Below are 71,464 nucleotides of genomic sequence, written 5' to 3' on the forward strand. Positions count from 1 at the left end.
CATTGCAATATTCATCATGAATACTTACAACACGTTATCATGATCTTATGCATAAACTTATGCATGTCATGTCATCAAATACTTCTCCCCCTTTGTCATCAACAAAAATGAGAAGTACCACAATCAAGTGTTTGTGATATTGGTTCAACTTATTGCATGAAAAACATAATATCAAGTTTTATCATCATGCAGTTTTGAAGCCGGAAAATTTAGCAAATGTTACATCATGCTTAGAACATTCAAGCTATCAAGTTTTAGATATGCAAGTTTTACAGCATACAAGATAGCACTTTTATAACATGCAAGCTAGTAATGTTGCAACATTTTAGAACTTGCAAGCTAGCAATTTAGAGATGTTCAAGAAGGCAACTCTTGCTTCTTGAAATATGCAAGTTGCAAGCTAGCAAATTTTTACGATATGCAAGTTTTGCTTCTTGAGATAGGCAAGATAGCACTTTTGCAATTTTTGTTTGGCAAGCTTGTGATGTTCAAGATAACAAGCTCTTTCTTCTCTTTTGAGAAGTGTCATTTTTGCTTTCATTGCAAAGTGCAAGCTAGCAAAATGCCAAACTAGCAAGAGATAATGTTTTACATGAGGCAAGCAAACAATTTGGCAAGTGTTACATTTGCATCTTCTCTTTAGATGTGCAAGAAAATAAACAAGTTTTTGCATTTTCTTGACATTTCAAGCTAGCAATTATCGGTGATGTTCAAGATAGCAATTTCTTCTCTTTTGTAATTTTTGCCTTTTTCTTGAATTGTGCTAGCAATCTATCTCCCCCTTTGTCATTGTCAAAAAGAAGGGAAAAAACCCTTTACATCAATTTCTAAATTATGACAAAGGTAAGTAATCATTCTTATTTGTGCATCATTATAGTTTCAATGCACAAATTCATTAACATTACATTTCATTTTTTTATGCACGATACCGAAAAATCAATCATCATCATGAGCATATCAAACATGATATTCAAGCATTCATGATATATCATTTTGGCAACATAATCATGGATATTCAAACGATGGTATCTAAATGTCAGAATTCATTACATCCTATTATGCATGATCATTGACTTCTCATTTGTTTTTCATGCATTATTTCATTTCATCTCATAAGCAATATCAAGAAGAGTTATTGGATGATGAGATAAATATTTTATGAATACACGGAATATCATAAGTGTTTCATGTATTCATATTATCACATGAAGCATATTATCTTTTTTAAGATTCATAACATGAATAACGTTATTACTATTTCATCAAAATCAATTTCGAGATTCACACAATATCATGAAATCATTAATCTCGATAAGATGGGAAAAGCATTTTCTTTTTAAGTGATTCTTTTAACACAAAAAAAAAAAACTCATTCATAATTCAAGTGATTTACATGATATCATAAATGAATTTATCACTTGTATTTCATCATATGGCATGATATCGACATGTAAAACTGTGAAGCAAGATTTTGATATCATTTCATGATGTACACATTTCGAATATTTAAGTGTAGCATTGCATCACATGGTAAGATATCAGCTCGTACGAAGTAAATTTTTGTTTGATATCTTGATATAGGGCATATAGCAATGATAGCAATCATGTATTACATGGTGATGCAAGTATGGCCTAATCATAGCAATGATAGCAATCATATATTTCTTAGTGATGCAAGTATGGCCTAATCATAGCATCAGTGATAGCAACCATATCATCATTAGTGATAGCAAACATATCAGCATCAGTGATAGCAACCATTAGTGATAGCAAACATATCAATTCATAAATTTGCATTTACATTATTAAATTAAAAAATGTAATTTTCAAGAAAATTTAAAGAAAAAGAAAAATGCATCATGAAGAACATCATGTAATTTTGAAGTAAATTAAAGGCATTTTGATTACCTTAGCGTCGAAAGGCGTAAAGGCGTAGTTTGCCACCTCGCCTTTGATTTTCTCCTCGTTTTCGGAGGAGCTCGATTCATCCTAGTTTTTGTTCTTCTTCTTGCGTTCAAAGCAAGTAGTTCCGTTCTTTTTACTTTTTAATTTTTGTTTCATTTGTAGTTTAAGTTCACCATCACTTGAGCTTAAGCTCGAGTGGTCTTCAAATGTTCTATGTCCCAAATCCTTCCTGTTCTTTGGAAGGTGGTTCTCAAGTTCTTCACGTGCATTGCACGTCATTTCATATGTGATCAATGAACCAATTAGTTTTTCAAGTGGAAATTGGTTCAAGTTTTTTGATTCTTGAATAGCAGTTACTTTTGAATCCCAAGTTTTAGAAAGTGAGCGCAAAACTTTGTTAACGAGTTCAAAATCCGAAAAGCTTTTACCAAGTGATTTTAAACCATTGACGACATCCGTAAAACGGGTGTACATGTCAACAACGGTTTCACTTGGTTTCATATGAAAAAGCTCGAAATCATGTAGTAAAATATTAACTTTCGAGTCTTTGACTCTACTAGTTCCCTCGTGCGTGATTTCAAGAGTGCGCCAAATATCGAAAGCCGTTTCGCACAAAGAAACCCGATTGAACTCATTTTTGTCCAAATCGCAAAATAAGGCATTCATAGCCTTTGCGTTTAAAGAAAAATACTTCTTCTCTAAATCCGACCATTCGTTCATCGATTTAGAGGGAAGTTGAAAACCGTTTTCAACGATATTCCATAAATCCAGATTTAGAGAAATCAAGAAAACTCTAATTCGAGTTTTCCAATAAGTGTAGTCCAATCCGTTAAAGAACGGTGGATGAAAGACCGAAAAGCCCTCTTGAAGAGCCATTTCTCTCGGGTGTAAATCCGAAATGAGAAATACCCCGCTTTGATACCAATTGTTAGGATCGAGAGCACTAAGAGGGGGGGGTGAATTAGTGCAGCGAAAAATTTACAGCGATTAAAACCGAAAGCTGCGTTCGTTCGATAGAAACTATTATGATGCAAAAGCTGATTCACAGTTTGTATCTAAGTGCAGTTTGCGTCTAAGCGCAGATTGCGTATAAGCGCAGTTTGCGTCTAAACACAGTTTGCGTCTAAACACAGTTTGCGTCTAAGCGCAGTTTGCGTCTAAACGCAGTTTGCGTCTAAACGCAGTTTGCATCTAAACGCAGTTTGCGTCTAAACGCAGATGACAGTTTGCAGTTCTAAATGAAATCAAGACGTAAACGTAAACTGCACAGAACCTTGTTCGTAAAAGCGCAAAAGGCAGTTTGCAGTTGTAAATGAAATCAAGACGTAAACGTAAACTGCACAGAACCTTGTTCGTAAAAAAGCGCAGAAGACAGTTTGCAGTTGTAAGTGAAATCAAGACGTAAACGTAAACTGCACAGAACTCATTCGTAAAAGCACAGAGAGACAGTTTGCAGTTTGTAGATGGAATCAAGACGTGAACGTAAACTGCACAGAACTCGTTCGTAAAAGCGCAGAGAGCAGTAGCTATGTAGGAGGTTTGCAGTAATGATAAAGTGCTCAAAATAAACGCAAACTAGAGATTTAGAGTGGTTCGGTCAGTCTTGACCTACTCCACTTTTGGCTTCCTCCACCGATGAGGTTACCGACGTCAACTAGAGGCCTTCCTTTAATAGGCGAAGGCCAACTACCCTCTTACAGATTCACTCCTTTTGACGGGCTTAGGAGACAACCCTTACAGATGTTTTCTCTCCTCTCTTTACAACTCAAACTTGAAGAACAGAAGGAGGAGGAAAACTAGCAGTTTTGAGCTCTAAGAACCACTGAAAAGATCAAGATTTCGGGTAAGTTCTTGCTATCTCAGTGCTGAATGGGTGGGGTATTTATAGGCCCCAACCCAATTCAAATTTGGAGCTCAAAACGATCAAATCCCGGAATTCTGGGATCAGGCGGTTACACCTCCTGACTGGAGAGGTTGCACCGCCTGGCAGAGCTCGAAGACTGAGCCCAGGCGGTGCCACCTCTTGACTGAGGCGGTTGCACCTCTTTGCCAGAGCTCGAAGACCGAGCTCAGGCGGTGCCACCTCTCTATCAGGGAGGTTGCACCGCCCAGTCTTGCTCGAAGACTGAGCTCAGGCGGTGCCACCTCCTGGCTGGGGAGGTTGCACCGCCCAGTCTCGCTGGGAGGCTTAGCCCAGGCGGTGCCACCTCCTGGCCTAGGCGGTTGCACCTCCTGGTGCAATCAGGGTCCGAATGGTTAGCTCCATTCGGCCCAATTCCAGTCTTTCAGGGGCCCAATTGCCCCAAGATTAAGCTAATGGGATCACCTCCCATTTTCCAACTTAATCAACGTGCTAACTACGATTAGATCTAAGACAATTTCTGCAGCTTTGCTTCGGTGCGTCAATCGCTTCTTCCGGCGAGTTTCCGGCGAACTTCCGTCGATCATCCGATGAACCCTCGGTGATGCTTCTGCGGACTTCCGGCAAACTCCTGGACTTTGCGACGATCCACTTGGCGAGTTCCAACGAGCTTCACTTGGCAAGCTTCTGGACTTCTCGGATCTGTTCTCGCAGAACCTCCGACGACCGTCCGAACTTCCGTCGAACTCTCGAACTCCCAACGTGATCATGATCTTGACTCCGGCGCAACTCCTGCTGCTTGTCTAACTTTCATCGTAGTTAATCCTGCACATGTAAACAAACTTCGATCGAGACAATTAATCCTAAGCAATTAACCAAGTTGTCCGGCATGTCATTGGTCCCTCGACGCTTCGTCCGATTCTTCGACGCATCGTCCTTTCCTGTAGCCTATTGCCCAATCGGCCAGTTGACTCCGCAACTCCGATATCCTTGGCACAATACCCGCTCTTCTTGGCCCGATGCCCGAGTCCACGGCCCGAAGCCTTCTGTCGATACGTCGACCGATCCACCGGCCCGACGTCCAATCTTCTGACATGTTCCTCCGGCACAACATGATTTTCCTGCTTTAATTGTCTCATCCTGATCAAAGCATCCTGCGTCACTCAAAACGCAGATTAAATCATAAACATATATCAAGTAGTTTCATTATCAAAATACGAGATTCAACAGTGAAGAGGTCGGCTAGGGTTAGGAGTTTGTCTCTTGGCGAAGAATTAGGAGTTGTAAAGGAATAGGAGTCTTGAATGTGAGTCCTATTAGGAGTTGTCCTTAGAGAAGCATTAGGAGTTGTAAAGGAATAGGAGTCTTGAGTACGAGTCCTATTAGGAGTTAGGGTTTAGAAACCCTATAAATAGCTATGTATTCCTTCTCTTTTGTAAAGCAATAGATGAATCTTTCCTACAGCCTTTGAGCAGCAATTTGGAAGAAGGAACCCCTATAGAGTTCCAAGGAAGCCGATCCCCTAAAGAGATCAACTCTAAGCTTAGAATCTGCAAGGGTTCTAACATTAAGGCAAAGGGAAGACCGGCCTCATGCTGGCTACTACGGCATTCTCCTACTTAGGTGATTGAGCTAAGGCCTGCTATGGTAGACATATACTCATTCTCCTACTCACCCACTATAGTGGATAGATATTCATTCTCTCGATCAAGTGGTCGAGCCATTGCTTGCTACGGCAGAAGCCACCATACCAAAATGACAGAGAGGCCAGCTCTCCTCACTGTTATGCTAGGTACTATTCCTACCACTCTCACCGTCAAAATTGGGTTAACCACAGCAAAAGGAGCATGATCCGCCTTGTTGGACCCCTTGCTCACAATAAGCTTATAGTGACAGAATCCCTCCATAGCCCCTAGCGGAATTCCTCTAACTCCTTGTACGTGGCTTCCCTGGACCACTTAGGAGCTAGCACCAGCTTTAAGAATAGCTTTACGGCTCGAACCTTAGTAGCCTTATACCTTAGTGTCCACTATTGGCAAAATGCCATGACAAGGATGACAAAGCCCACTATGTGTAGTCAAGCCAAAACCTACAATGGGTCCATCCTCCCGCTTATGCCATTGAGCTAAAGCCCACCATAGTGGGTCTAGCCTCCCGTTCACACAATCAAGCCAAAGCCTGTTATAGTGGGTCCATCCTCTTGTTTATGCGGTCAAACCAAAACCCGCAGTGGGTCCCTCCTCTCTCTTATTCGTGTTGAATCTCGGATTTTGATGATGAAACCAACTGATAAGTGTTTATGATTTGATCTGCATTTTGAGTGACGTAGGATGCTTCGATCATGATGAGGTAATTAAAGCAGGAAGAATCATGTTGGGCCAGAGGAAAATATGTCAGAAGATTGGACATCGGCCCGGAGGATCTGTCGACGTATTGACAGAAGGCTTTGGGCCATGGATTCCGGCATCGAGCCAAAAAGAGCGGATATTGCGCCAAGGATATAGAAGTTGCAGAGTCAACTAGTCGATTGGGCAATAGGCCACAAGAGAGGACGATGCGCCGAAGAATCGGACGAAGCGTCGATGGACCAATGACATGCCGGACAACATGATTCAAGCTTAGTAATAATTGTCTAGATCAAAGGGTATTTTTACATATGCAGGATTAACTACGATAGCAAGGCATAAAGCAAAATGAAGTCCCAAAGTCAAGAACGCAATTTCGTTGGGAGTTCGAGAGTTCGTCGGAAGTCCAGATGTTCATCGGAAGTTCTGCAGGAACCAACCGAGAAATCTCGGAACTTACCAGAGAAGCTAGTCGGAACTTGCCAAGAAGATCGTCGTAAAGTCCAGGAGCTTACCGGGAGTCCACTGGAACATTGCCGAGAGATCGTCAGAAGTTCGCCGAAAGATCGCTAGAAGCTCGCCGGAAGAAACTAGACTTATGGACTTGTTTAGCTTAGGAAATATCTTAGATTTCATAGTTAGCACATAATTAGGATTGGAATTGGGCCAACCCAATTATGGGCCAGTTGGGCCCATGTAAGGACTATGTTAGGCCTAATGAAAGGCTCAAATAGTGACCCAAGAAGTGGCACCATCGTGGCACAGTCTTCGAGACTTTGTCAGGCGGTAGTACCATCGGTCTGGACAGTGGTACCTCCCAAACACAGCCTCCGAGAGGCTGCAGGCGGTGGTACCACCCAGTGTAGTGTCAGTGTCAGACTGACACTGGCGGTGGTACCGCTCAAACCCAGGAAACCCAGGATGAGATGTTTTTAGGCTCTAAGTTTGAATCAATTTGAGGCCTATAAATACCCCCTCATCCCTAGTTAATAGATACAAGCACAGAGTATTTAAAAGTGAGAAAATGCTATTGCAATCACTAGAGAAATCCCCTCCTATAGTCTAAGTTTATAATTCTATTTAAATTACCTTCAATATGCTCTTACTTCGTGTTTCAAGTTAAGTTTCCGAAATCGATTTTTATCGTATGAAAGAATTTTTCAAAACTGACGCATTTTACCGTTGCACTAATTCACCACCCACCCCCCGCTCCTCTTAGTGCCGACTCTTTTCCTAACAATTCGGTCAAGCCAAATCCCACCATAATGGGTCTGATCTCCCGCTTATATGGTAGAGCCAAAGCCCATCATAGTGGGTCGAATTATGACATGCTACAATGAACTGATACCAATACTCCCACTACGATGAAAGCTGATATGGCGAACTGATGCCAATACTCCCACTACGACAGTCAAGTCAAGACTCATTATAATGGATTGATACTAATACTCCCACTACGATGGTCGAATCAGATCCCATTTATGGCGGAATGATACTAATACTCCCATTATGACGGTCAAATTAAGACCCGTTATGCTGAATCGATACTAATACTCCCACTATGATGGTTGAATCAAGACCCGTTATGTTATGGCAAAAGCCACCATAGCAGATTGATACCAATACTCCTGCTACGATAGTTGAATTATAACTCACTATAATGAAAGCCTCTATGGCAGACTGATAGCGATCCTCTCATTCACACGATCAAGTACCGACCCTCAAAAGTGGAAGAGGGGGTAGGCCCAAAAGAAGACCTAACCTTCGGGACAAAAGGGGGAAGCAAAAACGAAGAAGGAAACCTCTTACAGGAGGTCAAAAAAGGAGAGAGAGTAAACTCCCGTGCAAACAGTGGAGAATAAAGATAGAGAGAAAAGAAAAAAAAAAGAAAAAAAAGAAAGGTTCCCTTAAGTCAACATCTGTCACTCCTACAATCGCCCCTACCAAAGAGCTTTGTCCGCCTCGACGGACCTTGCACCAACCATCACAACCTCAGCAAGGAACTCATAGCAAAAATAGCACTCATGCAAGTGTGTAGTAAATACAAGCAAAATGATGTACTTCGAGACTCCTTTGCATAGCCCCAAGCATACCTTCCGTGGGATGAATGATAGGGAAAAGCTTGGCCCTACCAACTCCCCTTACCACTTGGGCCTATAGGGATCTGTTAGGATCCTTTTATTTTTCCTTTTATTTTCTGTGTTTTTTTTTTATTTTCTGCGTATTTATTAAGTCTATTTAGTTTAGCTAAAGTCGGAACTCTATAAATATAGATGTAATTGCTTCTTTTCAATTATCTATGACAAATACTATTTTGTCTTTTGACAAACCCTAGGAGGTCGATCCCCTCGAAGCGATCAAGGAGGGCCGATCCCCTCGAAGCGATCAAGGAGGTCGATCCCCTCGAAGTGATCATCCCCTTCTCTTCTTCTTTTTACGATAAGACTTTAGGGTCTTATCAATTGGTATCAGAGCGGCGATCCTTGCACGTTCCCGCTGCAACGTAACTAAAAAAAAAAAAAAGAAAGGGAAGGAAGAGAGAAAGCAGAGAGAGAAGAAGAAGAAGCAGCAGCCACACATCCCTGCTTCCTCTGCTTGCGGCCAGCCACCGCCGCCCCTGCTCTCCGGCAGGCCGCGCCCTCCCTTACTACCTCCTTTCCACCACCGGCGCTGCGTCCCAACTGATCGACCAACGCCGCCGCTGCCCCCCAGCCGGCGACCTCTCCTCCTCGCTTTCCCGTCTTGCTCGAGCGAGAAGGATCACTAGCGCCGTCTCCCTGCCAACGGACCACCCCTTCGTCGTTGAGACTCTCGGCGACGCTGCCCTAACTTCTCTGCCACCGTGCCCCCCCCCCGGGTCGCAGCCGCAGCCGCCGATTGCCCCGCCCCTCTTCACAACGACTGAAACAGGGCAACTCACCGCTGCTGCCCTTGTTTCCAGCCGCGCCTCCTCCAGCACTCCTCTTTCCCTCGAGTGTCGTTGCCGCCCAGCCGACCCATCACCGCTGTGGGCCACCGTGCGATGACCGCCGCTCGTCTCCCAACTATCGCCGCTTCACCTTGCTCTGCATCTAACCGAAACATAGCACACTTGCTCTGCCCTTGTTTCAGCCACGCCACACCTTGCTCTGCATCTAACCGAAACAGAGCACACTAGCTCTGCCCTTGTTTCAGCCGCGCCATAGTCGCGTGGGTTCCCTTGCTGCTGCCGACTGTCGCCACTGTCGCTGCTACTGCCCAGCTACTGTGCAAATGCCCTTGACTAGACATCAGAAACAAGAACTGGGGATTACCGACTTGCAATCATACGCAATGGCTACCGATAACTCAGTGAAGGCACAAATGGAAGCGTTGGAAACCAGAATTGAAAATTGGCTACAAGAAACTCTTCATGATTTCAAAAAGAGCTTGTTAGAGCACTTTAGTGGGTTTCAACAAGATGGAAGCTTAAGTTCTACGCTAAACAGATCAAGAGATACAGGAAAAGGGCCCCAGGATGGTGACACACACTACCCATGTATCAAGGTAGAATTTCCACGATGGGAAGATGGGGATCCGACTAGTTGGATCTCTAGGGCGGAAAAAATTTTTCGTTTTCACAGAACTCCAAAAGAATCTAAGGTAGAAGTGGCCTCAATCCAGCTCGATGGAGATGCAATCCAATGGTATGATTAGTACGAAACTTGCCATGGAATTTCTTCGTGGGAGCAGTTTAAAAGAGGACTTCTTGTTCGTTTTGGCCCATCCGAATATGAGAATGTTGATGGCCAACTCGCCAAAATTCGTCAGACTTCTACAGTGTTGGAATATCAGAGTAGATTTGAAAGATTGTCCGACCAAGCTAGAGATTGGTCAAAATGACAACTTCTGGGTACATTTATTGAAGGGCTTATTCTCGAGATCCGGTGTGAGGTTAAGGCTCGTCAACCTCGCATTATGATGGCTGCGATTTCATTTGCACGCCTACATGAAGAAAAAAATCAGTGTGGAATATCGTCGAAATAGAGGTGCCAATAAACAGGTGATTAGCAGGCAACCTACCTCATCTACTCCAAGTCGAAACTATAACACTAGCAGACTAACCCAAGAAGAACTCAAAGAAAGGTTAGCGAAGGGTTTGTGCTGGCATTGCGATGAAAAGTGGAGTAAGGAGCATCGATGCAAACAAGGAAGACTTTTGATGATTGAACCGATCGAGGAGGAACCGGAAGTAGAAGTATCAGATTCCGATCATGAAGAAGTGGAAATTAATGATGATGTTGAAGCCGTCACACATACAGTGCATGCATTGGCTGGCTACTCTAATCCACAAACTATGAAAATTGAGGGAACTCTGAAACACCAGTCTGTCACTATTTTGATTGATACGGGTAGCACTAATAATTTTATGGATAGAAAAATTACAGCCCGATTAGCTTACCATATTGAATGTTGCGACAAATTTGAAGTCAAGGTCGCCGATGGACGGATTTTAATTTGTGACAGCAAGTGCTCAAAGATAAAACTAATTTTGCAAGGTCAAGAATTATTTGTGGATTTCTTTTTATTACCTTTGGAAGACTATGAAGTGGTGCTCGGAATTGAATGGCTATCAACCCTAGGTGATGTCTCTTGGAATTTTTCTAAACTGATTATGAAGTTCTTTATTAATGGAAGACAGGTGACTCTCAAAGGAAGACGTGGGGATAAGGTTACAACTATCACGAGCCATCGGATGGAGCGGGTCCTTCGGAAGACACACACCGGATTTTTGGTGCAATTGCATAACATTGAAAAGGAAATGACAGTGAACATTCCGGCTGGAAATATTGAATCATTGCTAACAGAGTTTGCGAATATATTTGCAGAGCCACACGGACTTCCACCTCTTAGATGTCATGATCATCGGATTCCACTATTACCCGAGAAGGCACCAACTAATGTCCGACCGTATAGATATCCACATTTCCAAAAGGCAGAGATAGAGAGGATTGTCATAGAGATGCTCAAAACAGGAGTTATACGAGCTAGTGTTAGCCCATATTCTTCCCCAGTCTTACTAGTCAGAAAGAAGGATGGCTCATGGCGGATGTGTGTTGACTATCGAGCACTTAACAACATTACAGTGAAAGATAAATATCCTATTCTAGTAGTGGATGAACTATTGGACGAATTAGGAGGAGCTCAGGTCTTCACTAAATTGGACCTACGATCGGGCTATCATCAAATCAGAGTACATAAAGGGGATGTTCAGAAAACTACCTTCAGGACACATAATGGCCATTATGAGTTTCTAGTAATGCCTTTTGGGTTAACCAATGCGCCCTCTACCTTCTAGAGTTTAATGAATGATATATTTCGGGCTCATCTCCGTAAGTTTGTTTTGGTTTTCTTTGATGATATTTTAATATACAGTCATTCCTTAGAAAGTCATTTATTACATTTACGAACTGTCTTTAATATTCTTCGTGAGCATGGTCTTTTTGTCAAGAAATCCAAGTGCAGTTTTGGGCAACCTGAGGTTAAGTACCTCGGCCATATCATATCTCAAAAGGGTGTTGCAGTTGATCCTTCAAAAATCCAAATGATGACAGACTGGCCAATTCCAAAGTCAATCAAAGCTTTAAGGGGGTTCTTGGGATTAACCGGCTATTATCGAAAGTTTGTGAAGAATTATGGCAAAATTAGTACCCCCTTGACGTCACTTCTAAAGAAAAATGCATTCAGATGGTCAGAAGAGGCAACTCAGGCATTTCAATTCTTGAAAACTGCAATGTCTACTACACCCGTGCTGGCTTTACCAGATTTTAACAAGATGTTTGTGATTGAATCTGATGCTTCTGGAGCGGGAATAGGGGCTGTATTAATGCAGGAAGGTCGGCCTATCGCTTATGCTAGTAAGGCTCTTTCCCCTTCCCATTTGAGTTTATCTATTTATGACAAGGAGATGCTAGCTATAATACATGCAGTCACAAAGTGGAGACCCTACCTAATTGGTCGACGGTTTCAAATACGCACTAATCACAAAAGCCTCAAATATTTTTTAGAGCAAAAGATTTCTTCTCCAGAGCAACAGAAATGGGTCACAAAGCTGTTGGGATTCGATTATGAGATCATTTATAAAAAGGGGAGTGAGAATTTAGTAGCCGATGCCCTCTCACGTCTTCCAGAACAAGCTGAACTAGTAGCTATTTCTATTCCTATTTGCGAGACTTTGGAAGTTATCAGAAAGGAATGGTCAAATAATCCTGAGATCCAAAACATCATTAAAAAATTAGAAGAAGCCCCAGGTTCTGTCTCAAATTATAGTTGGGATTCGATGGACTTGCGCTATAAAGGCCGAATAGTGGTTGCCCCACATTCTTCTTGCCAAGCAATAATTCTGAAGGAGTTCCATTCATCACCAATTGCTGGTCACTCGGGATTTCTCCGCACTTATAAGCGAGTTCGACAACTTTTTTATTGGAAAGGTATGAAAAATTTTATCAAGAAATTTGTTACTGAATGTGATGTTTGCCAACGTCACAAAAGTGAGACAATAGCCACCCCGGGCTTACTACAGCCCCTCCCTATTCCTGATGGTACTTGGACCGACATATCTATGGATTTCATTGATAGTCTCCCATCATCTCAAGGAAAGAGTACTATACTTGTAGTCGTGGATAGACTTACAAAGTATACTCATTTCTGTGCTTTACGACATCCTTATACTGCTGCAAGTGCTGCTCGTACTTTTGTGGAAAACATAGCTAAATTGCATGGGAGTCCCCGTTCCATTGTTAGTGACAGAGACAAGATTTTTACTAGCTCCTTCTGGATAGAACTTTTTCATTTACAAGGTACTCAGCTGAATATGAGTACTGCTTATCATCCACAAACAGATGGGCAAACTGAAGTGGTAAACAGGTGCCTAGAAAATTACCTCCGATGTTTTATTAGCGACAAACCGAAGGAATGGGTCAAATGGCTTCCCTGGGCAGAGTGGTGGTATAATACCTCTTACCATTCTTCTATTAAAATGACTCCATTTGAAGCAGTTTATGGCCAACCCCCACCTACAATTACAAAGTATGTACCTGGTTCTTCTAAAGTTGATCAAGTGGACAAGGAATTGATGGATAGAAATAAGATTATTCAGCTTTTAAAGGATAACCTCACAGCCGCACAAGCAAGAATGAAACAACAAGCTGATAAACACCGAAGTGAACGAGAATTTACTGTAGGTAATTGGGTTTTCCTTTGTCTTCAACCCTACAAGCAAACTTCCATAAAGGTCCGATCTTCCATGAAGCTATCTCCTCGGTTTTTTGGGCCTTATAAGGTATTAGAACGCATTGGACCAGTGGCCTACCGCTTGGATTTGCTTGCTAGCTCTAAACTGCATCCAGTCTTTCATGTTGCATGCCTTAAAAGGAAATTGGGTGACGATGCAATAGTGCAATGCCACTTGGCAGACACTTCTACTACTGGGGAAGTTCAAGCTCAACCACAAGTCATACTTGATCGACGAGTTGTAATGTACCGCAGACATCCTGTAATTGAAGTGCTGGTGCAATGGGCCAACTTACCAAAGGAAGATGCCACTTGGGAGTCCTACAACATGCTAAATGAGAAGTTTCCAGAATTTGATGCTGCTCAGCCTTGAGGACAAGGCTGAATTGAAGGAGGCGGGATTGTTAGGATCCTTTTATTTTTCCTTTTATTTTCTGTGCTTTTCTTTTATTTTCTACGTATTTATTAAGTCTGTTTAGTTTAGCTAAAGTCGGAACTCTATAAATAGAGATGTAACTGCTTCTTTTCAATTATCTATGACAAATACTATTTTGTCTTTTGACAAACCCTAGGAGGTCGATCCCCTCGAAGCGATCAAGGAGGGCCGATCCCCTCGAAGAGATCAAGGAAGTCGATCCCCTCGAAGTGATCATCCCCTTCTCTTCTTCTTTTTACGATAAGACTTTAGGGTCTTATCAGGATCTGCCCTATCTGTCTCGACTTCCCAAAGTGGGCATGTAAGACCCACACCTTATTGATATCATAGTTGAAGAAATCATGCCTCACATTAATGATTGGCAACATGCCCTAGCTTCCCTAGTGGCCTCGTAGCTGACATCTCAACAGAAGTCATGCCTTCGCATTAATGACTAATAACATAACTTGGCTTCACCAGCCTTCCCTTCCAGATGGCCGATAGAAGAACCACTCCCTACCTAACCTAAAACAATAAGGGAGTCAGCCTAGAGGCATCCCAACGGTCCGTCCAAAGTGCTAGTAGACACATTCCAACAAGTCACCCTCGTTAATACCTCCACCATATAAGATAATGGGGGCCTTGGCTAACACACGTTTAGATTACTCAGTGTCAAAGTATAAAAGCTAAGCCCTATACCAAGATGGGGGGAGGGGGTTGGACAAGAAATCCTCTATTCTCTCATTTACACTACTCATATTATTATCTTTCTCTCTCTTCATCTTTCGTTAACTTAAGCATCAAATGGGTTAAGCAATGATGCGCTCAGCACAGACCAATTGTATAGAACCCTTGATGCCATCCAAATATGTGGCCAGGAGGCGGTTCAATAGCCAGGAGAATCCATCTCTTGTATCCGGTTTCATCGTACCAAGATCAGGTTGCTCTCAACGAACCACCTCGCTAACGGGATCTCTACACCGATTGACTATATTAACTCCCCTCGTTAGTACAAATAATTCATCGAACCATATCTTGGACAGTGAACCAAACGGGTCGATCCACCCGTTGACAGTCTCTATATCTCAACACTAAACCGCCTGTCGAACTGAATTGTTTATAGACCGTCCGTTCAATTAAACTCTCCGGTCGGGGCCGGTCTCCGACTCGGTATCGGTCTACTTGAACCCCTGAGACACCAGGCCACGCCCTCCCTTCTATATCCTCGATTACTTCGTAGCGAAGTCGTCTTCCTCTTTCGAATCCCCTCGGTTTCTCCGTCTCTTGTGAGGTTTCCATCTCTTGCCCCAAATTGTTATGCTGTTTCTCCTATTAATTTTCTATTTGTTCTTTATATTATTTGCATCCTTGATTTCAGTTACATCGAACCGTAGAGATGGAAATTTTAGGTTTTTTTTATCGCTAGTCTCCTCTAAAAGATCACATATTTGACTGAAATTTAGGAGCTTTTTTGCTAAATTTTTATTTTTTTACTTAGGGCAAAGCATCGGTAGATATATTTCCATGTCGGGATAAACTAATTGTAGATGAAAGTGATTCAAGTGGAAATCTAATTAAGAAGCACGAAACTACGATTACGTTGAAGATAAAACGAAAATATGATGTAGGTGGATAGATTTTATGCTTGATGGATGTCTTTTTGGTCATCTGGATTAGTAGGATCTCAGAATCTTACCCGGCTGTCAGTACTGGACAATGTCATGCCAATACAAAGTGCCAATGTGCTGATGATCTGCAGTGTTTCTCCTCTCGAGTGCTTGAGAAGGAAGAAAGTATCTTTCATACATGGAACTGGGGAAGATAGCTGGGAAGAACAAGGAGAAGTCTTTCTATCCCGGTGAGTTAGGTAGAATGTAATTGTCTGCAGGAGAAGTCCTTTTGGGGCATGTTTTTCCTGGCCAATTGAGCAAGCAATGGAACATAGCAAACTATACTTCAACCAGTAGCTATCATGGTGGAGTAGGGTAGAGAGGAGCAGTTTCTGTTAGGCTAGCTATCATCTGGCTGACTTGGTGATCGACTGTTAAATGGTCAGTAAGGCCCTTGTGAGCATCCCATCAATGGTTTATGTGTTAGGGCATGCCGGCATGGTCACTATGATTTGAAATTTGGGTAATATGATAAATTACATAGTCCAAGGGAAAGTAGATCATATGGTCATCCAGATTATGGTGTCTGTATATTCCTTGTGGAGAATTCTAATTGTAAAAATATAAGTTCCATGGGAGGTCTCCATATAGATATGTTTATCCAAGTAATTTTTTATCTGAAATTGTGCTATTCTTGGCCTCTGCAATATGGTTTTAGCTTGACCTATACAATAATGTTTTGGAGGAACTAAGGATAAGTATCAGTTAGATGAGCACAATTGCAATTGTCCTAGTTGATATTGACAATATTCCTCAAATTTGCTTATTTTGGCTGTGTTTCATAATATTGTGCTCAACATTCACTGAGAAAAAAAAATCTAGGATCATTAAAGGGTTAGTGGTCTTAGTTTCATATTTCTGATCGTTCTTTCAAGATAAAGATGGCTAATCTTGAGGGCTCTGCATGCTAGAAAAATAATTTGGCTGATGGAAATTAAACCTGAGGCCAACCAAGAGAAACCTATGTGTTTGGGTTGTTTGTGGTTATTGAGATATACTAGCTGGAAAGCATATAAAGTTGTGGAGAAAGAGAGTTGGACTTTTGTTTCTTTATTGGCTAACTTCAGTTTAGGATTACATTAGGTAAAATAGATCTAATTGGATATTGTATTTGGCTTGAATTGGATATTGTGATGACAAATCAAGTTGAGGAGAGTAGATTGGATTGAGGCACCCAATTAGGTCAAAGTTCAATTTTAAAGAAGTCAAATTTAGTCTGGTTGTGCGGTGTATCACTAAAGAAGATATTACTCAAGTCAATGGATTGAAGATAGAAAATGGGGATTATACTAATAAGTCATATACAACAGATCACCCCTACAAAAATGTAAAACAGCAAGATACACTTCTAGTCATAGAGCTCTTAGGTTGAAATTAACTGATTCTCATGATATATTTTTTATTACAACATTAGTAATTTAGACATGTATCATTTACCAAATAAGGGTCCACCTTATAGGCTGTAAAGAGACCTGATGCGATCAATGTCTTTTCTTTCCTGTTTTGTATTATAAACCTATGTAGATAAGCTATGAGTTCTATGGTTAATTAAGACTTCTGTTTGACCTAACTTTGAGTTTACAACTCAAGTTGCAGTTAAATTATTAACTTATTTGGTTGTGTAAAGCAACCACTAGGATTATGGTTGGAAGTTATCACAAATTTCGAACAAAATATGGAAGCATCATACAAACCAAGCAAACACCATATTGGCATTGGAGGCTCAAACCTATCTGAATAACAGTGTTTTGTATCCAATTAAAAGATTAGGAATAATTGCTGATAGTCTTTTTTTAATCAACTTTCAAAATGAAAAATGACTTCTTTCTTGATATAGAAGTTAGAGTTGCTTCTTAACTAGTGTGTTTCTATTGCGAAAGCTGCATACAATCCATATTGTCATCCAAGTTATATATATATATATATATATATATATATATATATATATATATATATAGTTCCAACTTATTATCATATATTGGTATCCATGGTGATTATTATTTGTTAACTTCTTTGTGAAGTTCAAGTATCATAATTAGCTCCCATCGTAATGCTATTTTGATTCAATGGTTTTTTCAGGATATCTGAAGAGCGAACTACTTGGATCTAAGCAAAATGGTACATACAAGAGGAAATTTCAGAGCTTTAAATTTTGATAACTTTTTCTATTAGAGCTTTTCATTATGAACTTGCATGCATGTTGCCTAAGCTTCTCTGTGTAGATTCTGAACTTTTGACATAGCATCTCTATTGTCAATTACTTTAAGCTTCCCTAAGTAATACTTAGACTTTGTACATGTCATCTGGTTGGTTGTTGGATGCTGAAGGATGGATGTAGACAAGTTTATCGTGTGTTGGATATTTATGGTGCAACAAGAACATCCTTTTCACCTCCAAGCAAGTGTCTCGCATGCCAGCACATTACAACATGGGGAACATGTCAGCTGAATCAACCCAAGTAACAATAAGAAGGCTTGGGTGTGCTGGTGTACCTTGGGTACATCACCAGCCTCTGTCGTGGTTTTGTGATGGCACAATATTGAATGATTGGTATGCAAGCACTACGGCATCAGATAAGGGCATAGCAATATCCAGTTGCATATGCAAAAAATAAATTGGTACTCATCTAAATGAATAGGATTCTGTGAGTAAACTTTTAGATCATTTCTAGTATGATATGATGAACAAGGAAATCATCAAACAAACTATGATCAGATTTAAAATATAATTGAAAGCAAGTCATAAAAGGTATAAACATTGTAATCAACATTCAATGAATGAGAAGAGGTGGTCGAGTATCAGTGGAAGAGAAAGTATAAAGAAAGCCAGAGAACGTTAACAAAGAGGAGATGTAGAGAAGAGGAATAATGAGAGGTAGAAGTGGATTTGGTGTGGTCAGTCAATAAAGCTTTGAAAGAGGAAGAAGGGAAGGCATAGGTTAAGGTAGATGCTTGGAAGGACTATGTGGGAGAGAAAGGCACATGCTGGATTCATGATGTAACTTAATAGCAACCTCTATTGTTTCATTCATTGTAATACATGTTTTCATGTCAAGGCAGTGAAACTAGGGTTTAATGCATTCATTAGGTTCAACAAGTTTCCAATATTATAGCAATTCATTAATTACAGGTGCAAAGTCCCTGTGATTCAGAATATTTTTGTCAAAAAGGAAAAATTAAAATAGTTTGATGTAATCCAATTAAAATCTAATAAAAAATAAAAAAGACACTGTCTAGGAAATATTGAAAGAATGAGACCTCAGTTACTGCTTTTTGCCTAAGGAAGTCATCATCTAGGCGATATTGAAGGGGTTTTGGACCAATGCCAAGTGACTTGTCCTCTTGATTTGAGTGGAAGGCGAGTCTACAGAACCAATGCTTCTAAGATTAACTTTAAAATCTTGATATGAAATTTACAGTAAATACTAATTTAGATTTCATGTGTAATCCTGGTCTCTAATCTCTGATCTAAAATTATTCATAGTATTTTGATTGTTTTTCTTTATCTTTATATGGACAAGCAAAGTGCCCTAATGATTCCATTCCATTAGATTATTTGTTTCAAATCAATTTAGATAGTTTTTAAAAATAATTATAACTAGATTTGTCAAATTTATGAGATCGAAATAGGGGAAAACTTATTAATCCCGAGAGATTCAAGTGGGTCTTTACATGGCAATACAACTTCCCTTTCAAAATATATGCTTTCTCTATGATTTTAATATTTCTCACTATGATTATAGAAGTTTATTTATTTTTTCTGAATTTCAGTATCAGAACATTTCCATTTAGAAGTGTAGTAAGCTATGTTTAAGAACTAACATCTACCGTGAATCATGGTTTACTAATTGCACACATATTAAAATCTGGTCGATGGGGATGCATCCAGAATTAATAACCTAAAACTAAGTAATTTTCTTTGTTTGTTACATATGAAGCACAAAATTCATGCTTGTAGGATTTGGTCAACTATTTGCGTCATTAATTAACATGGTATATTTGGGAAACATGAAAGGTTGAGATTTTTTAGGAAAGAAGAAAAATATCAGCTAAAATATGAAGATGGAGTTGGTACCTTGAATTTTTTACGATTCACTAATTATGAGTGAGTGCCCCATCTCAGAAAAACTGTCCAATGGCTCCACTCTAAATCATAGTGGTAGTCCACATTGACAAAAGCAACTCTACTGTATTTGCCTCCAATCCTGATCAATGTTCTATGGTCTTTTTGCCAAGTTCTCACATTACAATTCATGGTTCAATGCTAACTACCATAAATGAGAAAATTCTTGCTGATCTAGAATTAACTCATTATCAGCAAAAGAGTATGCGTATGTATTTGCCATTAGTAAAGTCTACCCCACAAGTAACCAAAAAAATCAACATGCATCTCTCTGAACTTATAAAAATGGCTAAGGAACAATTAGAAGTCTGACTTTCTGATGAAAGATTCAAACTTTCCCTAGGATATTTTGCCAATAGGATCCCTCATTGTAGCACTCCTGCTAGATTAACCAGGTACAACTCCATTGCTATTGTCGTGTTTGTACTGAGACGTATTAAGTCATATCTCTCTCCCCTGCTCGTTCATCTAATAGTGCTTCATACATACATGAATTTGTATAGCGAGCTGGGATCATCATCAGCATCTTCCCTGTATCTCGTACTCATCATGGACAGGTTACTCGGTTGCCGACCTATTTAGTTCTTCCCTGTGCTTATTGCTTAAGCTTTAGGCTTTAGGCTTTTCACTGATCCATTTCAATATTGAGAGTTTGTCTGATCTTTTGAGGGACATTTGTAAACTTGACGATGTTAGGAAATCTACTGATTAATATTACTCCAGTCTTATTATTCCTCTAATGCGACTGTGTTGATTATTGTTGGAGGTTTTCCTGACAAATAGTTTTACTTAATCATGGAGGTTGAATCACTTGTTTCGAACGTCTTGCAGCACCAATTATCCCCAGATTGCTGTAGAGATATGTTCTATAGTCGGTTGCATCTTTATCTCCTGTTGCATGCTCATTACTTATTCTGGTGATTAATATTGCCATTGCCCATTATTTCTGCATTCTTTTCATTTTAAGTTTATTGTTCTATGACCTGGTCATTTACTTAATTGATTTACAGTTAATTCTTTAACATTTCTTTTGTTTTTTGTATCAGTTCTTTGAAGGATTTGGTTATCATGGAAATTCATTTGAGCAGACTTACCGTTGTTACCCTGCTTCTTTCATTGACAAGGTTTGAGGTCCTTTCTTCTAATAATTATTTTCTTATTCTTCCTAAACAAATAAAATTGTTCAAAGTCCTCAAATAGAAGAACCATGTCATTTGACTATCATTTATTTTTTTGTGAACAGTCATAAGACACTTTTTGTGGAAGTGATATTCCCTGTTTTCTAACATGTAGAGGCTGCCTGTTGAGAAGATGATTTAACTAAGTGTTTACATTTTTTCTGTTAAGGAGTACTGATATTCTGTTTCTCTCTGCAGCCACAGCTGGAAATTGGTGATAAAAGTAATTCACTCGTGACTTTGCTCTCTATTGAACTATTTGTTGTTCGTTTATGCACTATTAACTAAAATAATCTTTTGGGCTTTTTGTTCTTTCAGTTATAATGCCTCCCTCTGCTCTTGATCGTCTTGGTTAGTTGAACTATTTTCCTTTCATTTAATCTCTTTTTACATAATATGGTAAAATGCACTTATTGCTTCTGCAACAGCTTGTTTTCATTGTCTAGTGGGTGATCTGTGGTGGTACTAATCACCAGATATATCATGCTGATATTTGTACTCTGCAGCTTCTCTACACATCGATTACCCAATGTTATTTGAGCTGCGTAGTGTTGAAACCGAGCGAGTTTCACATTGTGGTGTTCTAGAGTTTATTGCCGAAGAAGGCATGATTTACATGCCGTATTGGGTAGGCAGTACTGAGAATATTTTCTTGGTTTATTTTCTTTTAATTTATATATTTTTAATTCTGTTTCTGCTGAATGTGAAGTCTGTTATCTAATGTGCTCCTCATTTTTCAGATGATGCAAAACTTACTTGTACAAGAGGGGGATATAGTTCGTGTTAAAAATGCCACGCTTCCCAAGGGTACATATGTGAAGCTACAGCCACATACAAAGGACTTTTTGGATATCTCAAACCCCAAGGCCATGTTAGTGAACTTTTTGATGCATTGTTAATTCAACCAAAGGCTCCATCATCCCTTCTGCATTTGCTTTAACATGGATGTCTTTTGGTAATATGAATAATTTGCTACAGTAAGGCCACTAACAAGATGTTCTTGAAAATTTGCAGTTTGGAAACAACTTTAAGGAATTTTTCATGTTTAACAACTGGTGACAGTATCATGGTAGCATATAACAACAAGAAGTACTACATAGATATTGTGGAAACAAAGCCCTCTTCTGCAGTTAGCATTATTGAGACAGACTGTGAGGTTGACTTTGCACCACCACTTGATTATAAAGAGCCTGAACGTCCACAAACTTCTGCACCTATGATCAAAGCACCAGTTCAAGGTTTCAATGCACACTATCCTTTGTTCTTCCCATCTTAAGAAATCGTATTCTCTTTATTTTTTTTGCCAGATTTCTCCAGATTTGCAGTGTTCTTTGCTTAAAAGTTTCTTGATGGGTGGTTTTATCATATTTTAGCTATTTCAGTATTTTAATGTAAGTGCTTAATATGCTTTCTTTTTAATTATCATAGTCTTCCTAGATTTGTGCTGCTTTATAATCAATTGTATGTAAACCTTGGTTCTTAGTAAATATTGTACAGTAGCAATGGGCCTGCAAATTGTATACATAGGTGCATGGCCAAACTACCAGACAATCTGCATAGGCATGCTTCATTCTAGGCCTTGACATGAGAGATTTCCTTGTTTTTCTCCCTTTTTTTCCCCTATCCATTGTATCTTGGTTGAAGTTTGATAACAGTCTTGTTTGCTCTCTTTTTTTGCTTTCCAATTCCTCCAGCACTTCTGGTTGTACCATTTGACAATACAGCACCACATGTAGAGCATTTTGTTCCAGTTGCAGGCCGGCACACTTTCTGTGACCAATACTTAATCCTTGTGTTAAAAAATGGTGGGAAATTTGTTCTGGTGATATCCATATCAGCTGCTCACATTATTGCCCATACTCTTGTATTCTCAATTTTTGTGCCCATACTGTCTACAGTTAGGTGTCTTGGACATTAGTCTATATAAAATGCTTCAAGGGTTAAAATCTTAGCGGCTAGATCAGTATTGTAACAGTACTGTACAATATACTGAATATTATTGCAAGGTGTTACTGGTGAGAACAAGAGAGAGAGAGAGAGAGAGAGAGAGTGAGGGAGAGGAGATGGGGGAAGAAGAGGAGGTGGTGGTGAAGGAGAAGAGGAGGTGGTGACAGTGGGGTAGATGAAGGAGAAGAGGAGAAGAAGAAAAGGTGGCTGAAGACGAGAAGGCATCAATGGAGACTAGAGAGTAAGAGAGAGAAAGAAAAAAGGATAAGAGCATAAGACAACTATCAATAGCTGTCAACAAACTGAAAAAACAGTTATTTGGTACCAATACCTGGCAGTAGGCTTACCACCCATTAAGCTTGGTGATAGATCTGGTACAGTGAGCTTACTAGGCAGTAAGCTCGATTTCAAACGGACAAAATTGCTGCAATTTGTGTACGAGTGAGTCATCATATCAGTAAATGCAAAACAATATTTGAAACTTTTAAGTTTAAACCATGGTATGCATACTCTGTCCATTTTTATCCACAGATATTCCTTTCTTGGCATGGCATAAAGTCTTTAATATAAAAATACATCAAAAAATTTACTATTTTGTTAGGCTACAGTGTAAATTGGCAAACTGTCTTAAACGATATTCAAAATAATTCCACATTTTTAGTACAAGAATACTTATCTATCTGGGTTTTTTTGGAGCAGGCATTTCTGATTTGCCTGGAAATGCATGCTTCTTTTGAGTTGCGAACTATTGTGCTTGTAAGTTTGTGTGCTGGAATCCTGCTTGCCAGCATTTTTTTCAGTATTCTAGAAACCTGCGTGCTAAATGTTGGGATTCTAGGTAATTCTAGTCATGCTAATTTGGATTCATGAGTTTCTATCTTGACGTTTCTTATGTTTGTTTATAAGGAAATAGTGCATAAGTATTGATCAGCAAATCCTTGCTAAACCTTGCTTTTTTCTCTTGGTTATCCTCTGAATAGTCTAAACTATATGCACCAATTTTGCTTCTTGTGCTTTCGAGTACTTGTTTGATAGGATGTCATGAACTTAGTTGGTTTTGCCTAAGTCGTGCGGCACTCTTACGTGTCCGTCCGTAAAGGTCAGCCTTCCCGAAACCTCCTATGATCCCTTCGGACCTATAAAAGAGAAAACGAGTTAGAGAAAACATTTCACTCGGAATCCACAAGCAATCATTTCAGTAAATACTTCATAGCCAATGTAGATTACAAACAGACTTCACAAGACCGTTCAAAGCTTTGAACGATCGCACAACAAAGGGTCCAAAATGGTCCACTACAGACCGAAATCCCTTCAAGTGCTCACATGACACAACCCTTGTTTGAATGCTTAAGATGATCACCAAAACCAACCAAAATGGGGTTGCTAAACTTATTATCAGCCCTTTATATGCTGTCCAAAGCATGAATAAAATCGAAAGACGTGGACATATATGAGCATTACATCAAACACCCCGTTTATAGTTTTGTCTGTGATATTTTTCCTCACTTATTCTTTTGACGTCCTCGTCAAAGCCTTTGCAGATACCGCATCTCCTCACCTTTGTTGAGTCTTCAATTTTCTGCTTCAGTTGCAATATCTCTTGGCCCTCAGTAGCACTCCACGTTGTTGTTAAGTAGTTGAACTTTGATCCGTCATGTTGCTTCAACTCGTCGATGACTCTGACTCTGGTGTAGGGTCAGTTGAGTTGTGCTGATCCCTGTTAGTTCCTACGAATTCCTTAGATGAAGGAAAAGACCATCCTTAGTATATGCAGTCTCTCAAATACTTTATGTCGCTTGAATTGGGTGGATGCTTGTTAAAACTTTAACGAGCATTGCTTCGCAGACTTCAAAGTTTTTGGGTCCTTCCTCTGTAAAATTTGCCCATCGATTATTCTTCCACTTAGTTGTCACTTCCAAGTAGGTTCGCATCACTTCCTCTTTCGATAGCCATTCTATTGGGAAATGAAACAGATAATATATTCTCAGTAGCATTGATCACTATTGGTGAGGATTTAATAACTATTATCTTCCACTAGATTTCTTCAAAGGGTCTTTGAACTTATGCAGAGCTCCTCTACTGGATAGATAAGAGAATTGGGATATTCAGTTTCATCAATTCTCTTAAGAGTTGAGAAGACAAAGGTTACTTGACTTCGCCCGCCTTCTCGAGGATTGTACTTCATGCATTGAGTTGGTTACTAGCCTTTGCTGGTTATTTGCTCACATTTTTAAAGCACTCAAAGTGTTTGTACTCCTTGTATTGAGTTAGTTACTATGATTCACCTTCTCAATGCAATCAAACTTTTGGAATGCAATAACTTTTCACCCCAATTTGGTGTAAGTCTCTAATAGTTTTGGTCACCTCTGGGATTATACCGCCTTCTCTATTATTTCTACTGCCTACTCCTTTGAGTAGCAAAGGTACAATACTCCATACTGCTTACTTCGTTCCTTAGTCGAGCCCTCTTTTATCGACCTGAAGTCCTTCGCTTTCGGCTATCTTGATGAGAAGCTCATTAACATCAATTTTACGAAGTTCCCTGGCCCTTGCCCTTCAACCTTATCTTGGTATTTGGGGTTTGCCTCTACATTCTCCACCTCCTCGGCCGCTTTCATGACTAAGCGCTCTCACTCTATGTGAACAAAGGATCGATGACTTCACGAAATTCCTGCCTCTGCGATACCATGGCGTTGCCATGCTCATGGCTCTACTATCTGTTGCATCGCATCTGCGTCCCTTTCTTCGTGATCGATAGATCTGCCTCTGTGGCACTGTGGCACTCCTCCGAGTCCACCTTCATTCTAATCGATACTTGATTTTGGGTAGCTAAGTCCCTTTGGACTCATCTTCCTCGCTATTTTCAACTACCTGCTTCAACACCTCTGTGTTCTCCGAGTAGTTCTCCTTGATCAATGGAAAGATAGACTGCAACTCCCATGCATGGCCTTCACCATCATGTTATAGGGCTTATGTCGATTTTGTTCTCCTTAGCTTCCTTGGTGGCAACGTTCACTTACTTGGCCTTGTTCTCTGACTTGTCGGGTTCCCTTAAGTGAATATGAGCTCTAAAGCAGTCCAACTCTCCAATCGCTCTGATCATACCTCTACACGATCAAGTCCCCATAGGATTCACTAGTACTTACATTCGAAATTCTCCCTTGGTGGTACACAGCCTCTGTATGTTGATAACCAAGGGTTTCATTTGATGCAAAATTTGATGCACGCATGGAAAACCCGTCTTTGTGATATCATGGCATTCACTCTTTAAATCCATAGCTTTTTTGGCTGTCGTGTTGTTCACCGAAATGGAGCTCCCAATAGCTCCTGATCATACCTCCGTATGATCTAATCTCTCACTCTCTCACGGGACTAGTTTCGTGTGTATCGTATTGCCACGAATTATTCCATCACGATTTGCTACATCATGTCACCTCTTGATGACATCTCCATTGCATTCTGATCATTGTGAAATGAACTTGGATTGCGATCCCTCCATGTGTGGCCTCTGCTAATACATTGCAGGGCCTCTTCTACCTTCAATTGTATTCGCTCCTTTGGCTATCAACCTTTGTCCACCTGCTCTCGGGTCACACCCAAACAAAGCACAGCTCTAAGACAATCCATCGCCTAATAGCTCTCGAATTCCACCGACTTCGCTGAAATTGGTCCACCATTGTTTAGATCCTGGGCCTCTGCCCCACCAGCATAATCTCCACCTGCGCACCGCTTTCTTTATGACAACTCGAATGGCAGCACTGTGGTGTATTCTTCAAGTATACCCACCTTCGCGTCCCCTTGCCCCATGCCAAGGTCTTTTGAACCCAACTTCGCCTTCGCAAGTTGAGTCGCCTTTGTTCCTCCATCAAATGCTTCTTCGAGATAATGTGCATGTGCCTCGAAGCACCCTTCATCTTTGGCACCATGCAGGATGAGTCCGCTCCATCAAAATGAGGGACCCATAGAACGACATGATCCCGTTCTTACCACTACAAGAGTTCATGTCCTTGACCTCTGTCGAAGGAAAGCTTCATGCCTTCACTCCATGTTCTATCTTTTATGCCGACTCTTTTTATGCGGCTTGGGTACTTCACCAAGTTACACCCAAGTTGCTCCACTCCTCGATTTGCATTGAGTTGATGGTGGCCCTTGCCCCCACCATTCTACAGGTCAGCCCTCTATTAAGTCTGATCTCTATATCGGCTTCAAGTATGCCTTCATTTTGTGTTGTCTTAGGTTGCTCCCCCACTTGATCTCACAATGCATTACCTCATACGAGATCATGCGACAACTCCTCGTCGCTCGCTCGGTCCGTTGAGCTTTGTGGAGTTGTTATCTTAAGGTACTCCTCAACATGTGCGATCCGTTGCACATGATTCTCCCTCTGGAGAATCGGGACTTATCCCTCCTAGATATTTATCCCATTGGAGCAACTTCTCTCTTCGTATTCTTTCCTTTAGAAGTTTCGGAGACCACCATCCCGTTAGACTACTTCGTCTTGCTGAACAAACTGTGCATTGTTTTTTCTCTCGCAAATGCACTTGCTAGATTGCGACTCCTCACAAATACAACCCTCGTTGCACCCTCCAAGGCCTAGCAACATGCTGAACTCGCTGCAAACTTCAGCCTTCTATGGACGCATTCTTCCCATGCCGAAGAGAAAGTTTCAATGCTCCATGGTGCCGAGTTTCTATCGCCTTAGGATGGCCACGAACATTCCATCGTTCGCATACAAGCCCTTGCATGAGTACCGAGTTCTTTGAGTTAACAATTCCCTTTACCTTTGTGAGCTTTGTACAACTCTTTCAGTCACTGAGCAACCCATTCCACTTTGCACGGTCTCATCCTTTTACCAAGCGCCTCGTTTGATTTAAGCACCATCAAGTATGGTTATCAACATCGAGCCGTAGCTCAAACTCAGCCATCTCAACCTTTGTGTGCTACGTATTCTTCCCAGCTTGCTTGTCCTCGTGGTGCCTCTCGCGCGAAAGGTCTTCTAAATGTCAATCTCAGATGCCCGCTCTTCTGAGCGACTCCTTTCCCTACATCTCTATGCCCATTTCCCCCAAACGGTCATGCGTGCTAGTTGCTCTCAACGTAGCCCTGCTAGGTCCCCCACATTTACATGCCAAGTGTTTCTAAGTGCTTGTCCTGCTTTGATGCCATATGTCATGAGCTTAGTTGGTTTTGCCTAAGTCGTGCGGCATCCTTGTGTGTCCGTCCACAAATGTCAGCCTTCCTGAAACCTCCTATAGTCTCTTAAGATCTATAAAAGAGAAAACGGGTTAGAGAAAGTGTTTCACTCAGGATCCACAAGCAATCATTTTAATAAACACTTCATAGCCAATGCAAATTACAAACAAACTTCACAAGCTCTGAACGGTCGCACAACAAATGATCCAAAATGGTCCACTACATACCGAAATCCCCACAAATACCCACATGACACAATCTTTGTTTGCATGCCTAAGACGACCACTAAAACTAACCAAAATGGGGCTGCTAAGCTTACTGTCAGCCCTTTATATGTTGTGCAAAGCATGAACAAAACCGAAAGATACGGATATACATGAGCATTACATCAAACACTTTGTTTACAGTTTTGTCTGTGGCATGGAGTTGTTACTTAATGTGCTAGTTTCAGTCATCTATCTCGTAAGCATATAGCTTATTTTTGGCAACAACACCCAACCAAATCTGAGCATCAGAGACATTAATCTAGCATTAGGGAGAGAACTGTCTGCTAATTCAGCATGCACATTTGTAATAAAACAAAGTTAACTGATATAAACTTAATTTCTGTTCATCACATGAATATATGTAATTGTAGGAGATTATTTTTTTTGATTTTATGCAATAGAAAAAGCAGAATATTGGAATTAAAGAGCTAGAAGACTGATGTACAAGAGGAAGAGAATAATAAGACAATATAGATTTACCATTTAGTATAACTAGAGTAGGAAATAATGAGTGAGTTTTGTGTGTGTGTGTGTGTGTGAGAGAGAGAGAGAGAGAGAGAGAGAGAGAGAGATGGCTGCCATACCTCCTAGGAAAGAAGTGTAAAGGATCAAGTTAGATGAATGGGTGAGCAACAGGGGTTTTTTAATTCTTTTTGTTCTTAGACTACTGATTGGCCAGAGATGTTTTCTTTCACGTGTACATCTTATGAACTCATCAACTACTGAAAACAGAAATATAAAACTAAATTTAGTACTTCCTAAACTGAATGGAAGCTATTCGATCTGTATTTTAGGTTAACACGGGAGTATCTAATTTGCTACAATCTGTTCATATGGACCATGCTGATAATATGATATTTTTTTCAGCCAACAATATTGTCTCATAATCTTTGACTCAGCCTACTCAAATAAGACAGCTCATCAGCATATTCCCTGCACAAAGGTAAAGCTGTGTCATAATGCTTTTCTTCATGGTTAAGGAATACATTAAATGAGTTGGTTAGCAGTTGTAAAACACTTAATTTCGAAATTCCCTATGCACGAAGGGTTGTTTCATGCACTAGTATTTATTTTGGTGTTTAAGGCTTAGAAAAGACTTTAGAAAACTGAGGATATTGACAGAAGCTCTCTTGGAGTGCTCTTTTGAACTATGTATCTCTTGGATGCGTCCTTGAGTGGTGAGTCTTTTGCTTTCAGTTCTGTATCCTTGTTTATTATCATTAGCATAGTGATCTTTCTGTATCCCTTTTGATTTTAAACTTGGTGGTGAGTTATTTTTCGTTTTTACCAAAGTTTCTTCAAGAGTTCGTTCCTTGCCTTCTGTGACATTTTCTATCTGAACAACTGTTCTATCGGTGTTCTTTCAAAATCCATTCTGCATTTTTACCCTCCCCGGTATCAGTTTGGTATCAGAGCTAAAGGCTAGAGATCATGGCAAGGCGGAATGGAAAAGATGTAGTTGGTGAAGGTAGCGACCATGAAGATGACGCTGAGTCGTTAAGGCTGTAGCTACGAAAATTGCTGCGTAGACTACAAGAAAAAAATGAAATAATCGACGAATTTTAAAGTAGACACAACCAGCATGAAAATGACGCTCGAGAGTTTTCTTCTGATGATGATACACCTCCTCTTCCAAGGGAGTCGAGAAGATATCGGAGAAGAAATGGAGTCCAAGACGAGTGGCAAAATAAATATAACCCCAGATTGAATATTCCAGAATTTGAAGGTAAAATAAATGTTGATGACTTTATCGATTGGCTTAATACAGTAGAAATAATTATCGATTTTCATGAACCACCAGAACAAAAGAAAGTCAAACTTGTAGCACTCAAACTCAGACGGAATGCATTTTTTTGGTGGGAAAATCTGAAGAAACAAAGAGAACGTAAGGGGAAGAGTAAGATCGTTACACGAGAGAAAATGAAAAGGGAGCTAAAGAGAAAATATTTACCTCATAATTATAGGCAAGAGATCTTTTTCAAAATATATGATTTCAAGCAAAAAGATCTTAGTGTGGAGGAGTACACTGCAGAATTCGATAATTTGATATTAAAAGGAGAGCTTGTGGAACCGGAAGAGCAAACAATTGCAAGATACTTAGGATGTCTGAAGTATGAGATTGCTAAAGTTGTTCAACTACAGCCATATTAGTCTTTAAATGATGTGAGCAAGCTGGCATTAAAAGTTGAAAAGCAGCAGAAGTTTGAAAAGAGTTTTCGGTACGGCTTAAAAGAAGGCTATACAAAAGGAGAAAGTTCCAAGCCTACTATCCAAAGCAAGGTGATATCGAAGGTGCAAGAAAAGGGTAAAGAATCTGTTGGCAGCAAAAAAACACCTAATTCATCTACCCCAAGTGGTCGAAAATGCTTCAAATATCATGGTTTTAGGCATATTGCTTCAGATTGTCCAAATAGGAGGATTGTAGCTTTGGTTGAAGATCATAGTGATGGAGGAGAGGATGAAGATGAGGACGAACCAAAATACGATGATGATGAGGAAGAGATTACTTATGCTGATCATGGTTTGTCTATTGTATTGCAACGTAGTTTACAAGTGTCTTATGTGGCCGATGATGAAATTTGGGTGAGAAAAAATGTGTTTCACACTAAATGCACTTCTCTTGGCAAAGTGTGCTTGGTGATCATCGACAGTGGTAGCTTTGAGAATGTGGCATCTTTGGAGATGGTGCAAAAGCTAAAGTTGGACACCATCCCTCATCCACATCCATGCCAGTTATGTTGGCTGCAGAAAGGAAATGACATCAATGTAACTAAAAGATGTTTAGTTTTGTTTTCTATTGGCAAGTATTATAAAGATGAAGTATGGTGTGATGTTGCTCCTATGGATGCTTGTCATATGCTGTTGGGAAGACCTTGGCATTATCTTAGCTCCATTACAACCATATGAAATCAGTGTACCAAAGAAGAAAGTTAGTGCTTTTATGTCCTATGGTGAATGCAAAGGTGAATTAGACAAGGGTGGTCAGTAGTAGTAGAGGAAAATGAACAACACAAGGAGACACCAGCAATCATGAAACAAATCCAAGAAGAGTTTGAAGATGCTATATCAGAAGAGATTCCACATTGTCACGGACAAACTTCTAAACATGATGTTTGATGTAATGCTTATGTATGTCCGTGTATTTTAGTATGTTCATGCTTTGTACAACATGTAGAGGGACGGTCGAAGGCTTAATAGTCTCATTTTAGTTAGGTTGGTGGCCGCTTTAGGCTTGTAAATAAAGGTTGTGTCATGTGAACACGTGTGAGAGATTTTCGGTCTGTAATGGACCATTTTACCCTTTGTTGTGCAATTGTTCAGAGCTTGTAAAGTCTGTCTGTAATTTGCATTGTCTATGAAGTGTTTCCTGGAATGTTTGCTTGTGGATCCCGAGTGAGGCGTTCTCTCTAACTCGTTCTCTCTTTTGTTGGTCCTAAGGGACAATGGGAGGCTTCGGGGAGGCTGACCTTTGCGGACGGACACGCAAGGGTGCCGCACTGTAACGGACAAACTTCTAAACAAGATGTTGGATGTAATGCTTATGTCTGTCCGTTGCCTTTTGGCATGTTCATGCCTTGTACAGAATGTAAAGGGGCGGCCGAAGGCTTAATAGTCCCATTTTAGTTGGGTTGGTGGCCTCTTTAGGCTTGTAAATAAAGGTTGTGTCATTTGGACACGTTCGAGAGCTTTTCGGTCTGTAATGGACCATTTTACCCTTTTGTTGTGCAACTATTCAGAGCTTGTAAAGTCTGTTTGTAATTTGCATTGTCTATGAAGTGTTTTTCGGACATGTTTGCTTGTGGATCCCGATTGAGGCGTTCTCTTCAACCTGTTCTCTCTTTTGTTGGTCCTAAGGGACAATGGGAGGCTTCGGGGAGGCTGACCTTTGCGGACGGACGCGCGAGGGTGCCGCACGCCTTAGGCAAAACCAGCTAAGGTCGTGACATTATGGTATCAGAGCGGGACAAGCACTCATAGAAACACTTGACATGCAAACGTGGGGGACCTAGCGGGGCTGCGTTGAGGGCAGTCAGCACACGCGCGACCGTTTGAGGGAAAACGGGCATGGAGATGTAGGGAAAAGAGTCGCTCAGAGGAGCGGGCATCTGAGATTGGCATTCAGAGGAATGGCCAACCCTTCGCGCAAGAGGCACCACGAGAACAGGCAAGCTTGGAAGAATTTGGAGCGCACAAAGGTTGGGATGGCTGAGTTTGAGCTACGGCTCAACGTTGACAACTTTACTTGATGGTGCTCAAGGCAAGCGAGGCGCTTGGCAAAGGATGAGACCATGCAAAGTGGAATGAGTTGCTCAGCGACCGAAAGAGTTGTGCAAAGCTCACAGAGGTGAGGGGAATTGCTAACTCGAAGAATTCGGTACTCATGCATGGGCTTGTATGCGGACGATGGATTGTTCGTGGCCATCCCAAGGCGGTTGAGACTCGGCGCCATGGAGCATTGAAACTTTCTCTTCGACATGCGAAGGATACGTCCGGAGGAGGCTGAAGTGTGCAACGAGTTCAGCATGTTGCTAGGCCTTGAGGGGTGCAGCGGTGGCTGTATTGACGTGGAGGCGCAATCTAGCAAGTGCGTTTGCAAGAGGCAGAACAATGCACAGTTTGTTCAGCAGATCGGAGTAGTCCAAGGGGATGGTGGTCTCCGAAACGAAGAGAGATGTTGCTCCAACGGGACAGTTATCCAGGAGGGATAAGTCTCAGCTCTCCAGAGGGAGAATCATGTGAGACGGACTTCACATGTTGAGGAGGAGTATCTCACAAACAACAACTCCACGAAGCTCGATGGATTGAGCAAGCGGCGAGGAGTCGTCGCATGATCTCGCTTGAGAGAATGCATTGGTGGATGCATTGCGAGATCAAGTGGGGGAGTGACCCAAAGCAACTCAAATGGAGGCACACTTGGAGTCGATATGGAGATCGGACTCAAGGGAGGGCTGACCCGTGGAATGGTGGGCGCGACGGCCACCATCGACTCAATGCAAAAACGAGGAGCGGAGCAACTTGGGTGTAACTTGGCGAAGTACCCAAGCCGCATGAAGGGAGCCAGCATAGAAGTTGGAACATGGAGCAGAGGCACAGCGCTTTCCCTAGACAGAGGTCAAGGACATGAACTCTTGTAGAGGCAGGAGTAGAATCATGCTGTTCCCTGGGTCCTTCATTCTGACAGAGCGGACTCATCTTGCATGGTGCCAAAGACGAAGGGAGCTTCGGGGCACATGCACCTTATCTCGGAGGAGCATTCGATGGAGGAACTAAGGCGACTCAATTTGCGGAGGCGAAGTTGGGTACAGAAGGCCTTAGCACGGGGCAAGAGGACGCAGAGGCAGGTACTCTTGAAGAATATGCCACAGTGTTGCCATTCGAGTTGCTATGAAGGAAGCGGGGCGCAGTGGAGATTGTGCTGGTAGGGGCAGAGGCCCAGGATCCAGACAATGGTGCACAAATTACAGTGAAGTCGGTGGACTTCGGGAGCTACTAGGCGACGGACTGTCCTAGAGCGGTGCTTCATCTAGGTGTGACCCAAGAGTGGGTGGATGAAGGTCGATTGCCAAAGGAGCGAACAAAATCGAAGGTGGAGGAGACCCTGTGATGTATTGGCAGAGGCCACACATGGAGGGTTCACAATTCGAGTTTATTCCACAAGGATCAGAATGCAATGGAGATGTCACCAGGAGGCGACATGGTGCAGCGGATCGTGGTGGAACAGTTCGTGGCAATGCGACACACACGACAATGTCCCGTGAGGGATGAGATCATATGGAGGTATGATCGGGAGCTACTGGGAGCTCCGCTTTGGTGAACAACACGACGGCAAGAAGGGCTATGGATTCAAGGAGTGAAGGCCATGGTACCGCAGAGGCGGGTCTTCCGGGCGTGCACCGAATTTTGCATCGGATGAAAACCTTGGTCATCAGCATATGGGGGCTGGGTTCCACCAAGGGAAAAGTTCGAATGCAAGTACCAGTGAGTCCCATGAGAGGGACTTGATCATGCAGAGGTATGATCGAAGCAGCTGGAGAGTTGGACTGCTCCAGAGCTCATATTCGCTTAAGGGAGCCCGACAAGTCAGAGGACAAGGTCGAGTAAGCGAACGTTGCTACCAAGGAAGCTAAGGAGAACAGAATCGGTGCAAACCCTACAATGTGATGGCAGAGGCCATGCATGGGAGTTGCAGTCTGTCTTTCCATCGACCAAACAGACTGCTTGGAGAACACAGAGGTGTTGAAGCAGGAGGTCGAAAGGGGCGAGGAAGCGACGATGAGTCCAGAGGGACTTAGCTACCCAAAATCAAGCATCAGTTAGAATGGAGGTGGACTTAGAGGAGTGCCACAGAGACATCTCTACTGATTGTGAAGGAAAGGGATACAGAGGCGAGCCGACGGATAGTAGGGCCATGGGCATGGCAGCGCCATGGTACCGCAGAGGCGGGACTTCTGTGCAAGTCATTGATCCCTTGCTCTCATGGAGGGAGAGCGCTTGGTCGTGAAAGGGGCCGAGGAGGTGGAGCATGCAGAGGCAATCTCCAAGTACCGAGACAAGGCTGAAGGGCAGAGGCCAAGAAACTTCGTAAGACCGGTGTCAACAAGTTTCTCATCAAGATAGCCGTAAGTGAAGGACTTCGGGTCATGCAAGAGTGCACGACCAAGGAACGAAGCAGGCAGTACGTGGTGCTGTACCTTTGCTACTCAGTGGAGTAGGCGGCAGGGTTGATGGAGAAGACGGTACAATCCCAGAGGCGACCTCATCTATCAGAGAATTACTCCAAGTTGGGGTGAAAACTTCCTGCATTCCAGAAGTTCAATGGCATTGAGAAGGTGAATCACAGTAGCTAACTCAACGCAAGGAGTGCAAACACTTCAAGTGCTTCAGAAGTGTGAGCAAAGAGCAGGCGAAGGCCAGTAACCAGCTCGATGCATGAAGTACAACCTCGAGGAGGCGGGCGAAGTCAAGTAACCTTTGCCTTCTCAACTCTTAAGAGAATGGGCGAAACCGAGTACCCCAGTTCTCTTATCTATCCAGCAGAGGAGCTCTGCACAAGTTCAAAGACCCTTCGAAGATAATGGAAGACAATAGTTGTCAAAATCCTCACCAACGGTGATCAGTGCTACTGAGAGTAGATTGTCCGCTTCATTTCCCAACGAAATGCCAATCGAAAGCGGAAGTGATGCGAACCTACTTGGATGTGACAACTAACTGAAAGAAGAGTCAATGAGCAGATTTTGTGGAGGAAGGACCCAAAACTTCAGAAGTTTGTGAGGCGATGCTCGTTAAAGCTCCAACAAGCATCCACCCAGTTCAAGCAGCATGTGAAAATTTTGAGAAACTGGCGTAGTAAGAATGGTCTTTTCCTTCATTTGGTGGATCCGCAGGAATCAACGAGGATCAATACAACTCAGCCAACCCCACACCAGAGTCAGAGTCATTGGCGAGTTGAAGCAGCATGGCGGATCAAAGGTTCGACTACTCAGAAACAGCAGCGGAGAGCAGCTGGGAGCCAGGAGGCGCATTGCAGCTGGAGCAGAAGATTGAAGACTCAACAAAGGCGAAGAGTTGCAGTGTTCACAAAGGCTTCGACGAGGACGTCGAAGGGATAAGTGGGGGAGAATGTAACGGACAAACTTCTAAACAAGATGTTGGATGTAATGCTTATGTCTGTCCGTTGCCTTTTGGCATGTTCATGCCTTGTACAGAATGTAAAGGGGCGGCCGAAGGCTTAATAGTCCCATTTTAGTTGGGTTGGTGGCCTCTTTAGGCTTGTAAATAAAGGTTGTGTCATTTGGACACGTTCGAGAGCTTTTCGGTCTGTAATGGACCATTTTACCCTTTTGTTGTGCAACTATTCAGAGCTTGTAAAGTCTGTTTGTAATTTGCATTGTCTATGAAGTGTTTTTCGGACATGTTTGCTTGTGGATCCCGATTGAGGCGTTCTCTTCAACCTGTTCTCTCTTTTGTTGGTCCTAAGGGACAATGGGAGGCTTCGGGGAGGCTGACCTTTGCGGACGGACGCGCGAGGGTGCCGCACGCCTTAGGCAAAACCAGCTAAGGTCGTGACAGCACGACTTAGGCAAAACCAGCTAAGTCCGTGACAACATGGCCTTCCACCCTTGAGAGACATCCAACATCACATTGTTCTTATTCCGGGGGCTGTTCTACCTAATAAGGCAGCATATAGAATGAGTCTCAAGGAGCATGAAAAATTTCAAAAGCAAGTTGATGAATTAGTGAAAAAAGGGTTAATTCGGGAGAGCATAAGTCCTTGTGCGATTCCAGCCTTGTTGGTGCCTAAGAAGGATGGTTCTTGGAGAATGTGCGTGTACAGTCGCACCATCAACAAAATCACAGTGGACTATTGCTTTTATATTCCAAGGTTAGATGATTTACTTGATCAATGTGGTGCTTATATTTTCTCTAAAATTGATTTGAGGAGTGGCTATCACCAAATAAGAATGAGGCCCGGAGATGAGTGGAAAACAACATTTAAAACTAGAGAAGGCTTATATGAATGGTTGGTTATACCATTTGGGCTATCTAATGCTCCTAGCACCTTCATGAGATTTATGAATCACATACTTAAGCCATGCATTGGAATATTTGTTGTAGTTTATTTTGACGATATATTGGTGTACAGCAAGAGCGAAAAGGAGCATATGAATCATCTGAAAGAGATCTTTTTTATTTTAAGGCAGCAAAAGCTTTATGCTAATCTAAAGAAGTGTGATTTCTTTACTTCTAGTGTGGTGTTTTTGGGATATGTTGTTTCAAAAGATGGAATCATGATGGACCAAAGTAAGGTAAAGGCTATTCTCAATTGGCCAACACCTGCTTCATTGCATGATGTGAGGAGTTTCCACGGCTTAACTTCGTTTTACAGAAGATTTATCAAGGGTTTCAGCTCTATTGTCGCTCCAATTACCGAATGTCTGAAATGTGATAAATTCAAATGGACTAGTGAAGCTAATGATGCTTTTGAGCTTTTAAAAAGAAAGGTGATCGAAGCTCCTATCTTAGTTCTACCAAATTTTGACAATGTGTTTGAAGTTGAATGTGATGCATCTAATGTGGGAATTGGTGCTGTTTTGAGCCAAGACAGAAAGCCCATTGCATTTTTTAGTGAAAAGCTGAATGATACGAGAAAGAAATACTCTACTTATGATAAGGAGTTTTATGCGATTTATCGAGTTTTGTCTCATTGGAGTCAATATCTTCTTGCCAAGCCATTTGTTCTATATTCTGATCATGAGGCATTAAAGTTCATTAATCACCAGCACAAGCTAAACAAGAGGCATGCAGCTTGGGTGGAGTTTTTACAATCTTACAACTTTACAATCAAGCACAAATCTGGTGTTCAAAATGTAGTTGCTGACGCATTAAGCAGAAAGCATTTTTTATTATCAGCAATGGAAGTCAAAGTGGTTGGATTTGAAACATTCAAAGATCTCTATGAGAATGATATGGATTTCGGCTCAATATGGCAGAATTGTAAATCAGGTTCCTTTCAATAATTTTCTATCTTTGATGGTTTTTTTTTTCGAGCTAATGCTTTATGTGTTCCATCCTGTTCTTTGAGACAAGTAATTCTAGCTGAAGCTCATGGTGGTGTTTTGGGTGGATATTTCGGTAGAGATAAGACCTTAGCTCTTATTCAATCAAACTTCTATTGGCCTAAGATGTTTAGAGATGTGGAAAGACATGTAAAGCAATGTCGAGTGTGTCATTTGGCAAAAACAAGAAGTCAAAATTCTGGTTTGTACACTCCATTGCTAGTGCCAAATGCTCCATGGGCGGATGTGAGTCTTGATTTCGTTTTGGGACTGCCAAGAACTCAAAGGAACAAGGATTCTATTATGGTTGTTGTTGACAGATTTTCAAAAATGTCTCACTTTGTTCCATGCAATAAATCGAATGATGCATCTTATATTGTTGATTTATATTTTAAGGAGATTGTTAAATTGCATGGTATTCCAAGAACTATGGTGTTTGATCGAGATTCAAAATTTGTTAGTCATTTTTTGAGAACTCTTTGGAGGAAGCTGAGTACTTCTTTGAATTTCAGTAGCTCGCATCATCCACAAACCGATGGGCAAACTGAGGTAATAAACAGAAGCTTGGGAAATTTGCTTAGAAGCTATGTTGGCAAGAATATTAAGCAGTGGGATGTCATTCTTCCACAAATTGAGTTTGCCTATAATCGTTCTATGCATGATAGTATTGGTAAGAGTCCTTTTGAGGTAGTTTATGGTGCTAATCCTGCTGGACCTTTGGACTTAATCCCTCATTTTACAACAAAGCAATTTAGTGGAGATGCTGATGAAAGAGCTAAGCAGATAAAGAAGCTGCATGAGGGTGTGAAAGCAACCATTGAGAAGCACAATGAGAGGTACATGCAAGCTGCCAACAAACACAGAAAACATGTGGAGTTTAATGCAGGTGATTTGGTCTGGATTCATCTAAGGAAGGAGAGGTTTCCGCCATGCAAATTTGGAAAATTGAAACCAAAGGCTGATGGCCCATTCAAGGTGCTTAAGAGAATTGACAAAAATACTTATGAGATTGAGCTACCTAAAGATTACGGAGTATCCCCAACATTTAATGTAGCTGATTTAAGTCCTTTTTATAATCATGTTGACGAAACAAATAAGAACTTGAGGATAAGTCTTTTTCAACCAGGGGAGATTGACACGGCAGTGTCTAATTTGCTACAATCTGTTCATATGGACCATGCTGATAATATGATATTTTTTTCAGCCAACAATATTGCCTCATAATCTTCAACTCAGTCTACTAAAATAAGACAGCTCATCAGCATATTCCCTGCATAAAGGTAAAGCTGTGTCATAATGCTTTTCTTCATAGCTAAGGAATACATTAAAGGAGTTGGTTAGCAGCTGTAAAGCACTTAATTTCAAAATTCCCTATGCATGAAGGGTTGTTTCATGCACTAGTATTTATTTTGGTGTTTAGGGCTTAGAAAAGACTTTAGAAAACTGAGGATATTGGCAGAAGCTCTCTTGGAGTGCTCTTTTGAACTCTGTATCTCTTGGATGCGTCCTTGAGTGGTGAGTCTTTTGTTTTCAGTTCTGTATCCTTGTTTATTATCATTAGGGTGGTGATCTTTCTGTATCCCTTTTGATTTTAAATTTGGTGGTGAGTTATTTTTCGTTTTTACCAAAGTTTCTTCAAGAGTTCATTCCTTGCCTTCTGTGATATTTTGTATCTGAACAACTGTTCTATCGGTGATCTTTCGAAATCCATTCTGCATTTTTACCCTCCCCGGTATCATAGGTTAATTTGCCAACCAATCACGGAAGATGGAACCATCATATGACGTCATTGTTTGTACAAGCTGCGAGCCATGTTTTAACCATTTGCACGTGCTGATATAGTTCCATTATAAAACAGCCTGTCAATATTTGCCATATTCCTGATAGGTCATTCATTTAGATGAATCCTGGATATATGTGTGACTTTCAAATCTGTGCTTTAGCTGTGGTCAGACATGTTTTCTTCAAATTGATCATTCATCTATAAGTAGAATTAGTTCAATATACAGGGACCAGAAACCATTGCTACTTGATTAACACTAGCTCTTCTCTTATCTTTCTCTTCTTAGAGGTATTTGTCTTAATATTTCAGTTCCGGATGCTCAAACTGAAGCCAAAGATGAGCAAAAATTCACTCCATTTACTGGTACTGGAAGAAGGTTAGATGGAAAGCCTTCAAAGGACCAAGCTTCAACTATTGTTTCCCCAATGGAAGATCCCAAATCAGAAGCCGTAAACAGCATAAAGCAGTCAACACCGTCCACTTTGCAGAGCAACCCTTCTCGTCAAAGTATGGGAAAGCTTGTTTTTGGTTCAAGTTCCATTCATGCTTCAAGAGAAGCACAGAAGGTGCAAAACTTGTTCTTACCTGATTGATCATTGTTTCTATTATCCGATAAGGATGAAAATAATACAAATTTAGATTCTATCCAAATGATGTTGCACCAACCATATGGTTGATATTAGGTGCCATTTGACCAGCCATATGGGCAATATATTTTTATGGACTCCTGGTGACAATATTTATGCACTTATAGCAGCTGAAACAAAATTGTTTTATTGTTTTTTGTAGGTTGCCTCTAAAGAAATAAAGGAAGAACCTGCAAAGAAAGAAGAAGAACCAAAGTTCCAGGCCTTCACTGGCAAGAAATACTCCTTAAGAGGTTGATCAGCTGCCAATTGTTCCCATCTTGTATTTTGGAGTGTCTGGATGACAGGAAGTGGTTTTCACTTTAATGTTTTGTACTGTTCCTGTCATCCCTCTTGAATCTTTGTTTTTAATTTATTAATCTAAGATTATATGTGATATAATATGGGTTGTGAACTAGTTATTTTTCCTGACATCATCCTTTACCATCCTCGATTCTTCGCTTCTTATCCTTACTGTCAAATTAAGGATATGGAGGGAGTTCTTGTGACGTGCCAAATGATTCCATTATCTCGAGGCATTTCTTTTTCTATTTTTATCTTTCAGCTGACAAACACCATCTTTATGGTAGATTAAGAATTGTTGTGCAGGTCAGAGTATGAACCTGCAAGGCCAACACATGCTATGCTGTAAAGGTATAGGTTCATATCATTCAGACAAGTTTATTGACATTGTTTTGATGTTGTTGTGATTTGACATCTAAGGCTTGATTGTATGTGTTCTGGCATAGGTGCAAAGTGAGCACGACACGAGTTCACCCAAGTGAAGGTTCCATGCAAGGTTGACATCAGTGTTTCACGAAATGGAGGTAAGAGCTCTCCAAAAATGTCTATTTAGTGATTCACTTTGGTCGAAAGCATGCATACTAAGAACATGAGCAACTCGTGGTAAATATATCATATCATATTCTCTTATTCCATAACATGGCATATGCATCTACCTACTCTCCCCCATCCATATGCTATCATGCCTTCAAGACTTCAGTCAATCATTGTACCGGGCTTCTGCCATCCTCCACCCGTTCCCCATGTCGCATCCTCTGCCCTGCCCCATTAAATTACCTGCCCCTGCATCTCCCTCTCGCACACGCGCACGCACAGAAAGACGAACACTTTGGCTTGGAGTTCTCCGACGAACCAATCCGTAATGGACGAGCTCATTATCTCCCCTTCATCCTCCTCCTCTTGCTTGCACCAGCCGACGGCCACCGCTCTCCAACACCGCCTGCAGCGCCTCCTCGAAGCCCGCCCCGAGTGGTGGGCCTATGCCATCTTCTGGCGCGCCTCCCCCGACCACCGCCTCCTCTCCTTCGCCGACGGCCACTTCCGCGGTGCTCGCTCCGTCGCCGACCGTAGGTCCGGCGCCGACGCCGTCGACGACGCCGAGTGGTTCTACGCCGTGTCACTGAGCCGCTCGTTCGTGGTGGCCGGGGACGCCACCGCCGTTGCGGCTGTCCCCGCCCGCGTCTACAGCTCGCTTGCGCCGGTGTGGCTGGCGGGCGCGCATGCGCTCCAGGCGTGCGGGTGCGACCGCACCCGCGAGGCCCAGCTTCACGGGATCGAGACGCTGGCCTGCGTCCAGGTACGCGGCGGCGTACTCGAGCTCGGCTCCACGGATATCATCGGGGAGAACTGGGTCGTGATGCAGCAGGCCAAGGCCGTCTTCTCCACGCTGCCGCACGACGCCGCCCTCGCCACCGGCGCGGCCCAGACGATCGCGACCGCCCCGTCGCCTGCGGTGAGGAAGGACGGGGCCGGCCACTCGTCTTCCGTCGACTCGGGCCACTCGGACTCGGACGGCGGACTGACGGTGGAGCACCGCCGGCCCAAGAAACGGGGGCGGAAGACCGTTAGCGGCACACGCGAGGCGCCCGCGAGCCACGTCGAGGCGGAGCGGCAGCGCCGCGAGAAGCTGAACCACCGCTTCTACGCGCTGCGCTCGGTGGTTCCCAACGTGTCGCGGATGGACAAGGCGTCGCTGCTGGCGGACGCCGTGGCCTACATCCAGGAGCTCAAGGCCAAGGTCGACAAGCTGGAGGCGGAAGGCAAGACGGCCACGAAAGAGATCACAGTGGAGCAAACCGCCGGTCACAGCGCCGACGCCGGCGCCGCGACGAGCAGCACCACGACCAGCGCCACCACACTCACCAAGGCGGCAATGGAGGTTGAGGTGAAGCTGCTGGGTGCCGAGGCGCTGATAAGGGTGCAGTCGGAGGACCGGGGCCACCCACCAGCGAGGCTGATGGCGGCACTGCGCGACCTGGAGCTCCGCGTGCACCACGCGAGCGTGTCGAGCCTGGAGCAGGTGGTGCTGCAGGACGTGGTGGCGAAGGTGCCAACCGAGCTGCAGCGCGAGGACGGCCTCAGGGCTGCCCTCCTCGCCAGGATTGACAAGCACTGACCTCCTAACGACATGATCTTCGTCTCGTCCTTGTTGTGTTTCGTAGCCAGCACGCAGTCGACGACGCCGAGTGGTTCTACGCCGTGTCACTGAGCCGCTCGTTCGTGGTGGCCGGGGACGCCACCGCCGTTGCGGCTGTCCCCGCCCGCGTCTACAGCTCGCTTGCGCCGGTGTGGCTGGCGGGCGCGCATGCGCTCCAGGCGTGCGGGTGCGACCGCACCCGCGAGGCCCAGCTTCACGGGATCGAGACGCTGGCCTGCGTCCAGGTACGCGGCGGCGTACTCGAGCTCGGCTCCACGGATATCATCGGGGAGAACTGGGTCGTGATGCAGCAGGCCAAGGCCGTCTTCTCCACGCTGCCGCACGACGCCGCCCTCGCCACCGGCGCGGCCCAGACGATCGCGACCGCCCCGTCGCCTGCGGTGAGGAAGGACGGGGCCGGCCACTCGTCTTCCGTCGACTCGGGCCACTCGGACTCGGACGGCGGACTGACGGTGGAGCACCGCCGGCCCAAGAAACGGGGGCGGAAGACCGTTAGCGGCACACGCGAGGCGCCCGCGAGCCACGTCGAGGCGGAGCGGCAGCGCCGCGAGAAGCTGAACCACCGCTTCTACGCGCTGCGCTCGGTGGTTCCCAACGTGTCGCGGATGGACAAGGCGTCGCTGCTGGCGGACGCCGTGGCCTACATCCAGGAGCTCAAGGCCAAGGTCGACAAGCTGGAGGCGGAAGGCAAGACGGCCACGAAAGAGATCACAGTGGAGCAAACCGCCGGTCACAGCGCCGACGCCGGCGCCGCGACGAGCAGCACCACGACCAGCGCCACCACACTCACCAAGGCGGCAATGGAGGTTGAGGTGAAGCTGCTGGGTGCCGAGGCGCTGATAAGGGTGCAGTCGGAGGACCGGGGCCACCCACCAGCGAGGCTGATGGCGGCACTGCGCGACCTGGAGCTCCGCGTGCACCACGCGAGCGTGTCGAGCCTGGAGCAGGTGGTGCTGCAGGACGTGGTGGCGAAGGTGCCAACCGAGCTGCAGCGCGAGGACGGCCTCAGGGCTGCCCTCCTCGCCAGGATTGACAAGCACTGACCTCCTAACGACATGATCTTCGTCTCGTCCTTGTTGTGTTTCGTAGCCAGCACGCAGGTCTTTTCCCATGTCTTGCCCTCTCTACATGGAACCAAGACCTACTCGGCATCAATGCATCAACTTCCTTCTTCTTCTTCATCAAATGATTGGTTATATTAGTGCATCAAACAGAACAAGAACACCCATTTGGAGAAGTGCCACTAGGTTTAGTTAGCTCAAAGCTGGAGGAGGAAGACGACAATGCCGACACCATCGACAGAAGGGGGGGAGGAAGAGCCGCCGCATGCAACCTTCACATCGACGTTTGCTGGAGGCATTTGAAGTAATTAGTAACGACAAGAAGTCTGTGACCACACGAAAGGGGAATGTTGCAAGGATCAGAGGACACTTGGATTGTAACCATACGAACGGAGCACTGGCAGACTCCATAGATGGTACGGACATCGAACATGATTGGCGGAGGTAGGTTGCAGATGGATCGACGTGGAACGAAGCTAGATATGCTAAACGTGGGAGCCGTATCTAGTGGACCTGATCACAGTTCGAATGGGAAATGAACTGACCAAGAATTAGAGTTATCAGACTGAAAAATAAAAAATAAATTTATCTTTTTGGAATAATTTAATAAACAGATAACTCCAAGGATATTTTGAGAAAACAAAAAAAAATAGGTTGTTTCGATTCAAAATCGAAACCGTCGATTCCTCCTTTACTGAGATTGAAACTGATTCAATTCTAATTTCAAATTCGAGATATTATCACGGACCATCGAGTGCTGCCACCTAAGCAAAGCAAAACAAATAGTGGGATAGGCAATGAATGACACGTAGGTCTCTAACGTTGTACATAGCTTATGTAACGAGAGAGTTTTATAGGTAAATAGGAGGATTTTTATCTAACAATTAATTACCATTAACTACGATATTATTGTACGTTCGGTGTATATCTCATTGCCACTTGGCTATAGGAGAGTAGCATGCAAGCATGTGATTTCAATCGTATGTGGAGAAACGACATTGGGTAACTAATAATGGATGCCACTACGAGAAGGCATTTGTTTTTTTGCTGGTTTGAAAGAAAAAGTAGGTCAGCTGTCAACGAAATAGTCTAACGAAGCTTTCCTCGTCTCACTTCAATAATTTACTACGCACGATTGGCTGGCACACCGGTCTTGGGTGAGATTCCCTAGTTCTCATTTATATTACTAATCTTAGCACCATGCACCACGCGAACTAATATTATATATCGTTAGGACTCCAATTAAAATGAATAAGAATGAGAAAACTATAAATACACAAAAGGAATCTATTTAAATTTACTAGATGTGAAGTGTTTCCTAGTTTTTTCTTTCTTGTGATTTAATGCAACCATAAACTTAGAGATACTTATTCTTGTAAATCTCGGAAATGATGTAATTTGTCCTTTGAAATTTTAGTATAATATATACGTCCCTCCAAATGTTATTTTCCATTTCTAATCGTAATTAAGATCAACTGAATTGAGTTTAGAATACATGTATTTTTTATTCACTTTATGCTTGTATTAGTTAAGATTATAATATAGAGATTTTAGATTTTAAAAAAATTATATCTTATATTCCCAGTTAATATATGTTCATGTAAGTTTCAAAGGTTCATATTTAATTTAAGTAACTTTGTGCATCAGTGATATGCGGACAAGAAGATTACCACAAATTGGTTTAAGAGTACTGATACGACATATTTTGGCCCCCAAGACACATCAAGTCAGAATCCGTACTAAGGCATTGCTCGGCCTCAGGAGCCCTGAGACGATGCCGCCCCCAAGACACCCTAAGTTAGAATCCATACTAAGGCACTGTTCGGCACGTTCACCACGCCAACCTGCGTACGACCGACCCACGTACAGTAATATAAAGACCTCTAGCCAGCATCTGGCCAGGGGTGGAAAAAAATAAATTGATCACTCCACTGACTTGCTCGTCGGAGGGGCCTCGTCGGGTGATCTCGACAAGGGCCATTTTTACAGGAAAACGCGGCCACCTCACGATGGCGAGTTGCCAACCACTCGAAAATCGCCATCCAGTGCACGAAGGTGAGCAGCCAATCGGTCCGGATCCCGACCAATGCTAACCCACACTCCTTCCCGAGGGCACGGCCACCTCACAAAGACGAGCTGCCAACCACCCCGGAGAAGGAGAGACACAGCTTGGCATACACTGCACCCGGATCGACACACCAAGGAACGCTGATCAACACCCCATCGTGAGGGCCCGGTCGATCTCGGCATCCAGCTCAGCTGATAAAAGACTCCCGACATCGACCCGTGGACCAGGCTGTGCTGACTCACCACCCACGACACATTTGTTCACTAACAAGTGCCATGAGTGAATGTTCGAATATTTATCAGCACGAAACATTTGAAAATGAAATATTAATTTTTTTTACATTGATTTTGAGCAGCCTTGTATTCATTTTAGAAACATAGTATGGTACTGCTTTTAGAATCAATGTAAGTGATGTTTTGTCATTAAAGTACCTAAACATTCATGTTTTACTTTTAAAAAAAGGGTTAAATGTTTGTCTTAAAGAATGACCACAAATGGAGTCATTTTTATCAATTCTATTTTAATTCCTTTTATTAAATGATATCAATGGAGCAACCTATTATCTTTATTACCAAAGTTTCTGAATAAATGTAGTAAAAAAATCAAATTAATTATTCAGAAATGTCATATTGTACCAAGAAAATAGTGTACCCTTCTAAAAAACAATGTTCAATTCTCAAAATCTTAAATAATACATTCAAAATTGATTGATAATACATATGTTGTAATCATAGTTAAAAAAAATTATTTTAAATAATTATACTATAGTAAACCCTGATAAAATTAATTTAAATAATTAGGATTAGATACAATAAAAAAATAAGGATTTAGAGCAACTAAAAGAGTTATTAGCTACATCAAAGAAACTCTCAATTATGGTATCCGTTATAAACAGATAAAAGATTTGAAGTTATATTCTATGCTAATAGTGATTGAGCTGGTTGGGTAAACAATAGAAAAAATACTTTGAGATTTATGCTTAGCCTTGACACATGGGTGATTTTATGAACAACAAAAAAGTAAAACAGTGTTATTATCTCAAGCTTTAAAGCAAAGTATATTACGACTACAAGTATCGTATATCAAACAATTTGATTTCGAAGAATTCTAGTAAATCTTAAAAAAAAAAGATAAATTAACTAAAATCTAATGTAATAATAACTCTACTATTGTAATGACGAATAATCATGTTTTCACTGGCATATCAACATCGTTTTATTCATGAACTAATTAATAAAAAAAAAATTAAATGAATTACTATAGCACCGAAGATTATTTTGTCGACAACTTTACAAAAGCATTAGCGAAAAAAATTTATTTTTTAAAGATAACTTCAAATTATAACTACTTTGAATTAAAGAGGTATGATAAAATTAAATCAAATAGTTATGATTAGATATAATAAAAGATATGAATTTAGATTAAGATAAATAGATGAAAATGAAAAATTTTGTTTGGTCATGGTTGATTTTTTTGTTTAAAAAATTTATACTTTATCATTTTAACTAATATAAATATATCGTTTAAGATAAATCTAAAATATGATAAATTGAAAGTACTTTTTCGTTTTTTTTTCTATTATTTAAGTTCTGCATAAAGCAAACCTGTCACATTACCTCGATATTTGTATCATTTGTCACAATCTAAGAGATAACTAATATATTAAAATTATGAATTCTAAACTGACCTTATATTCTTTTGTCGCATTAGATGATTGGTCAAAGTTGAAGTAGGCAACACTGATTCGTGAATAAGAGAGAGCTTCCGAACACGACACACGATAGAGAATCCATCACAGCAAGGAGAATTGATAGGAAAAGCTGCATGCAATGTCTAACTCGTCAGAATGATATGATTGAGATGAGGCAGGTAGGAGATGGAATAGAGTGCAAGCCTGGAAACATACTCCAAGAGACCAGGAGACAAGGAATAGAGGTAGCTACGATATAAATTGTATGGGATTTATCTCCTGGTCTCATAGATAATGAATTGCTGCCATCTATTCTGAAGAAAATGCAGTTAATACAATTGAAAGGAAGCTTTCATCGTCCTTTTCTGAGCCATCTTCTCATCCTATGAGATGTGGGTAACATAGCATCTTAGCTAATTTTAGCACTTCAAGAAAATACATTCATTAATCTAAATTATATATATATATATATATACATATATATTATCATTAAAAAGTTTCTTTGTTGACTTTTCTCGATAGATGCTTCCTTTTCATATTTTTCAAAGGGTGTTTCCCAATTTATTATAATTCTTGGAATGTCCCCTAATAAGAAAATTAAAGGAGTATTGTTTGCACCTTATGAGTTGATCCATATGATGTACTAGTCTAATATTTTATTATAGGTATTTTTTAATTAGATTTATATTATTTTAAGGATAATATAAGTATATTCAAAAACACTATAATTGATATAATTGATATGGAACTCTCCCTCTTTGGTTGTTCTTGGGATACTTTTTTTTTATATTTGAGTTGAGTTGATTTCAGTTGGATTTTGAGTTTATTTTATCACTGTAAACCTATTAAAAACCCTAACACTATAAATCTTATACATGAGGGATTGAACTGATTTATATATAGCATATTTATCTTGCCTGGAGATATTTCAGAAATTTTGACTGTTAGAAATGCTCATTGGGAAACATGAATTTTTTCATGTGTATATATATAGCGATTTCTTTCTAAAAAATCTTTATTTTGAATATTTTCCAAAAGCGCACCTCTTTTTTTTTTCTCATATAATATTTTTAATTAAAAACTCAAAATACCTCTAAAAAATCTTTTCATCAATTTTTTCTCATTTTTTTTATCAATTTTAAACTGTTATAGTATTTTTATTTGACTCATTTATAGTGTTTTATAATATCATTTATAATATTTTATTAAGGTATTAAAAAATATAAATACTATTAAAAAATACTATAAGTGACATCATATTGTATTTCTTTAGTTGTCATTACTCATAGACTAATCCGATGTTATATTTTTAGGCTTATAGTTAGTTTGATTAAGCTGAGTCTATCTATATAATTTATATGTTTTCGTGTATAACTTATAATATTTTTATTATGGTAGTTAAAACACTGTAACAAATCAATCTTAAATTTTATTCGAGTGATGTTATGCCTAAACCATTGCAAATACCTATTTAAATCATAGTATAATATATCAAATGATTTCTAGTATATTTTGATTTTATTTAATTTATTTATGGTGTCTTCAAGTAAGTTTTACTATGTTTTTATTGCAGTAGTCAAAATAGTATGAGAGGTCAAAACAATTTTTATTATCTAAAATTTGTATAATCGTAATAACTCTTTAAATATCATGATGTTATTATTTCTTCATGGTTGATTAAAAATTTTAGCTTGTCACATATGTCATCGTCGTTAATATTCATCTAAATAACTGAGTTTAACTGTTTCGAGATATAGCTTATATTTTAAAATAATAAAACTAAGTATTCTTAATGTAAATTAGATATTCATCTAAGATTTAACTTTTCCTTATACGAAGATTATTAAAATAATATATGTGCAAGTTTTTTTAAAAAAATAAAAAAAATCATATATGCTAAAATAAAATATAGAGAGATTGATTGTCTACTTGGAAGAGTTAGCATGTGAAATGAGACATTTGATTCCTGTGAGAAGCTAAATAATTGTGACAAATAAATATTCTTGTACATCTTTCTTTCTCTCACTTCAATAATGTACTACTAATCAATGGTTTAGTTTAATAGTCACGTAATCTAATATAACCATGTCATCAACATGGGAATTGTTATATCGAGGATAATGTATTGTTGCACGGCTTTTGGACTCACTCACTTATAGAAAGAATATAGCAGGAAAAAACAATAAAATACATCGTAAAGATAATATATATTTAATGTTTATAAAATTGTAAGGTACTTCTTACAGTAATTGATACCGTCCGTACATGGGGGGGGGGGGGGTGGGGGGGGTGTTTCCTATGTTTATGGTATTTGATCTTACAAGCGAGTTACACATATCATATATTGGGTTTCTTAAACGAAATTTATAATAATTGATTCTGATTGTTCGATATGTCAGGGATTAGAGTATACTAGCATCTAATCTTATTGTGAGTTTACAAGTTAAAGTGAATTGGTTCGATGGGATATTCTATAAAACTACATTAAGTGTGCCTGTTGACAAATATTTCTTTCATACTTAAGTTTGGTAAAACAATTAGGGGATTAAAGAAAAAAATAATAATATACTAAAATTGTTTGAGGGTTTCAAATAACACACCAAGGAACTTATGGGAGGAGGAGCTATGATTACCATTTGGGATTAAGTGACCAATCTATCTAAAAAATAATTATGTGAAATTTTCGGTGATTAATGGATCATAGAGGCATCTAACAAATCATCGGATGTTATCACCGTTGAGCTCGAATAAACAAGAAAGGATCTAGATATCTGAGTCCATGTTGATGTAGACATGATAGTATGCGAGATGATCGAATTGTCTATATGTTAAAACCCTGTTATCGATATTAAAACTCACCTTGAGTAGATTGATGGATCGTGCACTAGTCACAAAAAAAAAAAAAAAACATCCAACCTGTTATATCAGTTAATATGGGCAAAATAAAATAAAATTATGCATATATGTCTATTCAATTTATTTTTTTGATCTAATTGATAATCGATAAGTTACATTTTATCATAACTGAAAATATTATTATCTTGATGTCGTTAATTAGAGAGTCAACATAGCTTGATTCGATCCCAAAGGTAAAGATGTTGGGCTGTCAGCCCATAAGTTCAACCAATAGTGGGCTTTAATAGCCCACACCCCACCCCTCTTTAATTAGGGGAGAGTGGGGTTATGAAATTGAGAGAAGAAAAACTACATAAAACTCTGTTCTATAGTGTTCTCATCTCAGGTTAGATCAGATTTATAGTAGATTATTGTTGTGATTACTCGGGAAGAATTTGGATATTATGCACAGTGACGTAATCCTTGTATCCCAATTATTCTCTTGAGATTGTTGCTTGGGTTTTGGGCAAAAAACTTTGAGATTTGTATATTTATTATTCTTATAGTGAATTATCTTTGGTTTGCCCCGTGGTTTTTACCCTTCACATTGGAGAGGTTTTTCATGTAAATCTTGGTGTTATATTTAATTATGATTTCCATTTAATTCCGCTACGTGTTATAGCCTGTTAGTATTTATTCATATAAAAAAGTAGTTCTTCTTTATATCCCATCAAAAGATTAATCCGAGGGGCTTGCGAGGGAGCGACTCGAACGAGGGGTTAAGATGGCAAGCGGACTCTCGATATATTGCTAGCCCACGATGACGATCCTATGATCGTCCCAACGTATGACATGTTTGTTGAAGGGAGCTTGGGGTCATCCCTAGGTGCAACTTGACTGTTGAAGTGAACTCGGGATCGTCCCAAGGTATAGTTTATCTACTGAAGATAGCTTTGGATCATCCCAAAGTGCTCCTTGGACACGTCGAAGACCTACACAAGTGATCAATGGTAGGAGATTTATCGTTTTGATCCATTCGACACTTTTAGTAATCTAAATATGGGTTTAAATAGCTCAAAAGGTGTGAATCCCTCTTCTTCCTTTTTTTCTGTTTAAGATGTGTTTCTATATTTTGAAGAAAGAAAAGAAAAATTATTATATATATTTAAAATAAAAAATTTTAAAAATATCTTTCTTATCATAAAAAAGAAAAAAAAATTATTATTATTTTTATTATCATGATGAACGAGAAGTAAGCTTAAATGACATTCAATCAATGCCCGGACACGCGGTCAACAGAACGTATGGCTTCACGTGAGGCGAATTGATTGCCACGATTGACAACATCGGCCAAGTTGAGCTGGAGATTCCCATATCCTCCATAAAAGTCCACGTGAAACAAATGCCATCCACCAAACCACCACGATGTATGTTTATTATGTACTATATTTCTCCTCCACTAAAGCTTCTTATTTGATTCACTGTAACACATGCATGGCTTATTTAATAATAATAATAATAATAATACTTCACATTGATTATTGCGACATGAAACCCACCCGTCGAGTGAGCCATCTGCATGCATATGCCAAAACAATCAATTTATAGTATTATAGTGAATCAATCAATTTCTCAATTATAGTATTTTTTGAAGAGACTTGCTATGTAGAAATCTTTCATCGTTTTTATTCCTAAACCAATGAGAATATCTTTTTGAACCTTTTTTTTTTACATGGGATAGTTGCTATTGTGTTTGCCTCAACTATAATTTTTGTGAATGTATTTATAATATTTTGATCACCGTATAAAAAAAAAACTATATGTCTATCCAAAAACATTATAATTGATAATATAAATCATATATATATAATAAATAAATAAACAATGGAAACTCTCATGTCCTAAATCAACATATTGAGTCGATGACTTATACTGCCTTCTTCTTCTTCTTCTTTTTCATCCAGCAGGTGGTGTTCGTTTTTGCGTTGCATTCCAAAATCGTGTCTAATCCCGGCATCTGCTTGCTGAGACAAGCAACTATCAAGTAGCCGAAGATTGAGGTCGTAGGCCACCTGTTCGACGCCTGGTCTCTCATCCCCGACATCGAGGACAGTAACCATCTACTCCATGTCTTGTATCTCACCTCCAATGGCCGACTGCATTTACAACTCAGTACGGCATGGTCTGACGCCACACGTCCGGCGATGGTTCACCACGGCGGGCGGGGTCAAACTGGCGGGCCGCAGGTTCTGTTCGACTTGGTTCAGCCACAGCCTCGAGGAGAGGTTCCTGTAGTAAGTACAGAGGATGGTCGGAGCAAACGGGCGTGATGGTGTTTCAAGACGTCAGTCACGAAGGGGGCAATACTTGTGCATTTACCGACACATCTGTCGGGAACTTTATATTTTTCCCCTTAAAATATTTTATTTTTTAATGAAACAATTCATATATATTATAATCAAAATGGGTTCAACCAATCTAAAGCCCGAATCGGTTCAAAATAAGTTATATTTAATAATTTATTCATATATATCAATTCATATTATTGAAAATAATAATAATAATAATAAATATATATTTAGTAAATAATAATAATAATATATTTAGAAATAGAAAAAAAAATAAAGGGCTTGGATTTTGTGAACCAAATTTTTAGGATAGGTTTTCCACCTATTTAAAAGATCAAATATTAAAAATATTGCATGAATCCATTATATTTTTATAAAAAAATTAAAATTAAGAAATTAAAAAAAAAACTATTCGGATGCTGAAAATATCAGAAAAGTTTCAAAAAATTCTATAAAATAGAAAAATATTTAATTTGGGTGCCGTTTGAAGGTTTCATAAAAGTTTCATAGTATTTTTGACTAGTTCTTATATTAGATGATGTATTATTTTTTATCCAAAAATGATGTATCTAACATCAGGGCTTAGGTTTTGTGAATCGATTTTTATCATAGACTTTTTACCTCACAAAATTCCAAAAAATATTACAAGCATTCATCATATTTTGGTAGAAATAAAAAAATAAAGAATATAGAAAAAAAAACACACATCTTCCAAAGCTAAATAAATTTTAAAAAATAATAAAAAAATTCTATAAAATAGAAAAAAAAAAAAAAGTGTTATAGATGTCCATCTGGGTGTAATACAAAAATTTTATAGTATTTTGATCAGTTATTATATCATATATATTATTTTTTATCTCATTCCAAAAATAGTATATCGGATATCCAGGACATTCCTTTTGTGGATCAAATTTTTACCCTAGATTTCTCACATATTTGGAAGCTGAAATGCAAAAAAAAATATTGCATGAATCCATCGTCTATTTGGTGGAAGTAGAAAAAACTTGGAGAAAATAGGAAAATGACATAAAGTTTAAATGCTGAATAAATCAAAAAAATTATAAAACAATAAAAGTGTCATAGATATCTATTTGGTTCAATGCAAAGCTTTCATACAAAAATTATAGTATTTTAACTAGCCCTTGTATCATATATTGTATTTTTTATTCCGTCCAGAAAATATTTTATTAGATATCAGCCTTGTCTTTTGTGGGCCAAAAGTTTACTTTAGGTTTCTTGGTTATTTAGATGCTCAAATATAAAAAATAAAATAAAATAATCCATTATATTCTAATAAAAATAAAAATTAGAAAAAATATAAACTATTCAAACATTGAAAATATCAACAAATTTATAATATATTTTTATTCTTCAATTTTATAAATATTATATAGTATTCTTTAGTTTATAGTCAATGGAATCTTTTTTTAAATTTACAGTTATATTTATTTTTTATTGTTTTGCTGAATAATTTACTGTTATATTTATTATTTTTTATAATATAAATTGATATATATATATCAGTAAATTATTTAATTTAATTTATTTTTATATTAAGATGATATATATACATATATATGATATTTTTGTATAAATTTAACTTTATACTAGTCAAAATTAGTAAACAAATTAATTTTAAAACTTAAAAATAAAAAAATAATTATCATATAGATCTTTCAAATTTAGTTTTATGTTTCTTCAATATTTTTAATTTTTTTTTAAATATATTAATAATATTATTATATTACTCTTGACTTTATAGTTGAAAAATAGTTTTAAATTTATTATTTTTAAAAATAATTATATATATTTTTTATGTTCATTTTCATTATTTTTAATAATATAACTTGATATTATTTTAAAATGGTTCAAATTTTAAATTGATTCAACTGGTTGAATTGTATGGGTTGGCTCATCAAAAAGATTGAGAGTTCATTTTACCATTTTGAAAAGTTAAAACTCTCTGGAAAAATTTTTAGAGTTAGAACACTCTACGAGAAATTATCAAGACCATAAATTTTTTTTTTAGGAATTTGTCTAATTATATAAATAGTGCTTTTTGTTTTTTACATCATCATGGTAGATTTAATGTGATGCAATATTAAAATCTCATGTGATATTTGATGATAATTTAATAAATTGATTAAATATTATTAATCAATACAGAACATAAATTAAATCATTATAATATTCATTAAGAATGTGATTCACGGATAGATGTCTCTTTCTAATAGAATATGTATCTGTCATAAATTAATGTGTTAACTGAAAGAGTATATACATTCTGTGCATTGCGTCGGCAGGTCTGTTAAATGAACGGAAATATGTTTTCAATTAAGGTTTATTTCATAAAAATCATTAAACTTACCGGATTTATGTTATACACTATAATATCTTTTTGTCCAATAAATAAATATCAAATAGAAAACCACAAAATAGTATTTATCATCACAACAAGGAAGAAATGTGGCACTTGAATAAAATATATTGTTTGGGCCTTCTCGACTCTATACATTTGGGCTTTTATGGTGCAAATATGCTATTTGGGCCAATCGACGTAGCTATTTTTTCTAGTTTGGCCTCCAATTTTAATCCAGTTGTTTAAAGTTAGAGCTTAGTGTGGGCTTTGTGTTTGGTAGTCCTCAATTAGATTAAGTGGATTTAAGGTGAAAATCCAGAGGGTATTTATTATATATAATTAGATTGGATAGATTGTATATAAATAATTTCATGAGACTAATATTTTGTGCATGAAAAATAGTATTTCACAGGGCTAATTATATGCTACTAAATAATATTTTCCCATTCCAAAGTCACAAAATCCAGCCCAGATTAAGATCGGATCGGATTCAACTCAAGTTGACTCCATGGGTCAAAACTTGGATCATCAATCAAACGCCTCATACCATTGTGGACCAGCCGAGGGCCCACCCGGCGGTAATCCGACCCGTACAAATTGGCGGGCGCTCTCCCCTCGTCTCCTCCCTCCTCTGCGTCTCCCCAAACCCCCGTCAACCTCCTCCTCCTCTCCAATCTCTTCTCCTCCCACCGAATTCCCACACTCCCTCCACATTCCCCGTTCACCCTCGATCGAGTTCTATCTCTCCCCAATTCACCTTCGCTTCGCCCTTGAATCCCTTCTTCGCTCATCTTCCCAAATCGCTTCAGAAATTAGGGTTTCCTGTCCGATTCTTATCGGCGTCGCATCATTTCTTGTTCATAGATCCGTACTTAGAGGCCCGAGTGTCATCTTTTTGGTTCTAAAGGCCTTTCCTTTTCTTGGGCCGAGCTCCCCGCTTCGTGTTGGGGCCGAGCTCGATCGGCCTGCCCGGGGTTTGCAATCGTCCTGTGAGACCACATGGATGCCGCCGCCGGCATCGACGGAGTGCCCTCCTCCCAGGCTGCCAGAAAGGAGTGGCAGGCAGTCATCGAGCACTCCTTTGGGAACAATGGAGGCGAGGTGAAGTCAAAAAGCGATTCATTTATTGTTCTCCTTGTTTCTTGCGATTGGTTTTTGTATCTTCTCTAAAATTTTTATGTTCTGCAGGTTAAATCGGAGCAATCAGCTGAGAGAACAGTATATGAGGTATATATTCTTTTAAGTTGTTGTGTGAGAAGCAAAAGATGTAATACAAGGACGTGCTTTTGGGGACAAGGGATTAATCTTTTGGGTTCACACGTGTGATGTGAAGAAGGAGGGTACCAGCCCACTGGATGGGGACTTGCGTTCGATCACAATTGAAGGTGTTGGTGAGTTGAATAATAAAATCTTGCACCAGAAGCTGCAAGAAATCACGAAGCAGAGAGAAGGGCTTCAACAAATGGAAATTGATCTACGAGCTAAGGCGATTGGCAGATCAGATATGTTGAAGGTGCAGAATAGTTTTGAAGTGCAGCTCAAGGAACACAGAGATATGAATGCTAACCTAAAGGTTCTTGACATGCTCAGTTTTATCATTTATGATACAAAATCTAAGCTTGATCGATTAGATTCTAAATGTTTCTTTCACCATTGATTTGGCTTTTTGAATGTGATCTGTTGCAAGTTACCTAATATCTTGACCGTACAGTTTGAATACCATTATCAGTGCAATATGCAACGTGTCTTCGTTTTACATAATATCTTGACCACACAATTTAGATACCATCATCAGTGCAACATGGCATGTGTCTTTGTCATGCGTGTGTAACTGGCAGTAGGTCATCATGCAGTGCATGACTATGCATTTACTGCATTGACCACTTCTGATTGATATTTCTTCGTAATTTGTCTATAGTTTTCTTCATGAGAATGATGCTTTAAAATGTTTCCAGAGCCTTGTATCACTTCTTCTTTGCTAGTCAATATTCTTGTATCATTTCTTCATAAATAAAGCTCTGTGTTTCAGATGATATATATCATATGACAAATCTTTCTTGGTTGGTAATCAACAATAAACTTTCAGTTGTTATGGACCTTGATGCTACTTTTTACTCTCATGCTTGGTTCCATAGTGGACAAGTCTACTTGTAATACGATGGCCAAGTGCAAGAGTTTGGTGAATTTATGTGCAAAATTTCATGAATCCCCTTGAAATAACTTGTCTTACTATTTTAAATCCAAGTAATTAAATTGCCCTAAGCATGGACACAAATTTTTGTTATAATTTGCACTAAACATTATTCATAATCTTTTGTCTTATGTGCTTTTCTGTTTGTAATAATTCCACTTATGTCCAAGAACTGTTTCATGTGAACTGTTGTGCTTTTTATCTATTAGTTGTACTCTTTGAACAGGAGAAACTACACAAACGGGAAAAGCACATACATGAGCTGGAGATGAAACTAAGAGAGTCCGATAGGGAGCTAGATGCTATAAAATTTGACACTGAAGCAGTTTGTTTTGCATATCTTTTTCTTATATATATATATATATATATTTCTTTCCAAGGATTTGTTTTATGCCTTTGCTTTCATTTAGGCATGGGCTAAAGATGACCTTCTTAGAGAACAAAACAAGGAGCTAGCCACCTTCAGGTATGTGAGTTTCCACTCAAAAAATAATAATGGTCGTGCCTTCACTAAAAGTGTAATATTCTATGGTTTGTTAAATTTCTTTTCCAAAATCAATTTTCTGAACTTGTAGTTGGATCTCTTTAACCATTTCTGAATTGTTATCTACTGATGCTGGCCCTGCTTTGGCTATTATATTATTCTGCATAAATTTTCTGACATTCAACATTTCCATTCTGTTTCTGTTTGTAATGAATTAATGAATTGCTGACATATGCCTAATCAGTTAAACAACTGGCAAGCTTTCCCTTAAGTGTTTTAGTTGTTTTTTCTTCTGCATTTGTCCTCATATAATTATTTAAATGATTAATATTTACAGATATGCTATATTATCTTAATATCCTTTACTATAGTTCCATATTAGCAGGGAACTTATCAATTGGGGTTCTCTTTCATTGACTACTTGTTGAAGTAAAGTTGCACCCAGCATTTATTTGTCCAATAAATTAGAGAATCTTTATTTTGCAAGTAGTTTAAACTTTAAACTTAGAAATCAACATCAACTTTGATTTATAAACTTGTTAACTAGAACTTTGTTTTATAGACTGTCTTATTAAGTAAATGATAGGAGCAAAATTTGGGAGTCCAATTGAATCTTCTCCTTGCTTTCTGCAACAAAGGTTTTGGTAGTGGGCTCTGCTTCTCTTTAAAGCATATTTGTGGCCTATCGTATTCAATATATTATTTGAATGAATGATCTTTTGCACCCGGAATTAATATTCTTATTGACAAAACTCCTATCAGAATCTTGAACTATTCTTATGCAGAAGGGAGCGTGATAACTCGGCAGCAGAAAAAGCACAACTTCTGAATCAAATTCGTGATCTCCATGATCATATTCAAGAGAAGGATAATCAGATTCTTGCATTACAAGAGCAGGTTGATCCTTCTTTGCCTACTTTATTTACATTTGTCTGTTATCACAATCTACCCTCTGTCTTATTGCATTTAAACTTAATCTACTGTAGTGATATTTAGGGCGTTAACATTTCAATGACACTGTCAACATCTCAATGCCACTCATCAAGCATTAGTTTCAGTTTTGTGCATTTCAAGAGCAGGTTGATGCCTCAAATTTGCCCTGCCTTATTTAAGTGCATGTTCATGATTTCAAATCCATCCTATGCATCATGTAGTTGAAACCCAACTGAGATTTATGGGTGTTAACATTGCAATGACACTATTCAAGAATTAGTCAATCAATATTCAATGTTTTTTTTTTCTGGCTGTAGAAATATATTCTATTGTTATTGGAGTTCATTTTTGTATATGCTGATTGACAATGATCTAGAGTCATCTACATTGCACTTATTTAATTTTGGTTACAAATGACTATTAGTAATTGTTAGCTTTTAAGAAGTTGGGCCACGGATTCAAACTTGAACATACAGTGTGTTTTAGATTGTTTACTATTCCATTGGGAATCCATATTACATGCAGGTCATATGGAACAAAATGACTTTGCACAAACGGAACAATTATTCAGTAGCCAATAATTATGTTATTGGAAAGCAACAACCAAATAGTGATTCATATATTTGGCATTCTTCTTGGCATTTGGACAACATAAGGCCTTTTTTATTGTCACTTTGTCATGCAGTTGCCAAATTTCTGCACATTTGTTCATGCTTTAAGCTTCCAAAACCTACTTGCATGTGTTTAAAGGATTGAATATGTATATAATATTAGGGAATTAGGTGGTTGGACTCAATAGACCACCTTAAAATATTTGAATCGTGTGAGTCAACTTGTGATTTGGCTGATTAGTGCATATCAAATTGAACCATGACGTTGATGAATTCAAATTTCTTTATTCTACATCTATACCTTATTATATGGATGCTTTGCACAGTTCTTTTAAACATGCAACATCTACAGTTGCAGGAATAATCCACTTATCTTGGTTTGTGGCATGTGTGAAATAGGGTTACATTGTTCGCTCTTTAGGTTGTGATATATGTTAAGCTGCATGGGTCATTTACTACGTTACATAGGATATTCTTATCTTTTTTGTCATTATCCTTCTGTTTGATTAGGTCAAAACAATTGTGAGTAGATAATACAAAAGCTGCAAACTCAGGGATGCTTGTGGTTGTAAATCTAGAGTACTAGGAAAAGGTTATAAGGTATTTTTTATTAATATTTTCTGTGCTGATCTCGTTAATATTTCTGTTTATTGTGCTCCAACGCACATTTCTATAATGTTTGTCTATTTATATTTTTGTGCAATAAAGATCATCATTTAGTTTCATCAATTTGCAAACATATAAAATAATTTTTTCAACAAAATCTTCCTTTCAGAATAGAGTTGCACAAGAAACTATCCTCTTCAAGGATGAACAACTAAGGGAGACACAAGCTTGGGTTTCACGTGTTCAAGAAATGGATGCTTTGCAGTCATCCACTAACCAGTCATTACAAACTGAGCTACGACAACGCATTGAGCAGTTCAACCAGTACTGGATTGGTTTTCAGCGGCAGGTTCAATTGCAATTGCTTTATCTGTTCTGCCAGAGCAATCTACGCATCAATTGCTTGTTTGTTACAATAATATTTAAATTGGTTATCATATCCTGCCATGATAATATTTTGATTTGGCTTCTTTTCCTTTCTGTTGTTCACTGTTTTCTTCTTTTGCTAGTTTGTTGAAATGGAGCACCATCACAGGAAAACCATACAGCAGCTTCAGCAAGAGTTGGCTGAGGTAAAGGAGAAGAATGGAATGCATAAAGATGGGTCATGTCCTACTTATGAAAATTCAACATACTCATCTTTATATAATGGAAATCTGATCAATGTGAAAGATGGTGGCAAATCAAATGGTCACCTGGAATTTACATCTAATGGAGGTGAAGACAGGAGTTCATCTTTTGTTTCAGCTGCCAATCTTTCTACTAAGGTGGGATCATTTACTAAAGCTCTTTTATTTTTTTGTTCATACTAGATATCTTTCCTCATATGCAAGATAGCAACTGACATTTCTCTTTTATCTGTCAAGAACCGAGGAAGAAAAATACTTTGCTGCATCAGTTGCTCATAGTAGTTCACTTGATATCTTGATGTGGAATGTGATAATGTCACTGTCATTGTCTGTAGGAAGAATCCAAATATGTAGTTGGCCCATTTTTATAGATAGCATGCCATTTTGAGGATGTTGTAGAACTAGTTTTTGCTTGTAGATGCAATGACAAGCCATAAGTCTCATCAATTAATTTCTTGCATGAATACCATCTTCCCCTTAGTCTTGTTCAGGGCAACATCTAGTCAGAGAGTCATCAATTCCCTTTTACATTTATGATGAAGTTCTTTAGGTCCTCTGCTATATCCTCTCACATCAGTATTCCTAATTGCTTTGTCCAATTTATTTCTCGCATTGGCGGGAACCCTGTGCGCTGGGCCACCCTTTTTAGATGCATTAGTGTAACATTTCTTGGAAAATGCTTTATGTTACCATCTTATAGGAAGAACTGGAAAAGGTTATTGCTGAACTAATTGGAAGTTTCAAAACTTGATTTCTCTGTATGTTACAAGTCTTTTGGACTACTTTATCTATTTGTTAACTTACAGTTTAAATGACCATATGCACGACAAACATGCGTAATATAAATATGAGTGTTAGAGGTGAAATGCATAATTGTATTAGGGAAGAAGAAGACTTGAAGATTGTAGGGCATAAGGATGACAGTGGTAAAGGCCTCAGTGTATGAAACATATCCAACTAATCTAATACAATCCTATTATTCATTTGTTAATTTCATGTTTAAAAGGAGATGATAAATATGGATGGCATAGTTGTTGGTTACAAACTTGATTCCAGCCCATCAGTTTTGTACAAAAATAATCTCAAATAAAATATTTTCTCATTACTTGCATACATTCACATTGGGGATTCTAATATGCTTAAGAAAATGTCAGAGCACCTTTTCTTAATTTATCCTGCATTCACTCAGTCATTTGCTTGTGTGGGCTTCCTGTAATCATGAACTTTCCTATTCTTTATGACAAATACATTTGGTTGTCCCAAACTTAAACAGAGAGTATGTCATACTAGAGATATCTTATACACATTGTACCTTGTTTCAGTGAACAATTACTTACACCTTTTACCAGTATTAGTGGAATAGAGGATTGGATTCTGATGATCACATGCTGTCTCAAGTTACACAGAACACATATTTGGCCTGTGCCAGTGGACTAGAACTTGTCAAAGAAATTTTACAACTACACATTGATTTTGTACTAGTTGAAACAGTGCTCATAGAAGTTACTACCATCCTGAAACAGTGTTCATAGAAGTTACTACCATCCCCAAATCCTATGTCAAAAAAAATGTTAGGTAGATCAATATAAGGGTTATTCAATAAAAACCAAATATAAATTATATGAGGCTACATTCATTATCCTGTTCCATATAACTGTGCAAAGACAATTAAGGATAAATATTTACCTGTATCATGTACGATTAGATTGTCCTCTTTTTTGATGTTAAGTTTTTCTTGTCAGATTGATCATGCCCCTGGTGTTCCAGTAGTGCCATCATCTATAGTTAGCATGAATGCCTTTATTCCTCCTGGCCAAATGACTACAATGCATACTTATGCAATGACTCCACAAAGTGTTCAACAGCCTGTAGCTGTCACCAATTCACCTTTTCTGCAATCTCACATGGGCCATTTACAATCAGTGCCAATTGTTCCAACTCAGCAGCACTGGCAAAATCAGCAGGTACCGGAAGCATGAAATTTGGAAGGCTTGTTATTCATTATTTTATGCCATTTTCAATATCAATTTATATTTCTGGTCCACTTTAGATTGTACCAGATATCTCAGAGATGCCTAATCAGAGCAAGCATCCGCAATCCCAGACAGAGCAGGATCTTTTAAGATCAGATATCCACTATAGCTCCAATCTACCTGGTGAAATACAAATGGTCCATCCAGACTATCTTAATAGCCACAGAGACCTGCAACAGATGTCTGGCCTTTCATGCAATGTCTCAAGTGAAGAAGTTCAGGTTGTTAAATAAGAAACAGTTTTTCCTTTATCTTGATCTGTTTGTCTGATGTCTCTTAGGTAAGTGTTATGTTTGTGCTAACTTTTTATTGCTAGGTGCTTGAATCAAACAGTGATCAGTACTTAGCTACCCAACAAACACAAGGGACCTCAGATGCACCTTCTCACCTGGATTTTGCAAAAGAATTCGACCCTCCGGAAATGAAGAATGAACCAAGGGTTCGTACTCTTTTTAAGCCACTTTATGGATATTAAAGTTGAAAGAACAGAACTGCTAAAATGAATCTTAATGAACACTGACATCCTGTTGTCTACAATTATTAAGATAGTTTCTCTAGTATTGTTGATTCTTCGCTTGTGCAGGTTAAGGACCTTACAGCTGCAGGGAACCAATCACAAGAGCAAGTTCTGGAATCTGGAAAGCAATGGCCAACTTCTAGCATCATGTTATCCACTAGGCAAAGCAGCTCCTCTGTCAGTTTAAATGACACAAAAGAATCTGCTGTTACGGCTGCACTTGTTTCAAGTATTTCGATGCCTGGTAAACCACCATTGGAGCCCAATCTTTTAGATGAAAGATCACTTTTGGCTTGCATTGTCCGTGCAATTCCTGCTGGATCAGATGGTAGAATCAGAATCAGTACAACAGTGAGTACAACAATTTAATGCAAACTGTATAATGAATTTACTAATTGGTATAATCTATTTCCCTATTAAGCTTGTTTGCTACTATTGTTTTAGCTACCGAATAGGCTTGGGAGAATGCTTGCACCCCTTCGCTGGCACCATTACAAGAAGCATTATGGAAAGCTTGATGATTTCGTTGCTCATCATCCTGAAGTAGGTTTTTAGCCTTTTATATTTGAACTATTAATGGCAATGTTAACTATTATATTAAGTGAAAAAAAATTCTATCTTTGCAATTCCAGTTATTTGTTATTGAGGGGGACTTCATCCACCTTCGTGAAGGAGCACAACAAATTATATCTGCAACTGCAGCTGTTGCCAAAGTTGCTGCTGCTTCTGCATCTTCTGTTCCTTATGTATCATTGTTTCCTTCGGTTGCTGTTACTCCAGTTGCTCAAATCAGCCGCCGGAAAAGGGTACAATCACTTGAATCAGAGGTTGTAAACAGTAAGACTTTTGCAGATGGTGCTTCTGTGATTGATGCTGGAGATTCAAGTGACGACTGCACCCAGATATTAATAAGACAGGACCAAAAACCAAATGGTGTCAGTTTTAACATTATTCAGGGACTTTCAGATGTCAAAATTTCAAGTAAATTAAAGAATGTCCAAGAAGCTAATGGTATACCGTCTGATTTCAAAACTGGCCATTCGTCTGTTCATTTTACGGTCGGAAATGCAACAAACCTTGATAGAACAGTTTATCTTCTTTGCAGATCAAATAGCTGAGTGATGGAATGCAGAATTTTGGAGGGAACCAGCAAGAGAGGTACTATCAATTTGTCCTGATATATAGATATAAATAAATATATGCTCAAGTATTCCAATGATGTAAATTTCTGGTTTTCAATCTAGATGATATAATGAATGTGGCTACTTATATTTTGGCAGGTCTTCTGGGGCTGGCTTGATTTCTAGGAGATAGTACGTCCAATTTTACTAAATTTGGTTCATAAATTTAAGTGTCTATAGTTAAAACTCTTTAGACTCGGAAGTTTTGTATGACATGCTAATTCAATTTAGATAGACAAACCTTTACATTGTTGCTTAGTTGTATAGTAATGCCTTTTTCTTCTCCAAAATAATAAAAATCATCATAGTGATCCATTTTTTTGGATCCTAATTAGTAAGGGGGTTATATTGGTGTAAAAGTACAGTCGTTGTCATGGTGTAATCACAACAAAGATAAGTTTAGGCAAGAAGCAAACTCTTCAAAAATCAAACAGCTCGTTTGGAACAAAAAAACACTATGGAATTGAAGTCAGAATGACGAGCTTGGGAATGTAATATGGATTCTCCAAAAGCTTGGGATTTCACAAGCCCAAGTGACCATTTGATTGTCCTATTTAAGTTGCTGTTGAATAATTGCTTGAATCTTTGATTTGCTTTCTTATGCTCAAACTGAATTGCAATGGTAAAGATAATTACTTAGAGGTTTGAATATAGGTAAAAGAATGATTAGTTAGCCCCTAATATGGGATTTCCTTTGTTACTTTCAGTTATTTGTGGTATATATTTTGAAAATCTAACATTTGATAATGATTTTTCATTTCATATTGGTCTGGTGGTGGAAGTGCATCATGCATGAAACTTTACCAAATGACTTTTATGGCAACATGCTTGATTTTTTGAATGGCAGGTGCTACTGATTAAAGCTAAGGCCTCAGTCACTTGGATGGAAATTGCAGCCAAACAAAAGTTTGGAGATTATTTACTCCGGATAAAGCTCTCTGATCATTCTTTCTCAGATTTTACTGTTGAATCACAAACTTGGGCTCTTCCTAGTTTATTCTCTGCCAATTTATACTTGGATCCATGTTTCAAACCGAAAGAAAGGAAAAAAAGATAGAATTCTTTGCAACTGTGCAATGCTTAATGCATCTACTTGCTATGCATCTGATGAAAAGCTTGATAGTTTGTATTTGATCCTGGTTCCAATGCCCAGATTCCAGATAATTACAGAACTTTCCATGGTGGAAAAGCTGACACTGCATGTTTTAGTGCTGATTGTGGTATCCTTTTTGTCTTCTCTCGAGTGTGAATAACTCGAGAATCTTATTAAATGAATAGGTGAAATCTGAGATGAACTCATTCTCCAATCTAATCAGCTGGTAGTGATGTTCTAATGATATGGCTTTGTAGCTAGCAGCTGTTGTTGCCACAGTCAATAATTTCAAGTATTTAGAGGCAGCTGATGGTGTTAATAGAAGCTGTTCAGGGCATGCAGTATTGGTAAAGGATTTTAAGAATAAAACCCCTTGAATTAGTATGGCCCCTTCCTCGCTTTCTCTGACAGCGATGCTCGAAGCTTAAATCATAGCAGAAGCTGAAGGATTTAGAGGCTACTGGTGACTGTAAACGTCTTCTATGTTTGATGCAGAAGTTTATGTCGAGGAGTATGGAGTTCGGAGTTAACATGTGTAGAACACGCATAATAAATATCATAAAAAACATTTATCCTAACAGTCTCAATTAACTCTAAATGAGAAACTGGTGCTCATTATTAAGCGTACCATGATTTTTATATTATTTATTTATGTCGACATATTTTTCATAATAGATTTTGCTAAAATGATGTCAACTTCTTTCATATTTTTATTTAGTTCCTTCTTAGAGATGGTAGTGAACAGAAGAACTCTGTGCAGCTGCGTGCGAGAAGTTAGGCTTCTCAAAGATTGCAGGCATTTAAGATCAGAAGAAACAGCGACTATTACAGCAAGCCCGAGCTCGACGCCTCCGCCATCCTTTTGTCCGTAGCTGCTCAACGAAGAAACTTCGATCGATGACATGATTTGCTTCATGGCCGGTCTCACATAAGCATCGTTACATCTATCAGGACGGTGGCGTATCAGGCGCTACTGCTCCTTGTTTGTGTGTTTCCTGACGTTTGATCCTGTTGGTTGCTTCTCCGCCTGGGTTGCGTGAACGTTCTCTTGCACGGTTCTCGTGCCCCGCCTCAGGGACCGTCTTCCTCGTTGCGCCGTTCTCGTGCGCTGTTTGGTCTTTTGCTCTTCCATAATTACCAAAATGTCCCGAATTCGTCTTGGTGAACGTGGGCTATACGGTAGTTTTACGCTCTGCGTCGTGTCTCCTCAGCAGCGGCCGTTCCGGGCCGTCGTCCTCTTCCCCAACCTCCCAAAGGGGTCGCCCGGTTGGCAGTTACAGTCACCCTCTTTACGATCCCGCCCGCGTTCTCCTTCCCCCTCCGTGTACGTCCACTGCGTGTACACCCGCCACCATCTCGTGCACATGCCTTCTTCGAGGCGATCTCCCAGGAGGCCGTGGGTACAAATACCACGCGCTCCCGTTTGCTCAACCTGCAAGCCTCAAGAGCAGAGAGCGAGAGAGAGGTTTGATCACGGTCGATCAAAGAGAGGTAATCTTAGTTTTCCTGAAATTTAAAAGAGATATAGTGTCACCCTTTCACGCGATTCATGTAATTTGTGGGCCGTCAGGTTTAGATCGTCGGAGGAGAACGTCCGGCAGATGATTTGGTTATGGTTTTGTGAAGTTTGTCTAAATCATCGAACATGACAAACACTTTTTGATGGTTTTCTTGTTTCAACACATCGACTAATGATCTTTGAATTTTTTTCTTCCTTTTTATTTGATTTTGCATGAAGTTTTAGGTCAAGATTACACACAGAGCACAACAAGAAATTGAAACAAATACCACACCGCAAATAGATTGGTGTAGACTGTGTGGTGATGTAATTGTTTCTACATCCACTTCTTTTTACCTTCAGTTAAGTTATTTCTGCAAAGGCTTTTCTAGAAATGAATCGCGAAGACTCTTGTGGAGGTATACAGATGATAGTTTTACTGCTCATCAACAACATCTGTGAACTGTGTGCGCGTGCAGATTGAAGTTTATTCTATGCGCGTCGGGCTTTTACTGCAGTGAGCATACCTCGATGGCGACTGTGACGGTGTTGCACTTCTCCAAAGGCTCCTGCACCAGTGCTGGGGGTTTCGTTGATTCCGAGCCAAGGTCCTTCCAGGGCAGAAGAATTCCAAACTCGAGGAACCAAATTACTGCTTACAAAGGATTGAGATCTGAAAACATAGTTGATTCGCTTCGGCTGCAGTCCAACGCCAAGGCGACCTCAACCCAAGCGAAGACGGCCACTCGGCGTGCCAGCCGTAGACCTTTGGCTGTCGTCGTATGCGGAAAAGGGATGAACTTGGTCTTTGTCGGTGCCGAGATGGCTCCCTGGAGTAAAACCGGAGGACTCGGCGACGTTCTCGGAGGACTGCCACCAGCCATGGCGGTAAACTTCAACATGCTGGCGCATAAAGATTTATTTCCTGTTTTATTGTTGTATAATTCTGTTGATGCGTGACTGAATTCTGTGGTATCGATCCTTCTCGAGGCAAATGGACACAGAGTCATGACTATAGCTCCACGCTATGATCAGTACAAGGACGGATGGGATACAAGCGTGCAGGTTGAGGTATTGCTGGGCAGCTTGCTAGCTCGATTGCAACACAAAGCATCCTGCTGCATTTTGAAGTTTGTGGTTATGTGCAGTTGAAAGTTGGGAACAGAGTCGAAACAGTTCGCTTCTTCCACTGCTACAAAAGGGGAGTCGACAGGGTCTTCGTTGATCACCCTATGTTTCTCGCCAAGGTTCGAACTATTTTATATCTGATGCCGACTTCAGATAACATTTCGAGTGGCATAAAGCTTACCACGGATCTGTTCGTGTAAGGTAAGGTGTGGGGAAAGACCGGAGGAAAGATATATGGTCCTGTCACAGGAACAGATTACGAAGACAACCAGCAAAGATTCAGCCTTTTCTGTCAGGTCAGTGATTGTTTATTACTAAACCAAATTCATCCTCGATTTCTAAGTTACACTGCGAAGCAATTAGTGAAACCTACATCTACTACTCTTTATGGATCTCTCTGCCTTTGACAAAATCATGGATGACCTTTCCAGGCAGCTTTAGAAGCTCCAAGGGTTCTACATCTCAACAACAGTGAATACTATTCCGGGCCATATGGTACGATTCTTATTTGTTTGCTTCTCCCGATGGCTTATGTCGTTAACATTGCATCTTACGAGCAGGGGAGGATGTTGTGTTCATCGCGAACGATTGGCACACTGGTCTTCTTCCATGCTACTTGAAGAGCATGCACCGATCACGCGGGATTTACAGGAACGCAAAGGTAAAAGGTCTTTGGTAATTCGGTTTTGTTCGTCCTTTGTTAGTTAGTATGACTGAGTGGATTCTACTCGATTGTCAGGTTGCCTTCTGCATCCATAACATCGTCTACCAGGGCCGATTTGCCTTGTCGGACTTTGCACTGCTTAATCTTCCTGATGAATTTAAATCTTCTCTCGATTTCACCGACGGGTATGCTATCGTGTTTATCATACCGACATACTAATCCGATTGGCCATCGATGAAGATTCTCTTGATGAAAACTCATATGATGTGTTCCATGCAGGTACGACGAGCCCGTGAAAGGAAGGAAAATAAATTGGATGAAGGCTGGTATTATAGAATCGGATAGGGTCGTCACAGTGAGTCCGCATTATGCACTAGAACTTGTAGGGGAAGAAACTGGGGTCGAGTTGGACGGCGTCCTGCGCATGACTGGTGTCACTGGAATCGTGAATGGGATGGACGTTAGCGAATGGAATCCATCGACGGACAAATACATATCTACCAATTATGACACAGCAACCGTGGGGGATCGGAGCTTTCCAAACTTCTTGTCTTACTTCCTTCGTATTGAATTTTGATCTAACTGAAGTTGATTTCAGGTGATGGATGCAAAACCTCTGAATAAGGAAGCTTTACAAGCTGAAGTTGGTTTGCCCGTCGACCGAAACATCCCTGTTGTAGCCTTTCTCGGCAGATTGGAAGAGCAGAAAGGCTCAGATATTTTTGCCAAAGCTATTCCAGAATTCATGGACGAGAATGTCCAAGTGATAGTGCTGGTAAGCATGAAGAAGCTCCACAGTTAGCATCTTGCTGCCTATTTGCTCAGCATAAAAAGCCTTGATTCGTCACCCGCAGGGCACTGGGAAGAAGAAGCTGGAGCGTCAGCTTGCAGAGCTCGAAGACATGTTTCCGGATAAATTGAGAGCACACTTGAAGTTCAATGTACCTTTGGCTCATGCGATCATGGGAGGAGCAGATCTTCTCGCTGTTACCAGCAGATTCGAACCGTGTGGCCTCATCCAGCTTCAGGGCATGCGATATGGAATTGTACGTTGCCAATCTTGCCTTGGGTATCTCGTCGCCATCTATCTAATCTAATCGTTTGCACTAGAATGGATGGAAAGCCTGATCGTTGTTAATATCTACTGCAGCCCGCCGTGTGCAGCACGACTGGTGGACTTGTTGACACTGTCAAGGAAGGCATCACCGGGTTTCATATGGGTCGCTTCAGTGCCAATGTAAGGATCCTTCTTTTCTCGTCAGATCTCCTTTTAATGCATCGGGCACCATTCGATCAAGCACCGGTTCCGAATGTGTCTTCGCAGTGCAATGTCGTTGACAAGGAGGACATAGAAAAAGTTGTGAAAACTGTGAAAAGGGCCATTAATGTCTACCGTACTCCGGCCTTCGCCCAGATGATTCAGAACTGCATGAAACAGGACCTCTCCTGGAAGGTGAGCGACGATAACGATGAAGTGATTCCCTTTCTCTGATGCAAATCTATACATCAGCATTGACCGATAGGTCGGTTGATTGCCGCAGGGACCTGCCAAGAAGTGGGAGCAGTTTCTCATGAGCTTAGGAGCCACCGGTAGCGAGCCCGGCATTGATGGGGAGGAAATAGCTCCTCTCGCAATGGAAAACATGGCCACCCCGTGAAAGTGATCGATGTCTGCCTTCGGTGTCGGAGTTAATTTGTCCGTAAAGGAATAAATGGTGTCTGCATAAGCTGATATTTTACTCAACTTTGCTTGTGTTAGTGCATGCTTCATCTCTCTCTCTGATGAGGGATACCTGTTGTGAATGAAGTACGATGTCTGTCTATATTCCTGTACTGTTGTGAATGGTGTAGGTGTCGAATCTGCTCTTTGTGACTATTGCTTAGCGAACTGTTACCAGGTAATGTGGTGCATTGCTTCACCAAGTGAATTTACATCGATTGCACACTAATAGATTAAATTGAAGATGTTTTTTGTTTTCTCATTTAGTAACCCATTGTAGATATTATGGTCAGACCGAGAAAAACAAAAAAATATATATTTTAAATCGATCGAGAGTCCCACTTTCAATTTTCTTAGGCTGAGTATAAAAAAAAATCATTTTCTTGAATCGATCCAATTTATCAGACAAGGAAGATTTTGATAGAACAATAATGTAAGCTCAAAATAATAAATATATATGATCTTGGTGTCTGACAAAAAAGTGTTTGTAAAAAGAGCCTCTCTCTCTCTCTCTCAAGCTATTCCAGCTAATAGAGCCATAAATTGCCTTCGAGTAGGAACTTTTATCATCTTATTCATCTGTACATGACCAAGAGAAAAGTTCACATGAGCTGCTGCTATCCCCATGTTTCCGTGGCTGTCCCACTGATCTGTCATTGTACTTGATAAATGATTTTATGGGCGCACTGGTGGATCTCGAGAAAGAGACAAACTTGTCCAAGGCAGCCCCTGGAAAGACACCAAGGGTGGTCCATTCCACATTCTTCTTTTCTTTAGTGTTTATGCTATACAGAAAATAAAAATACTAATGCAGAAAATAAATACCCATGAATTATGGTGCTTAACTAGGCATGACATTCAAATTACCAATCCAAAGATGACAAGGAAGGTACAATCACTGAGAACAAGGATGGTGAAGAACTTGGTGAAATAGAGGATAGAAGATGGATGGGAAAAATGACAGCACTCAATAACTTTTTCTTTCTTCCCCATATGTTAGCAATTATGCTAAACATAATTAATTATTCATAGATCAACAGATCATTCGTGTTCACCGGCACAAGTGTTGGTTGCCTCTTTAATGTTGTCATGTTGTGTCTCGGGCAAGCGCAAAGGGTCCTCTGTCATGGAAACTTAGATCTTATGTCCATTCTGTATCTATGGATGTTCGGAAGACTTGGTATGCAGAATAATGGGACATAAAAGATTGGCTTTAGCTCCCATCCGTGCCAAAC

General features: G+C 40.0%; 5 protein-coding genes across 12 annotated transcripts; all 5 read left to right on the forward strand.

Moving 5' to 3' along the window:
- The first annotated feature begins 14,898 nt into the window (after positions 1-14,898).
- Positions 14,899-40,537, forward strand: LOC135584508 (uncharacterized). Of its 2 annotated transcripts, none has more exons than XM_065168506.1 (10): positions 14,899-15,068; positions 17,527-17,565; positions 20,616-20,693; positions 20,946-20,970; positions 21,066-21,098; positions 21,254-21,375; positions 21,488-21,618; positions 21,762-21,985; positions 39,803-40,059; positions 40,283-40,537. In XM_065168506.1, the coding sequence occupies exons 2-10, from the start codon at positions 17,563-17,565 to the stop codon at positions 40,376-40,378; spliced, it is 969 nt and encodes a 322-aa protein (XP_065024578.1). In that variant the 5' UTR covers positions 14,899-15,068; positions 17,527-17,562; the 3' UTR covers positions 40,379-40,537. The 2 variants fall into 2 exon arrangements, with proteins under 2 accessions (XP_065024578.1, XP_009418326.2); XM_009420051.3 differs by having other exon boundaries at positions 14,944-15,063.
- A 611-nt stretch (positions 40,538-41,148) lies between these two features.
- LOC135649753 (transcription factor MYC1-like) lies at positions 41,149-42,554 on the forward strand. The gene has a single exon (XM_065168505.1). The coding sequence runs from the start codon at positions 41,285-41,287 to the stop codon at positions 42,536-42,538; it is 1,254 nt and encodes a 417-aa protein (XP_065024577.1). The 5' UTR covers positions 41,149-41,284; the 3' UTR covers positions 42,539-42,554.
- On the forward strand, positions 42,547-43,747 carry LOC135649066 (transcription factor MYC1-like; the record flags this gene model as incomplete). The annotated part of the gene is made up of 1 exon (XM_065167164.1): positions 42,547-43,747. A coding segment is annotated over one exon (1,077 nt), but the record flags the coding sequence as incomplete, so codon positions are not given.
- An 11,812-nt stretch (positions 43,748-55,559) lies between these two features.
- Positions 55,560-65,318, forward strand: LOC103998559 (uncharacterized). Of its 6 annotated transcripts, XR_001975697.2 has the most exons (17): positions 55,560-56,042; positions 56,130-56,168; positions 56,275-56,514; positions 57,359-57,457; positions 57,543-57,598; positions 58,402-58,513; positions 59,936-60,115; positions 60,276-60,533; positions 62,138-62,359; positions 62,446-62,649; positions 62,745-62,867; positions 63,012-63,296; positions 63,390-63,488; positions 63,578-63,956; positions 64,051-64,103; positions 64,226-64,258; positions 64,974-65,318. XR_001975697.2 is itself a non-coding variant. In XM_018818616.2 (16 exons), exons 1-15 carry the CDS (start codon positions 55,941-55,943, stop codon positions 64,065-64,067), a joined length of 2,415 nt encoding a protein of 804 aa, XP_018674161.2. In that variant the 5' UTR covers positions 55,560-55,940; the 3' UTR covers positions 64,068-64,103; positions 64,974-65,318. The 6 variants fall into 6 exon arrangements, 2 of the variants coding, with proteins under 2 accessions (XP_018674161.2, XP_018674160.2); XR_001975694.2 differs by having other exon boundaries at positions 63,578-64,103; XR_001975695.2 differs by having other exon boundaries at positions 58,405-58,513; positions 63,578-64,103.
- Positions 65,319-66,570: 1,252 nt separating this feature from the next.
- GBSSI-4 (granule-bound starch synthase 1, chloroplastic/amyloplastic) lies at positions 66,571-70,428 on the forward strand. Of its 2 annotated transcripts, none has more exons than XM_009420054.3 (14): positions 66,571-66,710; positions 67,197-67,605; positions 67,708-67,788; positions 67,866-67,964; positions 68,052-68,141; positions 68,277-68,340; positions 68,406-68,506; positions 68,585-68,694; positions 68,789-69,029; positions 69,108-69,284; positions 69,364-69,555; positions 69,660-69,746; positions 69,834-69,962; positions 70,051-70,428. In XM_009420054.3, the coding sequence occupies exons 2-14, from the start codon at positions 67,249-67,251 to the stop codon at positions 70,165-70,167; spliced, it is 1,845 nt and encodes a 614-aa protein (XP_009418329.2). In that variant the 5' UTR covers positions 66,571-66,710; positions 67,197-67,248; the 3' UTR covers positions 70,168-70,428. The 2 variants fall into 2 exon arrangements, with proteins under 2 accessions (XP_009418329.2, XP_065023810.1); XM_065167738.1 differs by lacking the exon at positions 66,571-66,710 and adding an exon at positions 66,956-67,079.
- The last annotated feature ends 1,036 nt before the right edge of the window (positions 70,429-71,464 follow it).

The sequence above is a fragment of the Musa acuminata genome, chromosome BXJ3-9 (assembly GCF_036884655.1).
Source record: "Musa acuminata AAA Group cultivar baxijiao chromosome BXJ3-9, Cavendish_Baxijiao_AAA, whole genome shotgun sequence".
Classification (NCBI taxonomy): domain Eukaryota; kingdom Viridiplantae; phylum Streptophyta; class Magnoliopsida; order Zingiberales; family Musaceae; genus Musa; species Musa acuminata.

Coding starts and splice junctions, on each gene's coding strand:
- LOC135649753 (XM_065168505.1), top strand. CDS start 41,285: ATGGACGAGCTCATTATCTCCCCTTCATCCTCCTCCTCTTGCTTGCAC.
- GBSSI-4 (XM_009420054.3), top strand. CDS start 67,249: ATGGCGACTGTGACGGTGTTGCACTTCTCCAAAGGCTCCTGCACCAGT. Junction 67,965..68,051: donor ACCCTATGTTTCTCGCCAAG/GTTCGAACTATT, acceptor GTGTAAGGTAAG/GTGTGGGGAAAGACCGGAGG. Junction 69,556..69,659: donor AGGGCATGCGATATGGAATT/GTACGTTGCCAA, acceptor TATCTACTGCAG/CCCGCCGTGTGCAGCACGAC.
- LOC103998559 (XM_018818615.2), top strand. CDS start 55,941: ATGGATGCCGCCGCCGGCATCGACGGAGTGCCCTCCTCCCAGGCTGCC. Junction 56,169..56,274: donor CTGAGAGAACAGTATATGAG/GTATATATTCTT, acceptor TGTGATGTGAAG/AAGGAGGGTACCAGCCCACT. Junction 60,534..62,137: donor CTGCCAATCTTTCTACTAAG/GTGGGATCATTT, acceptor TTTTCTTGTCAG/ATTGATCATGCCCCTGGTGT.
- LOC135584508 (XM_065168506.1), top strand. Junction 20,971..21,065: donor GCTGGAAATTGGTGATAAAA/GTAATTCACTCG, acceptor TTGTTCTTTCAG/TTATAATGCCTCCCTCTGCT. Junction 21,099..21,253: donor CTCTGCTCTTGATCGTCTTG/GTTAGTTGAACT, acceptor TGTACTCTGCAG/CTTCTCTACACATCGATTAC.